General features: G+C 39.4%; 3 protein-coding genes across 6 annotated transcripts; 1 reads left to right on the top strand and 2 right to left on the bottom strand.

Annotated features, from left to right (window-relative positions):
* Positions 1-2,654: 2,654 nt before the first annotated feature.
* On the bottom strand, positions 2,655-8,607 carry MRPS7 (mitochondrial ribosomal protein S7). 2 transcript variants are annotated; one of them, XM_081934576.1, is made up of 5 exons: positions 8,460-8,607; positions 7,753-7,944; positions 6,273-6,336; positions 4,403-4,570; positions 2,655-3,384 (listed from the first exon to the last, which is right to left on the bottom strand). In XM_081934576.1, the coding sequence occupies exons 1-5, from the start codon at positions 8,534-8,536 to the stop codon at positions 3,163-3,165; spliced, it is 723 nt and encodes a 240-aa protein (XP_081790702.1). In that variant the 5' UTR covers positions 8,537-8,607; the 3' UTR covers positions 2,655-3,162. The 2 variants fall into 2 exon arrangements, with proteins under 2 accessions (XP_081790702.1, XP_081790703.1); XM_081934577.1 differs by having other exon boundaries at positions 6,273-6,333.
* Positions 8,608-12,258: 3,651 nt separating this feature from the next.
* GGA3 (golgi associated, gamma adaptin ear containing, ARF binding protein 3) lies at positions 12,259-42,161 on the top strand. 2 transcript variants are annotated; one of them, XM_081934573.1, is made up of 18 exons: positions 12,259-12,439; positions 19,905-19,989; positions 21,528-21,603; positions 22,770-22,868; positions 23,560-23,683; positions 25,199-25,302; positions 26,557-26,640; positions 26,735-26,815; positions 27,942-28,079; positions 28,276-28,357; positions 30,083-30,199; positions 31,391-31,684; positions 33,261-33,328; positions 35,305-35,621; positions 36,209-36,423; positions 37,854-38,023; positions 38,704-38,814; positions 39,778-42,161. In XM_081934573.1, the coding sequence occupies exons 1-18, from the start codon at positions 12,400-12,402 to the stop codon at positions 39,886-39,888; spliced, it is 2,316 nt and encodes a 771-aa protein (XP_081790699.1). In that variant the 5' UTR covers positions 12,259-12,399; the 3' UTR covers positions 39,889-42,161. The 2 variants fall into 2 exon arrangements, with proteins under 2 accessions (XP_081790699.1, XP_081790698.1); XM_081934572.1 differs by lacking the exon at positions 26,557-26,640 and having other exon boundaries at positions 12,266-12,439.
* Positions 42,162-42,215: 54 nt separating this feature from the next.
* NUP85 (nucleoporin 85) lies at positions 42,216-64,360 on the bottom strand. Of its 2 annotated transcripts, none has more exons than XM_081934575.1 (19): positions 64,280-64,360; positions 61,445-61,538; positions 59,566-59,728; positions 58,053-58,123; positions 57,642-57,685; positions 55,914-55,983; positions 54,789-54,910; positions 54,237-54,371; positions 53,523-53,645; positions 52,570-52,701; positions 51,994-52,100; positions 51,676-51,759; positions 51,207-51,272; positions 48,120-48,271; positions 47,914-48,031; positions 46,863-46,963; positions 45,690-45,841; positions 44,421-44,507; positions 42,216-42,421 (listed from the first exon to the last, which is right to left on the bottom strand). In XM_081934575.1, exons 2-19 carry the CDS (start codon positions 61,476-61,478, stop codon positions 42,320-42,322), a joined length of 1,863 nt encoding a protein of 620 aa, XP_081790701.1. In that variant the 5' UTR covers positions 61,479-61,538; positions 64,280-64,360; the 3' UTR covers positions 42,216-42,319. The 2 variants fall into 2 exon arrangements, with proteins under 2 accessions (XP_081790701.1, XP_081790700.1); XM_081934574.1 differs by lacking the exon at positions 64,280-64,360 and adding an exon at positions 63,297-63,974.
* Between the last annotated feature and the right edge of the window lie 7,225 nt (positions 64,361-71,585).

Genomic DNA, 71,585 nt, shown 5'->3' with positions numbered 1-71,585 from the left:
CTCCTGCATCGGGGACCAGGAATGAGTTACCCCGTCTGCTTATGTGTGCCTTGGTTGTGGTATTGTCCATGAGGTCTAATATGTGTCAGGCCTGAACTCTGGGGTGGAAGTGTCTGAGGGCAAGGCGAACCGCCCACAATTCTAGCCAATTTATGCTGTTTTGGCTCTCGAGGGACCACTGACCCTGAGCCACTAGGTCCTGCATGTGTGCCCCCCATCCTGTCAGACTTGCGTCTGTCGTGTGAGATGGCACGGCTCCCTGAACAAGGTCCCTTGCAAAATCGCTGGGGACTGCCACCATCTGAGAGAGTGTAATATCTGTCTGAGAAGGGGGACCCTGAGAGGAGAGCTGCCCGTCAGCCTTTTGATGTGGAAGCATGAACCATTGAAGGCTCCTGCTGTGAAACCTGGCTCACGGGACAATCCCGAAGCAGGATACCATCTTGCCCAAGACTTGGGAGAGAAGAAGAAGAGATGCCTTGCGTAGACGTAGCACCTTCCTGACAAGTTCCCTCAGACTAAGAATGCGGTCGTTGGATAGGAACACCCTCTCCACCATGGTGTCTATCAAGACCCTGAGGTGGAGAAGGCGAGTGCTGGGAACGAGTTGACTCTTTTTGAGATTCACCCCGAACCTGTGATTCAGCAAGGTGTGAATGATGAGGGCGAGATCTTTCTGCCTGAACTGGAGACCTGGACAACAAGAGGATGTCATCCAGGTAACAGAGAATCCAAACTGGGGATGACCTGATGTGGGTGGCCAGTGCTGCCAGTACTTTTGTGAATACCCTGGGGGCAGAGGATAGACCGAATGGAAGAGCTCGGTACTGGAAGTGCCTCCCCCCATAGGAGAAGCAGAGATATTTTCAGTGGTCTACAAAGATGGGGATATGAAGGTAAGCTTCGGTCAAGTCTACCGATGTGAAGAAATCGCCTTTCCTGATCGCCTGGAGGATGGTGTGCAGAGAATGCATTTTGAACCGCCGATAGACAATGTGGCAGTTCAATGTTTTTAGATCTAAAATTGCTCTCCATCCAGAATTCTTCGGTACCACAAACAGGCGGGAATAAAAAACCTGCCCTTCCTGATGGGGAGGAACTGGTTGGATGGCCCGGATCTCCAACAGGTGCTGAATGGCCTGTTCCATCAGTGCCCTCTTGCGAGGACACAGAGACCGGGCATGGCATGAAGTGTTCCTGGGGGACGGAGAGGAATTCTAGCATGAGACCAAATTTGACAGTTTTGAGTACCCAATTGTCTGGAAAAGATGGAAGGACAGAGAAAACGGCCACCACTCAGCAAAGTCAACTTAGTTGCAGTGATAGTGAATGCATTGCTGGAAAATCTGAAGAACCTGGTTAGGAATAAATCAATACGGGGAAAATTTATGTGGCCACCAAGAACTGAAACTAACTGCACATATTTAATTAATTACACAGGAAATGCTAGCCTGCAGGAAAAGGTTAAGGCAGCAACATATTTACAGTAACAATTATATATGCTTTTTCCACAATGAACACTTGCAATGCAACTCCTCAGATGACGACAATCTGGCCCTATTAAATGATTCATGGTCAACACTTCATCCTTCATCTAGATCAGGGGTGTCAAACTTGGGGCTTGCGGGCTGGATGCGCCATGCACTGGCCACACCCACACCCATTTTAGCGAAGGGGGGGAAAGTTATGATATGTCATGTGACGATGTGAATTTGACACTCCTGACCTAGATTCTCCAAGAAAAGAATTGCTTCGAAATTTTTAAACTTGGCTCCCGATTCTCCAAATTAACTTATCATTGATAAGTTCAGAACACAATTGTCATATCCTTATTAGCTAGTAGAGAAGATGGGAGGATTCTATACTTAAAAAAACCTAGAAACTCAGCATCTTCCAATTTTTGAGGACTAAATTTGATAATTCCAAGATATCCCATAAAGATACATTTCTGTTTGCCATTTTTAATTCAAGGAAAACAAAGTACTTTTGTGGTAAGAGCTGGAGTTTTCTTTTACGGGAATGGGGATTTACTTCAGAAGGCCACCTATTACACTGCTTGACAATGGAACAAAGTTATGTCCAACCTTGAGAGAGATTTCTGGGGTTTTGAATGTATAAGAAACTTATTTCCGGGACCTGGTGACTGATGATTTTTACCAGAGGTAAATTATTTCCTCCCAAATATATTCTTAGCTCCATCTATCCAATTCTGTTGCTAATAATAAATTCAGTTGGATAATTTATCTCCAGGTATCGCCGATGCCACTGAAGCCACTCAGATGCAGATGAAAAAATCCAATCACCCCCTAAATGAGGCCAAAAATATTAGTATTACCTAAAAATAAAAAATCTCATAATTTATTATTTTCTTCTAAAGAAGTTCATTATTGCTGTAATTTCTACACTTGGTTCAGGTCTCATGTGTTGTATATATTTTATTAATAAATGGAAATATTAAAATATTTGGCATTCTTGCTTGCGACCTCCAGAAGGTATCAGCAAGCTTGAAACATTTCAATCAAGTAGAATTCATGTGTTGTAGATAAGGGGCTTATAATTTAAAATTAGTACTTGTTATTTAAATAGAAATGAGGTAGAATAAACTATATAGTAATTTTTACACTGGATTCAGAAAACCTTCCCCCCCCCCCATGTATTTTAAGGATAAAAATTGTGTCATTTATTTTTGCCAATAAGATAACATAACAGTATATGTAAACAGAGACAAATATTCATTCTACTGATCTCTCATTCATGTTATTTTCCACAAAAACTTACAATATTAAGGTTTTTCTTCACCAGATATACAGGGACAAATCAGAAAGTAGTTTGCATTTTTACTATTTTTCAGCTCTGATCGCTTTCAATCACTTGCTTGTTTGGAAATTGATGAACACAAGCGTTGGAAATAAACAATTATTTGTACTGATGATATCACTTGGGCCGTGACATACGCAAAACTGCTCTCTCTCTGAGCTTTGTAAGTGGGGACACTGATTTTCTTCAGCTCATATTCTTTGATGAGAGTTGAATGAGAAGCAGGCAATTTTCTGCTTAGATTAGTGATATGCAAAGAAAAGCACATGGAATTAAAACAAAATGTTGTCTTTTCTGGCAGCAAAAGCCTTAAGTCATCACGCACTGGATCCAACAGCACATTCTTTACCCCCAACGATAATGAGCAAAGGCTCGGTTAGCTTCTGCCATTTTGTGCAACTCATGTTTTTTTTTAATCACGTTGCCATTATTGTTGGAGGCTTCCAGCAGCTCATTTGAGAGCTTTTCAGGCATTAATGTTCGCCTGTGCTTGTTTTCTCTGCATTCTGTAATCATCCACTTCATGGCTAAGAATCTCCGCCGACTGATCTTTAAAGGAGTTGGTACCTGAAAAAAGCAAAAGGTGGGGTTCAATATACTTTACTATCATAGCCCGCTAATGAAATTTACAACAAACCTACATATTTGTCTTCAAAAAAATGTTAGAATCAAGAGTTTTGTTACAAAAACTATTCAATGTTGTGTGAATATTTTGCATGTGTTATGGTTTGCTTTTGGTGTAGGCCACCCAGAGTCACACTGCTTTTGATGTACGCCACCTAGATACAAAACATGCAAAGCAATAGGGTGGCCCTATAAATCAGTGCAACAATTCTGGGATCTCCACTTAGAACTAAAGTGGACGAAGACTGTTTTCCGCAGTGTTACGAACTCTTCAAAATGCAAGAGGACATTCTCAGAAATGTTTTGCCTTATATATGTATGTGTGTGTGTGTGTGTGTGTGTGTGTGTGTGTGTGTATGTATGTATGTATGTATGTGTGTATATATATATATATATATATATATATATATATATATATATACACACACACACACACACACACACACACACACACACACACACATATGTGTTCATATATATATATGAAGATGATGCCATGCAATTTTAAAGCAACTCAAAAGAAAAAAATGCAAACAAACCTTTGTCTCAATAAAATTCAATAAAAGCACATAGCATGCTTTTTCTGACAGCAGCAAACCTGCCAATCCATAGATGGAAACAGAAGTATCTTGAATCCCAATAAAACCATGATTTTTTATACTATTTATCTATTATAATTTCATATTAAGTTACAAACCATGCAAACCCAACTAGATTTGAGTTGGAGGAAATTAGATGTGCCTGACACCAAGGTGTTAGTTCTTTAAAGGACTCATTACCTATTTTATAAGCCAACATATTGCTTGGTTTTGGCTTCGCTGGATAGGTGATTGTGTTTTATAAGCTAGTATTTATAACTATGTATTATGTGCAAAGCAGGTCATTGTGGCACAGTCACTAAGCAATTGTTTTAAAAACTCAATGTATTCCGATAATTCGGCATTCTCTATTTATAACTTACCTGATACTTTTTACCTCCTCTTATGATACCTGCAAGCCCAATTACAGGTTGGCAGTTTTCGATTGCTTGATGGAAGATTTTGTAAGGGTTGCACTCAATTTTTTCTTTCATTTCCTCATCTGCTTCATAATATTTCGCAAGTTGCTTCCTTTTAATGGCCTCTAACGTCTTAATCCCAAACAAAAGTAAAGGAAGGATTGCTCACTTAGCAATACGATTTATTCAACATGGAACTAATTTCAATTTCAACTAATTTCAAGACCGACACTAATCACTGTTACATCACTACATCTTGCTTTACATAGGGTATGCAACTTACAAATCCATGACATTTGAGAAAGATTCAAAGATCAAAACCCCAACTTCTTCTTGGCTACTAGATGTAATAAAGTTTCTAAATTCTCAAAGCTATTGACTTCTAAAATAATACTGTCTATTAGCAGGGCCTTAAAAAGCATACCCGTATATACTTGAGTATAAGCCGACTCGAGTATAAGCCGAGACCCCTAATTTTACCCCCAAAAACTGGAAAAAGTTATTGACTCGAGTATAAGCCGAGGCTGGGAAATGCAGCAGCTCACGGTAAATTTTAGTTTGAAAGCAGCTTCGTATGACCTGCATTTTTGTTTTGGTGCAGGATTAGAAGTACTGGGATCCATTCCTGATTTTTAATAATTTGTCCTGCGTCCCACAGCGTTTCAAAAACAGTCCTGACTTTTGGTAACGTGCGTGGCCACGCACGTGGCAAGAAAACACCGTGCTGTTCCCCGGACTTGTTTTGATGAGCGCAAGGCAACTGACGAGTTTGTGCCAGCCGCGCCCGCTCAAACTATTGTCAGTCGCCCCGTGTTCAGCAAAGCAAGCCTGGGGAGGTCCTTTGTGGGCAGCCAGTCCTAGCCGCTTGCACCTGGCGCTGCAGCTGAAGTGAACCCAAAAGCCCCCGCCGCCACTAGAAAGTTACCGAGGACTTGCGCTGCAGCTGAAGTGAACCCAAAAGCCCCCGCCGCCACTAGAAAGTTACCGAGGACTTGCGCTGCAGCTGAAGTGAACCCAAAAGCCCCCGCCGCCACTAGAAAGTTACCGAGGACTTGCGCTGCAGCTGAAGTGAACCCAAAAGCCCCCGCCGCCACTAGAAAGTTACCGAGGACTTGCGCGCGGCCGAGGCTTAGGTGCTTCCGGGATCGCTCCCACCCCCTCCGCCACTGGGAGCCAGTAGGAAGGTGGCGGAGGGGGTGGGAGCGATCCCGGAAGCACCGAAGCCTCGGCCGCGCGCAAGTCCTCGGTAAGTTCTTTTTTTTTTTGGTTCACTGGAGTATAAGCCGAAGTGGATTTTTCAGCCCAAAAAGTGGGCTGAAAAATTCGGCTTATACTCAAGTATATACGGTAATTATAAATTAGAATGGATATGATGATACCCATGCATACACGTATATGTTTGCTTTCAATAATAATATACACTGTACAATTGTACAGTACATTCTATGTTTTTCTGTATTTTTTTCACTTACTTTTTAAGCACGTTATGGCTTTTTGATAATGTACTGTATCTTTTTTTGTCACTTTTGTCTTTTTATTTTCCTGTTATCTTTTAAAAGCAATAACAGTTACAAGAAAAGAAAATTAAAAAGGCCTTAGAAAAATTCCGAACCTGTTTCTACAATAATTCTGAAAGGCAGGTGCATAAAGACAGACCTACATATAATTTATTATTCTTTTGACATTTGGTAATAAGCAAACTGAGGAAATAACTCAGTGCAATAGATTGTTAAAATAAGGGTAAGCACTTTTTAATATAACCATAAAATAGGGATATTATGCCCTTCCCATATGGGCAATAATCAAGGAAAAGTATGTGAAACATGAATTGTACCTGATTCATGATAGTACGTGCCAAAAGTTTATCACCTCCTTTCATCATCATGTTAATGAATCTGCTGTAATGACAAAACAGAAATATTTTGAAACTATCCATTTAATGAAGTTTGAAGTTATGATGAAAAAAGTGACTTGTGGCCAGTCCTCAGACTGATAACTGCTGCACCCCCCTAGCCCCTTCCCATCACATAAGCAAAATTCAGGCACTTAGCAACCACTATGTATTTATTATAGTTACAGTGCTCCAGAGCACTCTTTGATCACCATTTCCAGTGTTCCCACCTGGCTTCCAACAATCAACGCGGAAATCTGGTTTCACTTAATGAACAATGTGGTGCATTTAAGAACTGCAATGGTTTGCTTAATCACCATGGCCAAAAGGTCATAAATCAGGTGCAATTCACTTAACAACTTCCTTTGCAATGGAAATTCTGGTCATGTTAAGGACTACCTGTAGTACTCAGTCATCTAAGTAATATTCTATAACATAAAACTTTCATAATTAAGTAACTAATACTCTCCAACTTATAGATATTATTTGAAAACTTAAACAAAAAATTGGATGGATCAATAATGGCTGTGCAAACTCAATATAATATTCAAAAGTAGGAAATAACAGTTGGATTGATTTGCAACTTAATGAATTGTAAGCTGATTTGGAACCTGAGCTGCTGCTGTCAGATGTGAAAAAGAAAACACTGGGTTTGGAAAATGCACATCAGCCACAAAAGATTAAAAAGAATATGAATATTAAAAATACTAAAATAATGGAATTGAGGAAAGATGGACTGGACTTTCTTGGCAAGAGAAGTGTTGTGGTTTTTAAGGAGAATTTTTCAACAGTGAATGCTGCAGAGACATTTACAACAGAGACTAATGAACTTTGGAAATGAGATGCAATTGTTGGGAAAGTTCCCAATTAAAAACCTGAGGAAAAGTTTCATTATAAAGAACCAAATGGGCGTATTTGATTCTGGACAATCAGAGATAATGACTGGGGTAATTTGTGGTAAATAAAAAACTGCTGTAAGCTTTCTACAAGTAATTTACAGGAAACAGACTATTAACAGAAGCCCCTGAATTCTAACTTTTTATTGTTTAACCTGTTAACTATTTTTTCTTTCAAATATATAAAGTATGACAGGTCAATGGGGTTGCAAATAGATGCAGAAGCTTATAAATTTTGGACTTGATGCAAACAATCTGTCAGTATTTAATTAGGAAGGTTTTTGTTTTTTGATGTTTTTATTTCACTTTTTTAATGTTCTTGTTGTTTTGTCTGTATTATTTTTTTTCTTTTGAATTATGTAATATCTTTTGAATAAATTATTAAACTATAAATTATGTTTTATTCTTTTTCTATTTTCTAATCATTTTTCCTGCACCATTTTTTTAATTTCAGTTTGTGCTAGTTTTACCATTATAAATGTAATATTTAATAAAATTAGTATTAAAATGATCAAAAAAAACCAAACCTTATCCCGGGATCATAAAACACAGAACTGGTGATGCTGGATTCGGTGGCTTTTACCGGCTGGATTGTTTTCAACTGCTGTTTATTTTTTTCCTCCTCTGACATTTCCTCTGGAGATTTACGATAACTTTCTTTATTCACTTCTGGATCAATATATGTAGGATTGTATCGGGTCCACCTGACTTGAGTCAGCCTACAAAGGATTTGATGAGCAGAAAACGGTTGTCAACACTAATACTTTCAACCTCCAGCACATGAAAATCTAGAAGGCTGCAATAACCTTCCTTTCTCACATGCAAGTCTCCCTGGTCCAGTCTCTCGGGTGCAACGCCCAAAGCTAGCCCGAACAAAGCGAGCAGAAATAAACCCAGTTGGTCCCGATGAGTTTAGACGTTGCGTGCAACTTGGCTGACCTTGAAAAGCTTAAAAAGGGGAAAGAAGCCACGCCATCCGCTTGCAGAACATTGCGTGATTGTGGCCGCGTAGGAGACGAGGGTAATTTAATTTCAATTTCACAGAAGGCATTCGAGGATTTCCTCCCACCGTTTCTATGCACGTTCCCGCCTGGCATACATGGCTGCTTGGAGGAGCCGTAATGTTTAAGGGTGATTCTGGTTAGGGAACCAACATTAAATCCAACCCTCCTCTCTCCATTGCATGGCGTCGTTTCAAGCCTTTCCCTTTCTTTGCTGCTTCTCCCTTCCTTACCCGGGTAGCCAGAGTTTCCGAGAGCCATGGAGCTGCCGGACCAGGCGCCCCGCTTTCTCCACCACGGGGGACGCCATCTTCCCTCAGGACCTCGTCAGGCTGTCCAAAGGACCGCCTGAAAGGGGAGGAGCGCCGTTGCTCTGGAAACGGTCTTCTGGGGACTTTTCCCGCCCCCCCTCCCACAATTCAATGAGCCTTTGTGACGTAGCCATCAGCAGGGAAGTTCTGCCCAAAAACACCAACTGAGGCGGGCAATTGCTTCTTCGATTTTTTAATTTTATTCAATTTTATTTACTTCATCAAGCATGTATTAGATAAGATATATAAGTATAGACATGATTATGAGTACATGAAATGAATACGAATACAAGGGAATATTAGGACGGGGATGGTAGGCAGGCTGGTGGGTTTATGCACGCGCCCTTCCAGACCTCTTAGGAATGGGGTGAGGTCGACAGTACACAGGCAGTGGTTCCCAACATGGGGCCCAATTTTATTTTTAATGGGGGCAATTTGAACTTTGTGAGTAGAGTTCACTTTTTGAGTAAAGTAAGAATTATATGTTCGGGGGGGGGGGGTGTCCAGGATTTTAGAGATGCTTAGGTGGGGCATGGCCAAAAAAAGGTTGGGAACCACTGGTCTAAGGTTAAAGTTTTAGGGGTTTGGGGAAGAAACCACAGAGTCAGGTAGAGGAGCATTCCATGTGTTGACCGCTCTGTTGCTGAAGTCGTATTTTCTGCAATCGAGTTTGGAGCGGTTTACCTTGAGTTTGTATCTATTGTGTGCTCCTGTATTGTTGTGGTTGAAGTTGAAGTAGTCATTGACAGGAAGGACGTTGTAGCGGATAATTTTGTGTACTACGCTTAAGTCAGACCAAAGGTGCGGCGGCGTAGTTCTAAGTATTCTAAGCCCAAAATTTAAAGCCTGGTGGCATAAGGAATTCTGTTGCCAGCAGAGGAGTGGAGGATTCTTCTCATGAAATATCTCTGGACTCGCTCAATATCCGATATGCAGTGCAGGTTCCAGACAGATGAGCTGTATTCGAGAATTGGTCTAGCAAATGTTTTGTATGCTCAATTAGCACTACAGAATTACCAGAGAAGAAGCTACGCAAGATTAGGTTAATAACTCTTAATGCCTTTTTGGCAATGTTATTACAGTGGGCTCTGGCATTTAGATCATTAGATATGACTACTACAAGTTCCTTAACGTGCTTAAGCAAGAGGGCTATCTCTGCTGAGACATCCGGATATGCTAATGTTCCCTTCTTGGTGTATCTGTAAAAAAGTGCAACAACAAGTTTTACTTGCTTGTGTAATCGTCTCAATTTCTTGCTGAGGTAGTGAGTGGGCATCCTTCCAATCCTGGCCAAGTACTCCTCACTTTTTCAAACGGTAGAAACAATGTGCTGGTTGGCACAATAAGTCAACGATGAGACATAAAAAAATGGGGCTAATAGTAGCTGCACCAAAAAATGCTCATCGCCTAAAGAAGCGGTTCTAGGGAAAAAGCAATTGAGCAAGTCAGCTGGGATAGAACTTGGAACTACAGCTCCCAAAATGCCAAGCGGCGGGAGTTGTCACCCTCACCTCTTTGGAAGATGCAGTACTGTGGGAGGCTGGGCCACCCTAGGAATAAAGACTCATCCTTGCTAGTTTGTGATAGTTTGCCCTATGGTTGCAAGAAGATCCCTCTGAAAAAACCATGGAAAACTATAACCCGTGCAAAATGGGTTTTGTAAGCCACCTCTTATCTGTTTTGGATCAACGAACTATGTTGTAGCTGGTGTGCACAGGGTATTTATTCCAGAGGGGAGTGCTGTGTGCTTTTGTCCATCACTGAAGGACTGTGGAAAGAGTGCAGAAAAGAGCAAATAAATAAATGAAACAGGGGCACAGTTGTGGAAGCAGAGGCTTTCACTAAAAACACAGTGCTCTGTAGGTGAAACGGGGGATGTTACACAAGAAACAAAGGAGGGAGGGGCTGAGGCTCTGCCAGTGGACGGGGGGGGGGGGGGGGGGAGGATGGGACAACTAGAAGACTCAGATCACAAAAGTGATTTGAAACATTATTGCAAATGTTGTTACAATGTACCTTTATGGAAGTGATATAAAACAAAATGATTGAAACATACTGATGATTTTGTGTTAAACTCAAAACTGCTAATACCTATGTAAATGTTGATATTTTTCTATTTTTGTTCGTAAAAGTTGTGAGACCTGAGGGGGCTTCTCCCCCCCCCCCGCACGATGTAGCTGTCAAAATGTTCTATAACCTTTTAACCCTTTTCCCATGTAAAACTTCTAAAATCAATAAAATTTGGACAATTAAAAAAAAAAAACCTGGGGAAGGCAGTTGAAGTCCATCTCAGAGCCTGTTCAAATTCACATCCTCCATTCTTCCCTTAGGGCTATTTGTCCCATAGAAACAATTGATTTTTTAAAAAAATGTTTTTTTTTCTTGAACAATTATATTATTTTAATATGAATTGGAAAGATTTGTACTTGGAAAAACAGGCTGTTACAAACAAAAGGATGTAAGTATTGGCTGTCATAGCTACCACATAAATAGGACGTAGCATTGGCAGTCAAAAAAATAACAGCGATAAACCTTGCTCTTAAAAACATTTGTGTTATCATATTGCTAAATTTCAGTCTTCTTTTTATTTTGTTCTAATCTCATTTTATTGTATTTGTTCTGCCACTTCCTTCTATTACTTTATAACTTTTTAAAATAACTAAAGTTTTTTAAAATACTAAAGTGGGATAGAAATTTGTGTCCTGTAAAAAGGCTAATAAATGCCAGTGGTGGGGAAAATAGACAACAGAGTTATGGTCTTAATAGCCTGAATGCAAAATTCCAGAAGGCATCTGATCAAGAAAATATGAAGAAAATATTTCATGCAGGTGGATGGGTTCAAGCAGATTCTTCTAAGTTCTTATAGAGATGAAGATCTATTAAATCTTTCTTTTGTGCTACTGCAAAAGAGGCAGTGGTACATTTTCCTGGGATCAGAGGTGGCATTCAGCAGGTTCTGACCAGTTCTGGGGACCCAGTAGCGGAAATTTTGATTAGTTCAGAGAACCGGTAAATACCACCTCTGACTGGCCCTGTCCCCATTTATTCTCTGCCTCCCAAGTCCCAGCTGATTGGGAGGAAATGGGGAATTTTACAATATCCTTCCCCACCAAGCCACACCCACAGAACCGGTAGTAAAACAATTTGAATCCCACCACTGTCTGGGATCCCAACTTTTTGAGTCAGAGTGCACATTTGGAATCTTAAGAATGTATGACTGCAAATTCTCACAACACAGTTGCCATGGTAGGCGTGGCCAATCACAAAGCACCTGTATATCAGCAAACAAACCTCTGGATTACAATTTTTTCTATTTTATTTTCCTGGGAATGTGTCTATATAGAGGGACAGCTTTACGTAAGCAGGGTTGCGATCTTGAAGAAAAATTGTGGCCTTTTAGGATCGTTACGTTATATAGGTGGAAATTTTTTTTTTAAGTGTTTTAAGATAATCTGAATTTGTCCTACAGTGAGTAGGACATAAAATCTTGATTTTTATTATCAGCTTTGGAGTCTAATTTGCCAAGGACGGAAGCAGGGATTTAGGGGGAAATGTTTCTGTTTTTTTTTAAAGTAGAATCATTTTTTTCCCCAACCACACCCGAGGCGACCGCAGAAGCCAATCGGAGATGCGGGAACGACAATCCTAGCAAGAATAAGGACAACGTGGTCACAGAAAAAGGGGTAGTGAGCGACGCCCGCCGCCAGAGGCCGCTGCGAAAGGACGAGACGCGGACCTTCTCCTCTCCTCTCCCCGCCCTCCCCCCCACCTTCCGAAGGTTAGGCGGCGCCTGGTGGGTTCGGCGCAGCCGTGGCGTAACCTGATCGGAGGGGGGGGCGGAGTCTCCGAGCCAGCCGGCAACATGGCGGAGGCGGAAGGGGAAAGCTTGGAGTCCTGGCTGAGTGAGTAACCCTTGCCCTCTTTCCTGCCGCCGGGCAAATGAGGGGGGGGGGGTGTTGCGGCGGCCGAGGCGGCAGGAGTCTCGCCTTTGCCTCGGAAGGGAGGCGCGTTAGGAATGTGTGGCGGGCGGATGAAAAGCAGGAGAAGCGTTTGCACCGCTGGAGAGGAAGACGAATGGGGGGGATCATGACCAGCCCGGGAGCGGACGTCTGAGCGGGTGGAGGAGGGCGACAGAGCCGGCTGGCTTTGACCCTGGTCGGCTGAGCATCGGGGATGCGGGGCGGCGGCGGGACCGGGTTGAAAAGCTGCTCTGTTGCCTCCAAGGGTTCATCAGGTGGACAGCCGGCTCTTAGGACTAAAGGAAGCCCAAGGAGAGCTCAGGGGGGCGTTGCTGGCTGTCATTTACCTTCTGCCCACCTTTGCTTCTGAAGCTTTGGACCAGCGGCCTCTTGCAATCCGGCTTTTTGGTTCCCTCTGATCCAGAGCTGGTGTGTTGTTCCTTCTAGCTATAGGAATGCCTTTAATAAACGGAACACTTCCTCTTCTCTGGGACATGGTGTTATTTACTTCTCTGGCAGTATACAAATTATTTTAATATTCCGAGGGTTACAAATTACATCCAACTGCAATTTGGGCCAGTGGAGCTTATCCTTTAGGACAGACACATGCAATCCTCAAATTGGGACTTCAATTGGGACCGGAATTGCCATTGCTAAGTGATGTGATCCTAAAGCGATGTGTGACCGCATCACTTAGAGATGACATTCCAAGCAGTCCTGATTGTTGTGATAACTCCAGTAGGGTGGGTCATTAAGTAGGAAGTGGAGAGAGTGCCTGTGCAGGAAGGTCAGAGAGGCCCTCTGAAAGACTTGTGATGTTTCCTGCCAGTTTCCCCCATTGACTATGCTTGTAGAAAAGGCAGCAGGGAAGGTCGCAAATGGCAGTCATGGGATCTGCAGGATTCTGCAACCAGTCATAAATGCAAGCTGGTTGCCAAGCCCTTCAGTTTTGTTCACGTGACTGTGGGATGCTGCAATATCTAGAACTTTGAGAACCAGTCATAAGTTCCTTTGTTCAGCACTATCATAACTTCAAATGGTCCCTGAACAAACAGTTGTAAGTCAAGAACTACCTGTTTAGTTTACTTCAGAATATACCCAAATTGCTTTCTTCCCTCCCCTTTAATTTGTTAAAAAAAGATCCCATTTCCTGAAATATACACTTTATTTCTACTATCCTCTTATTTATCTCCTCTTTCCATTCACTTATTTGTAAATTACTCATTAGTACTGATTTTGGCCTTGTCCCAATTTTCTAGTGTTGTAATTTTTCAGAGTCTGTTGTACATTTTTTAAATTTACTGGGGGGGAAATCCTTCGCCCCCCCTTTCTACATTGAATTGCCATCGAGGTGTTATGTTTTGCCTGTTGCAATAAGACCGTGCATTTCAATATACAATATATACACTCAATTAAACGGAAACTCTGAGTTGCATTGGCAGTAGTTGGAGGCTCCTGCGGTTTGGCTCCATTAAGAAGTGATTCGTTTTTAAGAGGGAGGAAAGTAAAATATTTTATGTGCATTTTCTTCTGTTAAATAACTACAATATTTCTCTTGGGCGTTCTATGGGTTTGCATTTTCAAGTTTTCTAAGTAAATTTTGTTTTATTGTTCAGTATAGAAGGGGACATCATGGCTCAGCGGTTAAAGACACTGAGCTTGTCAGCTGGAAAACTGACAGCTTGGGTTCAAAACCTAAATGCCCCTCAACAGGGTGAGCTCCCATTCCTGCCTCAGCTCCAGCCCACCTAGAACTTCAAAAGCATGCAGATGCAAATAGATTAATAGGTACCACTGATGGGAAGGTAACTGTGTTCCATGTGCCTTTGATGTATAGCCATGCTGGCCACATGACCACGGAAAATGTCTTGGGACAATGCTGGCTACCTTGGCCAAGAAACAAAGATGAGCACCCCATCCTAGAGTCAGCTTTGACTGGATAAGGAAACCTTTATCTTTAGCTGTTCAGCAGATATTCAAATTACATCATTCTTCCAGACATATTTTAAATTGTAGAAATGGCATAAGGATGGGGAATAAATGGATGAGAGGTTTAAGAATCCAAGAAGAGCTTTGGTTAGTCTGACCAAAAGTCGGTCTGGTTCAGCATTCTATTTGTCAAAGTAGCAATAAGATACTTCTGCAAAGCCAAGTAATACCACATGACAGTACCTTTTTCAATTGTTACTCCCAATGATTGATAGCCTTACTGTTATTAATCTTGTAGATAGTGGCACTTGGTAGACTTTTGTAGTGGATTGCCTGCATGTGGTATGTCCTTTGTTTGCTCTAAATACTTCACATACATTATGTCAAAGTGAAAAAAGATTAATGCTGTTATTCTCATATAGCAGACAAAAGTCTGATGCTAAGAGATAATTGTTTGCCAGTTAGTACTTGAATGGGAGATCAAATCACCAGAGAACAATAAAGCTGTAGGTTAGACAATTCTGGGGAAAAAGCAATTGCAAACCGGTTTTGTATTGTTGCCAAGAAGAAAACCCTGCATGGTTTTGTCCAGGTATTCACCAAATTGGCATTCTTAACTCAAAAACTGCTTTATCATTTTTAAGGCTGCATAGCTAATGTACTGTAAAAATGGGGTTGGAAGGCATGAATTTACATTGTCCAGCCTTAGCCAATATTCTTTATCACTCCTTTTATATATTGTGTCATGGGTAACCGGTAGAGTGATTAACATGAAGTTCCTTTATTGGGTAGGCCTCAGTAGGCAGATACTGGAACATCAGTATCATTTATTGGACCAGCTCTGACTTGCTTGGAGTTGGCATAGAAAATTTACTTCCATTAATTTTGATAGGAAGAAAGAATAGATTTGAGAAAACTCCACTTATTTGAATCCCACCTTTATCACAGGTAGTCGTCGTGTTACGACCACAATTGAACCCAAAATTTCTGTTGTTAAGTGAGTTTTGCCCCATTTTATGACTTTTCATGCCACAGTTGTTAAGGAAATTATGGCAGTTGCTACTATGGTTGTTAAGTGAACCTGGCTTCCCATGGACTTTGCTTCTCAGAAGGTCACAAAAGCTGTTCATATGATCTGGAGAGAACTGCAAACATCATAAATATGAACCGGTCACCAAACATCTGGATTTTGATCATGTGATCATGGGGATGCTGCCACGAAAACAGTCATAAGTCACTTTTTTCAGTGCCATTGTAACTTTGTAAGTCTGTTGTAAGTCGAGGACTACCTGTATTTTTATAAATAACTCAAGGCGGCAAACATGCCTTATACTTCTTCCTGTTTATCCCACAACAACAATCCTGTCAGGTGAGTTGTGTTGAGAGAGTGTAACTGACCCAGTTCCCCAGCTGGCTTCCATGCCTAAGGTGGAACTTAAAATTGCAAGTCTTTTTTAGTTCAAGTCAAACACGGAAATAGGTGTTAATGCTTCACATTATCTAAAGTATTATAATGTGTATATGTGAACCAATTATCACAAATAAAGATCACAAATATATTGTTCATATTTTTTTAAGAAAATACTTGATGCCAGAGTCCAATACAGGTGAACATCTGTATTAATTGTTCTTTTACTGCTGCTAGTCTGTGTTGCTTACCTAAAATATTTCATTTTTTAACAAAGTGTCCTTTATTTGGATTTCTAATTACTGGAAAATAATGTTGGGTTGTAATTGGAATAGGAATTCCCTAGATTAAAAGCGAATGAATGTTTTTCATATTCTCATAACTTCATTTTTGATAACTAAATTATGTCAACTAAAACGATTACATAATTTGCTTTGGCATTCCTTATTCCTCACATCTACCTTTTAAACTATTAATTAGAAAATAATTACTGACTTCAAAGATTAAAGAGAAAAGAAAAGAAAAGATGTATAAAGATGCCCAGTGGCCTTACCATAGTTTCTTTTAAACCAATCTTGAATTCTGTTTCATACTTTCTCTGTGTCGGAAACAACACTCCAAAAAAGCTATGGCTGTGACAAAAACAGAATGTCTGATTAAAATTAATTGCTTATAAAATAATTTACCTCACTTACAAAATTGATAAAATCTCCTAACATCAAATATTCTGTCTCTCACCCACAAACCACTGTGACATAAGACACATGCCCACATTTTCCTCCTCTTTTCCAGCAGAAGCAGCCAAGAAGAAGAAGAAAAAAAAGCAGAATGGAAAAGGGGTGAACAGTTGCTGCATTGGAAGGCAAGAGAAAGATGGGAGGAGGGGAAACTTATCTGGAAGGAGATGGGAAAGGAGAAATCAGTAACCGGACAGGGAAGGAAATAAGAGAGAAGCCATGCTTTAGTGTTATGAAAGAGTTATTATTCACCAAACACAGTCTTTCTCAAGTCATCTTCAAAGCTTCCCAGTGTTTTCAGCAGAACTGTTTCCTATGTATCGGAGCTTCTCTTTGTATAACTGAACATAGTTATTTTGTCCTGACTTCCAGTTCAGAAAACATTGGTAGACGATATTGTTACACATCCAAAAAACTGTTGTGGTGACCACTAAAGCTATGTGGAAGGAGTGTGCAGGAACACTATGGTATTTTTAAAACAAAAACGCTTTTGGATTCGTTGCATCCATGTTCTAATATTGAAATTTTAAAATACGTAAGCAAATTAAACCTTAACCTTAAATGAAAAGCAAAAAGAGGTAAAAAAAATGTGATTCCTTTAAATTGTTTTTTCTGGCATAGACATGATATCTACTTGGATTTTTTGTGTGTCCAATTAATACTAATTTCATTCACAATTATTCTCTTAAAAGCCCCAGGATAATATATGCTCTTCTTGTGGCTTGGTTTTTTTTAAATCATTTTGTTCTCCATGCTTAAAATTTAATCCCATTAATCACCTGTGACTTTTGCTGCCATCACCAAATTGTTTCATGGTGTTTAAATTATTATTTTTTCTGTATTTCATAATATATATGAGGCAATATAAATAGGTGAGTTTGAGGGAAGATATAAAACAACATAATAATTTTGTTAATGTTTAAACAAAGACTTGAACTAAATGCAACCATTTAAATCACTTAAAATGGTTTATAATGAGATACTCTTAATATCACAAAATAACTGTGGGTTGTCAAATCCTTGCTTTACCTGCATTAAATATATACTCATAAACCTCTCACTTTGACAGATGGAGATTTTCTAGGGCTAGGATTTGAAGTTTTCCTTAGACACTGTCCTTCCACCCACAGCTCCCAAATCCCTCTCTTCTGTTTTCATCTCCCTCTGGAATAAAAGCCATGCCTTATTATGAATTTGCTGGATTTCTCCTACCCAATGATCACATTCTGCAGACTTGGTACAGTAGGTCTCTGTTCTGCATTCATGGTCTGGTATTCAGTGCCAATTCTCTTTCGAAACCAGAGTTACTTAGAATTGGTTTCTTTTTTATTGTGGGTTTTCTGCGTTTGAACATGAAATGTCAATTATATTTCGCATTTAAGACTGACTGCTGCTCAGTTATCTTTTTCTAATTTAGGAAGGCACCTTTTAGTCACAGGTATCTGCATTATAATTTGCTTGCTCAAAATTTTAAATATTTCTGGTTTTACCCACTAACATAAGGTTTGCGATGACTATAGCTTTTCCCTTTTTTTGGTTACACAAGGGACTTCTTGTGTTCTATGAGTTCTCAAGGTTTATAGGGCAAATTGATATTGTCTAATGCAGTGTTTCTCAACCTTGGCAACTTGAAGATGTCCAGATGTTCTGACTGGAATCTGTTGAAAAACAACTTGGAGATTTTCTGGATTTTAGCAAATCTCACCAGAGATTGATTACACTTCCTGCCAAAGCCATTGGATATGTTTTATCCCCGATGGGCTCTGCAGCTACATAGCTTCAAATGTTTTCCAAGCCTCTTTTTAAATCCACACGTCACAGAGATTTCTTGAGCTTACGTGCCCGGGTTGGGTGATGATAAAAAAGATGTAAAGCATATGATTCTGTAGCAGCATGTCTAACATGTGCCGGTTCATTCAGCCAGGCTTCCATGTAAGCAGGCAGCTGATTACCTCGATCCAGGATTTTTTTTATTTTGTATATTTATTTTTTTACAAAATGTTTATCTTGCCCCAATTGATTGACTCAATGCCAGTATGACATTCACATAACATAACTTTAAAAAAAAAAAAGGTCAGCCAGTCACCATCAACTTAATTAATTAATTTTTCAGGTGGAATATCTTGTCTGTATTGGTGTTGCCTCTCCTACTCCACTTTTTATTATGCCACACGCTAGGAGCCCCTAATTTTTGAAAGTCCATGGTCCACGTATACAATTCTGAAGGTGGTGTTTGTATGCATTCTCTCAAAATTGATCCTACCATGGCAAAATGAAAATTACTGAGGAAAAAAGAAAATGATGTAGGGCAGAAAGGCTGGTTGTCTCCAGGAAACATTTTAATAGGTGTATTGATGCCCCTCAGATGCCAGCTGTAACAGAATAAAAATCCTGGAAACACCTGGTGTGCCCCCCCCCTCTATACACATATAGCTCTCCTTTAAAAAAAACCTACCTCAAACAACTAGCTTTCTATATCTCAGAGAAAGATGTTTTGGGCAAATGATTTCTTGCTAATATTTTTGTAGGCAGGTGCCTGCGTGTGTGTATTGTGGCAAATACAGTTGAATATTGTATAAAGCACAGAAAGAAAAGTGCTTCAAGACACATGGAAGTCAATGTGAAGCCCTTCATTTTCAAATATTTGAAGCAGTGGTATCCCCTGAAGGGCTTGCAACACTGCCTTGGATGCTACTCTGGCAGTCTCTTCATGCATGTTGATGCCCAACCGGTTTGCTTTAGTGGGAAGAAAATGAAGCAATCAGTTGCACATCTGCAGGTGTTTGGAAAATGGGGAACAACTTCTAAATCAGCTGCGTGAGCTGATTCAGGCAGCTGATGCACTATTTCCCTATACTTGTTATATTTATGTCCTGCCTTTCCTCTAGAACAGCAGCCCTCAACCTTTTGGGCATCAGGGATCAGTTTTGTACAGAGGGGTTTTCCCACGGACTGGAGGGGGCATGCCCATTTTCTGGCATGCAGTGGACTGATGCTGGTCCAGGGACTGGGGCTTGGGGACCTGCTCTAGAAGCTCAGGAGGCTACACATAGCATCCCTTTTCTAGATTTTGCTATTGATAGTTTGGACTAAAAGACAGGCACAGGGTCACCCAGTAAGTTTTCATGATTATCATGGATTTGGGGCTAATATCTTTGGTTCTTAGTTACTACGCTATGTGAAATATTTGTGTTTTTCCCCAAGGCCTTTCTGAAGGAGAAAGGGAAATAGGTGTAGTAGCATAATACTCACCAACCACTTTAGGTCAGAAGGAAGTTTTGAGGTTATTATTATTTTTAAACCATTTACACCTTTGCTTTTTCTTTTTAACCAGACAAAGCCACCAATCCCTTGAATAGACAGGAAGATTGGGAGTATATTATTGGCTTCTGTGATCAGATCAACAAAGAACTCGAAGGGTTCGTATCCAAAACTATCCAAACTGCATCATGAGGTTTTGTTGAAGAAGGGATTCTTTGGAAAGCTGCAGGATTTGATCCTTAATTTAATACAGTTCATGTGATAAGTATTACTTGGGTTTTGATAGATATTAATAGAGGTAACCATCGACTTACAACCATTAGTTTAGCAATCATTCAAGGTTAGAACAGCACTGAAAAAAGTGACTAATGACCAGTCCTTGTTCTTAAAGCTGTCGTAGCACACCATGATCACATGATCAAAATTTGGGCGCATGGCAATTGGCATGTATTTATGACGGTTGCAGCATTCTGGGGTCCTATGATCACCATTTGTGTCCTTCCCAGCTGGCTTCTGTCAAGCAGAATCAATGGGAGAAGCTGGATTTGCTTAACAACTGAAGTGATTTGCTTAACAACCGTGGCAAAAATGGTTGTGAAAACAGGTGCAAGTCATTTAATAGTCACTTTGCTTATAAACAATGGAAATTCTAGTCCCAATTGTGGTTGTAAGTCGAGGACCACCTGTCTTTTGCACACTCAAATATGAAAACTGTACAGGGAATATTTTTTTGTATGATGCATGACAAAGCATCCCAATTAATAGAGCTAGGGATTGGTTTTAAATCCAGGGATAAGCTTCAAAACATTTTATTTCATTTCATTTCCGATTCTCAAATCGAAACAGCTTTTGGAATATGAAGTCGGTTATTTGCTCGTTTCAAGCTTTTCCTCCTCAAAATACTGCAGTGATTCTAAATGTTAGTGGGCATTTGGGATTTAAATGTTTTTAGGGGAAAAATAGATTTCTGTTGACAATTGTAATAAATGGTAGCAATTGGAATGACTGGAAAATGTTATCTTTCCAATGTTCAGAAAATGAAGGGTGTTAAAACAGTTTTCTCTGGTCCTTCAAGAGTTCACCTTGGGTTGGTCCAAGATGGCTGCCTTTTCTTTGCACAATACCTGAGAACACTGCCGAAACAGTAAACACAATCCTAGTAGAGAGTTTGGAGGCCTTGTTTCGACTGCATCCTTGTGTGTGTCATTTTATAAAACAACATCGGGTTGAGAAGTTGATAAACCAATAATTGCTCTGTTGTTTTTGCATCATGAATCTTGGAAGTTCCATCTTTCTCTTTTTCCCCTCTGAAGTGAGATTTAACATTTGTATTTAAGAATAGTACTTTGAAAATGAGATTGCTGCATATTGCAGGGGCAGCTATGAAAATGAAACATTTTCCATTGTTCTGTATTTCCCAAACCTTAGTGTGAATAAACAGAAGTATCTGAAATAATCACAGATTGTTTATCCTGTTTAGTCTCAGTACTCTCTCTCTCTCTCTCTCTCTCTCTCTCTCTCTCTCTCTCTCTCTCTCTCTCTCTCTCTCTCTCTGTCTCTCTCTCTCTCTCTCTCTTCTCTTAAATTTGAGATAATAGTTTTTTTCAGGAACAAAGAACAATGGTCTCCTATCTTTCTCTGTAGCTGATCAGATACTTGGAGAATGCTATTTAAATAAGTAACCTATTTATTTCAGTCCACAGATTGCTGTTAGATTGCTGGCTCATAAAATCCAGTCACCACAGGAATGGGAAGCAGTCCAGGCCTTGACAGTAGGTCTTCCTTACTTCTCTTTTGAAATTCTGGATTTGCATGCAGATTAATATCTTCATGAAGTAAAACTATCAATGGGGCTACAAAGACTTATTTAGATTAAGGGAAATTGTCTCATTGAATCATAAGCCTCTTCTGTGACAAACTTTAGATTATTTTTCTCATTGTATTTCTCTCTAGCTCTTTAATTATGGAACCAGATCTAAATACTGGCTTCACATACGAGAAAATGTATAGGATTGAACTATGTTTGCCTTAACATCCTCCTTATAAAAAGTTTTTACTCTTTATGATTTAGAAGTAAAGTATAAGGACATGCAATTGTGGTTATGTCTTGGCATTAGCTAGGAAAGGATATTAACACCTGAACAACTATCTGCTAAGTCTTGTGTGCTAATACAAATACAGTCCTCTTTCTTAAATGTACAACCTGGAAGGTCAGAAGTCAGTTCTTCCAGATGTAAAATGCATGTTTTCCTGAGATATAATGCATTAAAATGGTTTAATAATGTGTAATTGGTATCTTCATTTCATATTGCTGAGTTGTGTGACGTATATTCCATAATTAACTAGGTCAGTGAAGATGGATCAGTGTTTATATAGTAATATAAAAAAGTAGACTTCTGACCCAGTAAATTAACTCTGAATGGTTTACTTACTATATTCTTTGGAGTTAGATTATTTCCACCTAGTCATCTAATATTACTCCATCCATATTGTTAACTCTTTTAGTGTCCACAACTGAGGCAGTCATAGAGGATCCTCATAAAAATGGCACTTCAATTTTTACAGGTCCATGTACAGTTCTTACAGCCATATCAAAATGTCATTTCACACTGCCTTCTCTGCAAGCTGCTGCTTGGAGGGAAAAAATATTAGATTTAGAAGAGGTGGGAAAAGCTATTGATTTATTTAAAGGTATTAGCAAGAGGAATATATTTCCATGCACACTGTCTTTGATCCTTTTCACAAGGAGGTCCCCAACAAATTATCTGAATGGGATTCTCAGAAGAAAACATGATCCACTTTTGTCTTACATGAAACCCTGATGGTATAAATATCATTGGGTGATTTCATAGGGAACCTGTGGCTTTTTGGAGACCAGTTGGAGGACTTTCTTCCTGATTCTTGATACTTATCTCATGTCTGTTTGCTTCACTTTCAGGTGCTGGAAGCTTGTATGAAGAACTGTGGGCGCAGATTTCATAGTGAAGTAGGGAAGTTTCGTTTTTTAAATGAGCTAATAAAAGTTGTATCTCCCAAGGTTGGTATTAGTTCTGTTTTATTCATTTCTATCTGTTCAGTGGGTTGTTCATATCCCCAAACATAGTTTTTTCTGGCACATCCTTCAAAGATGCATCAGGCTGTAAATAATAGAATTGCACCTACACTTGAAAAGTGCTTCACCCTATTTGAGCTGTTTTTAAGTATATAACGCACAACTTGGTAGCCAGAGGAATAGGGCAGAGATGGGAATCATTCAAGGAGGATATGTGCAATTCAGATAATTAAAGGATTTTACACTGAAGTTCTTTGTGTTTTAACCTGGGATTGAGTTCTATTGAATTTAGCGATGCTTATTTCTGAGTGGATATGCCCACGATTGCCTTGATGAGGTTTAGATATTGATGACATGTTGAATCTTTTGATGGTGCATTAAAATTGTTTGTGTGCGCAGGTGTGTACACACACACACACACTGTTCTCAGTTCACACACTGTTCTCAGTTTTCTAGTCACATAAGTTATTCTTGGAATTTTGTTTTGGCCAAGTAGTTGCAAATACAAATATGATTTCGTGATGTACAGTTTCTTAAGCTACTGCATCTGAAACCAACAAACAAAAAAATCATTTGTAATGTAGTTGATCTTAGATAAATCTTATGGTTCAAAAATGATTATTTCATTCAAGGGCAGAAAAACTGAAATCTTTTACCTTTTGGGGCATTCTTGCAGTACTTGGGAGACAGAGTGTCAGAAAAGGTCAAAACCAAAATAATTGAGCTGCTGTACAGCTGGACAATTGCTTTGCCAGATGAGTCCAAAATCAAAGATGCCTACTACATGTTGAAAAGACAAGGTAGAGAATTGTTTCCTGTACTGCCTTTTTCCCCCTCCTTTGTAGCTGAATAGAATTTTGTAATAATGTAATAACAGGCATGTACAGTTATACCGTACGTTACATAGTTAGGTACCTTATCTATATGTTATAGAATAGTACAGAAAATTTTCCCTCCACAAAATGCTATGGAGTTCTCACTGCTATAATGATACAGTTCTTGACAGTGTTAATAGCCAATCCACACACATAACACTACCATATTTTTCGGAGTATAAGACGCACCGGAGTATAAGGCACACCAAGATTTTCAAGAGGCAAAATTTTTTAAAAAAGTTTTTGCACTCTGCAAACCTCCCAAAAATGGCCCGTTTTTCACGAAAATGGGCATTTTTTTTCAATGAAAAAGCGCATGAATAGCCTTTAGGAGGCTTGTAGAGTGCTCCTGGGGGGGGGGGTGCCCCCCCAAATGAGCAAAAATTGCCTGTTTTTTGTGAAAACAGGCCCGGTTTTTGTCAAAAAAAGGGCATGCATAGACTTTAGGAGGCTTATAGAGTGCTCCTGGGGGTTGGGGGGGAGCGGCAAAATTAGACAAAAAATGGCCTGTTTTTCACTCATTTCTGCCCTCCCCAGCCCCCAGGAGAACTCTGGAAGCCTCCTAAAGGCCATGCATAGCCATTTTGGTGAAGAGGGTGGGGTTTCTTTCACTGTATAAGGCGCAACCAGTATTTCAGCCTCTTTTTTGAGGGAAAAAGGTGCATCTTATACTCCGAAAAATACGGTAATTACATTTTTGGCCTTTAGATCATCTATTTAGATCAAAATAACCAAGTTAAATGAAGTGTGCTTAATCTAATTCAGGCTTTTTCAAATTATTACTTTTCGGGTAGGTAGATTTACAGCTCTTATCATCCCCCTAGTAACATTGTGGATCAGATGACGAAAGTTCTAGTTGTACCAACCAAAGGCCATGAGGTTAAATAAGAGTTAAGGAAGGATGGCTATATCAGATTTCCCCAACAAGAGCATCGTCCTCTGTACATATTTCAACCTTCAAATTTCCCCTAGCCAAGCATGGCCCAACCAGGCTAGAAAGCTGGAGGCTGTGAGTTCAGGTCCCGCCTTGGCCATAAAAGCCAGCTGCGTGACTTTGGGCTAGTCACTCAGCCCAAACTATCTCACAGGATGGTGGTTGTGGGGAAAATAGGAGGAAGAAGATGTGTTGGATATGTTCACCGCCTTGGGTTGTTTGTAAAAATAATACAAGTGGGAAATCAATCAACCTGAGGGTTTTCACCCATCTGGCAGGGAGCTAGTTTAGGGGAAACTGATCTGGACAAAGAGAAAAACTGTCTTAAAGCAGAAATGTTGTACGATGATGAGTTGCAAAGATTCAAACACAGTAGTCCCTCTGAGGGTGATTTGTCTCCTATTATTGAAAAGCAGGAGGTTAGCAGGAGATAGGAAGAGAGAAGCAGACTCAAGCCTTTCGGATACTTTGATATGACATTCCTATTGTTTTCTGTTTGCTTTCAGGCATTGTCTTGTCTGATCCTGTTATTCCTGTGGAGAAAACCCTTATTCCCTCTCCGCCACCTCGTCCCAAGAACCCCGTGTTTGATGATGAAGAGAAGTCCAAGGTAAACTTGAAGTCTCAGCTATAATAATGTGCAACAGGCAAGTTCCATTGGGCTGCTTTTCATAGGATAGAGCAGTATTTTTCAACTTTGGCCATTTCATGGCTGGCTGGGGTATTCTTCAAGTGGCCAAGGTTGAGAAACACTGGGATAGAGAACGTAAAATTGGGCTTTAGTAGCTTTAGTTGCTCCCTCTCCATCCGCAGCTTTAAAAACGTTCAAGAGTGAATGTTTCTTATTTCCCATGAATGTTGTAGCACAACAACTCTGATTTTTGGAAGCAATTGCAGATACTTCTGGGTGCACTACAAAATGTCATGCTTTGTGATCTTGCTTGTGTTCCGAGTATGGGAACTTTAGGGGTTGCATTTTTAAGTGTAAAGAAAACCCAATCAGGTGAAGTGTTCACAAATTATGACCTGTTGTGCGATATAAATCTTACGTTTGATTTGAACAAGATAGTTGGTTTTCTCTATTTGTGGATAATTTCTCTATTTCTTTGTGGGTGAAAAAAAATGTTTCACTTTGGTCATCCTCTGAATTTAGGGCCGAATTGAATGGCTTAGGTTGTTCGGCATCATAGTAATTCACATCTTACAGTTGTGTACTATGAATGTGATTTGTTTTTCTTCTAAGGAAGGAAATTGTGGAAGTGGCTGAGTCAATAAAAGGTCGTCTACACATCTTACTCTGATCTATTTATTTCATACATTAGCAATAACACTTAGACTCATATACTGCTTCATAGTGCTTTACAGCACTCTCTGTAAAGACAAGTGTGAGTATATTGCTCTCAACAATCTGAGTCCTCATTTTACCAACCTCATTTTACCAAAGGATGAAAGGCTGAGTCAATCTTGAGCTGGTCAGAATAGAAATCCTGGAGTGGACAGTGAATTACCCTGCAGTACTGCATTCCAACCACTGGGCCACCATGGCTTTCTTATTTTTTAACTTGGCTTTTTATTAAAGATAATTCCAAATTGAGTACAATCAAGACAGCCCAATAAAAATATGTGGAATTCAAAACTTAGAATCATTGAAAGTTACAAGCATCTTTCTCTTGTTAGCAAAATCTTGCCTTCGTTTACTTGTTATAGTTCCAGGCCTCTAGACCCAACATTCTCCCGGAATTACGGCAATCCAGATGTGAATTTGCCAACTCCAGGGCTGACTCTGAAGACTTGGTTGTTCTTTTTGTTAATGAGCTTGGATACATTCCAACAAGTTCAATGGGTTTTGCTGTTGTGTTTATAGGCCACATTTCACCCTAAACAGTATTCCAGAAGGTTGAGATCAGAATGCCAAAAGTCAGAATTTGATGCTTCAAATATGCATCAGGTATAAGATTTTTAGGTTTCCTTTAATGAATTTTGCAATAGCAGGGGTGGAAATGAGCCAGTGGTTTTATTTACTTATCTTTTCCTTTTTGCAGATTTTAGCTAAACTGTTGAAAAGCAAAAACCCAGATGATTTACAAGAAGCAAACAAGCTTATTAAATCTATGGTGAAAGAGGTGAGACTGAGCACTTAATAATACTGTAGAGGTGATGATTGCTTGGAATTTGTTTTATAGAATCACGTATTTTAGAATCTTTTAAACCCGACCATTAGTTACCAGAAAATTAAATGTGCTGACCCTCTAGTAATAAGATTTTTGTTTTCCTTAGCAGTTCTTATCTCTGTGTGAAATTATATCAGGAGGTTGTGTAACAAATAAGACAAGCTAGTCAATGATTTGTAGCTCCACTCAGCCTCCCAACTCTTAAATTAGAGAGTTAATAGGTTCTATTATCTTCAGTTCCCTGGCTCACTTGTTTACTAATGTCTGTATCATATGATAGAGAGCCAGTTTGGTGTAGTGATTAAAGCGCCAGGCTAGGAGACTGCGAGTTCTAGTTCTGCAAAAAGCCAGCTGGGTGACCACAAGCCAGTCACTCTCAGCTCCAGGAAGGACTCAAACTTCTTCCAAAAATCTTGCTAAGGAAACTGATATCTAATCTAGGTATTATTCATCAGGGATCATCATTGGCAACACCCACCCCGCCACCATCAAGTGACAAGATAGATATGCTTCCATCAGTTTAATCAATGATTTATGCCATTATTTCATAACTTGGTACCCTGCAGATATGTTGGACTACAACACTCATTCCCAGCCAGCATGGAATTTTCCTTACAAAAATATCCCCTCTCCCTTTCCTTTTTGTTATGACACTCTCTCTTGATTAATGTCATGTAGTTTCTTGCTTTTATCCTTGATTTCTGCCCCCACCCTGCATATTGTGTAGTATAGTATTTATCCTTTCCTTCTCAAATCTCTTAGCTCTATGACAAAATGCTTACCTTAAATAACTAAAAGTGATCTAGACAGATCAGTCAAAACTAAAATTTTCTGCTGTTTGATAAACTGCTATGAACAGAGTGATTCTTATTTTTTGTGTTAAGATTTGTCTGACTACCTACATAAAATATTCCTAAAAGCTTTTTTTAGAACCATGTGGGGACTTTGTAGCCAGAATTCTAGAAATAGTCCTGGGAGATATGTGATCTCTTGAGCTCTTCAATCAGCCTGCCCTGATTAAGAAGGTGAAATATTAAAGAATAAACTTAATGTTAGCTCTTTTGTTTCAAAACTGAAGGATGAGGCACGGATACAGAAAGTAACAAAGCGCATGCATACTTTGGAGGAGGTGAACAACAACGTGAAATTGTTGAATGAGATGTTGATCCACTACAGCAAAGAAGACTCTTCCGAGGCTGATAAAGAGCTTATGAAGGTTGATATGAATCTTTTCCTTATACAATAGTTAGTTCTTGTCATGTGAGAGAGCTGCCAGCGTCACTCAGATGATCACATTTTACTCACTCCATGGGTAGATAATGAATATCTTTGTGTTGTGTGTGTGTGTGTGTGTGTGTGTGTGTGTATGTGTGGCTTCATCACCTCTTTTCTCTTGTCCTTTCTGCACACAGGAGCTCTATGACAGATGTGAAACCAAGAGGCGGACATTATTTAAGCTTGCCAGTGAAACAGAAGATAATGACAGCAGTTTGGGTAACTGGGACTGTTCCTTTGCAGGGAAAGAAATGACTGGGTTTTCCCCCGGTAACTGGCCAAAACAGCTCCATGGCCACTGGAAAACTCCTCCTTCATTTTAAACAACTCTGGAGCTTTACATGAGATTTAACATTTTGGAAGGGTCCTTATATTAAAAAGCAGGAAACCTGTAGCTGCACTCTCTCTTGATACTTCCTCTAATGTAGTGAAATTGCAATGGTGGAAGGAATAATCTTAAGGAAGAGCCACAACTGAAACAGTGGTGTAAAAAAACCCTGAATGGGAGCAGAAGCATAATTTAAGTAAGCATCTCAGACAGGACCCTCCCTAGTTCTCATCAAGGACCAAGTGGGGAGGGGCATTCAGACCTGCAAGATCTGTTATTGTAACGTCAAACGGGCGTTGTCGCGTTGTCACATGACGTATTGCGATTGTCAACTAGCGAAGCTTTCCTAACCTGCTCCCGAGTTGCCATAGGCAGGGGCTTTTATTAGGGCATCGGTCGGAACTCTGACAGTGACTTTTCCCATCTTTGCTAAACCAGGGGTGGGCGTGGCCAGTGTGTGATGCATCCGGCCCATGGGCTATGAGTTTGACACCCCTGTTGTAACTTTATAAAAACCAGGCTTCATAACTTTGGTTTCCTTACCTGGTCAACATTGAAGGGATGACAGAATTATAGAATGAAAAGTTGTGAAACGGTGGATGCTCTTCTTCTATTACTAAATTACGCAGGTTCTTTTACAAAAGCCTTAGCCAGGAGTACGAATTCAGTGAGCAAAGTGCTTACCATTGATAAGGAAGAATACCTTCACTTGTTACTCACTGCTCACTGAACTCATGCATTTTACTGTCCATTTTAGCCAATTTAAATCGCCTTCTATCAACCTCATTTTCCACTTGGTATAAGGTGGAAAGGAAAAGGGGGAGCAATATACATTGGAAGCATTGAATGACATGATAGTATGCCAAGTGATTAGGGTGAAAAATGATCACTGATATAAATTTCATTTTGTGGATAGAAAATTTGTTTCAGCATCAGCTAACTATATAAAATGTAGATGTATGTTAAAAAAATGGTATGTTTGTATGTGCATGTGTGTGTGAGACATCTTCCCTATTTTTTTTTAAATGAAGCAGTTCTAAAGTAACTTAAATGTGATGCTTAAATTATGAACTTGCACATTACTTGATTAAAATGGTAGGTTTTTTAATATACCATAGATGAATAGTAGAAGATGGATCTAATGCGACAGTTCCTAATTCTATTCAATCATACTTAGTTTCAGGAAGGTGGTTCCTTAAGTGTCTAAACCACAAGGATCAAACAGAAAAAATATTTAAATGAAACTCAGTGGGCAGTGTTGTTTTTAATATACCGGTTCTTCATAACACATTTCTGAATATTCAAAGCCTAAACTATGCAGCTAGTCAGCAGGGCGTACTGTTAAAATGGCATGAATCAGATGGCTGATTATTTATTTGTTTATGGATACATGAACCACTTCAGGCAACCATAACCTATATAAAGAAACAACAGTCATAGCAGTAATGCATTGTAATAACACACATACATCCAATATTAAATTATGGGAAGAGTTATGGCTTTATGGAGCTCTATGACATTTATCCCAAAGATATGTTGATAATGTTTCTGGACAGAAGAAGCATTCTTGAAAACTCATTGGGCTATATCTATGCTATACCTTTTTTCCCTTACAGGAGATATTCTTCAGGCTAGTGACAACTTATCACGAGTAATAAATTCCTACAAAAAAATTATTGAAGGTCAGGTCATCAATGGTGAAGTAGATCTTTCAATGCTGCCTACAACAGAAGGTGAATCGCATTTCTCAGAAGATGCTTTGTTTGTTCCTTTAATGACTCTGCTGCTTCTTTTACGTAATTTTAAAATAGTATGCAATTTGGAAGGATATTTTTTTAAAAAACAACATCTGTAGTATAAATACACATCAGAATCAGTCATACTGAAATGCTGGCAAGAGAACATTTCAGGCTCCTAAAACATTATTACTTCCCATGTAACGGCTGGTCTTAAACCTGAGAACTTCAAAGGGAAATCCCTGCCTAAAAGCCCTGAACTACAAGCTTAGGAAGTAAGTTACTTCTATCAGTAATGACCTCAATTACAGTAATAGATTTTTCCCATAGTAGGTTACTATTAAGACTAACTGATGGATAATCATTATAATTATTTTAGACAATTTAACCTTCAGTGTTGTCAGCTTGCATTTTCCTGTTTTTTTTCCTCCTCTGCTAAGCTTATTGCTTACAGGCACTCTCTTTACAACTCAAGGTCCATATTCCTGCTGATTTAGAATAACACTGTTGAATTGATAAAGTGAATTTTAATTGTGAGATAGGCAGATTGCAAGCTTTGGAAATTCTTTTGTTTCTATTGGAGTCCAAAGGTCCCTGCAAAATAGTAATGGGTAAGGAAACTAGATATCAAATTATGCAATCTATGAGCTATGGTTGTGCTGTTGCATCTAAAAATGTACGTGAAAATTATTACCATTGGATTTTGTTCTGTTTTCCTCTTGCCATTATTTTAATCTAAGGAAGCTTCAACTGTTAAAACCTGTTAGCCTTTAAGGTGCCCTAAGATTTTTTTTGTTACATTTGTCATGTTTTGCTGGCTGTTCTGAATTTGAATATTCCTAGCCATATTCATAATAATAGGGCACATTTCTCAGTAATGCTGAATGACAAAGAATAGATAGGTGAGATACAAGAGAAAGAGCTCAGGCCAAAACATGGCAGAAGATAATTCTTGGCATGGCGGTTTCTGTTGCTCTTTAGAATTAGGGAACAAGGAAGCTCTTGTTTATTAAAGAAATGGGCAACGCTGGAAATCTGCCTTGAGAGTTGACTCTTGATTTCTTAGACGTGCATCCAGGTATTAAAGCAATGCCCTTGTGCTTAAAAGCAACTATCAGTATTGTGATGTATTTGCTGAAAACTGTTGTATCCTTTGGCATCTTTTTCAATTCTCTCCTTTCTTTCCAGGAAGCAATTCTGCCGATAACGTCAATACCCTCATTGATTTGGAGGGATTGGAGGTTTCAAATGCACCACCACCACCACCACCACCACCACCACCACTCCTTACGTCAGCCTTGAACGCAACACCAACCCTAACTCCAGCTCCAGCCTTATCAGAGATCCCCATCCTCCCACCCCCACCTCAGGCAACTGGTCACTCCCGGAGTCATTCAATCGGCCATGCTGAATCCATTGCTACTCAGTCAACTAGTGCAGCCAATTCCCTCTCTCTGCTTGATGAGGAACTCCTCTGCTTAGGTCAGTTGGATGCGGTTTGATGGTGTTTAATGTGGAGCTAGGGAGTCATGCTGCTGTGGATACTTTGTCCACAATCTGGTAAAAGGAAGGTCTTCGTCGCAATCCATTAAATAAGCCTGATTTCTGCCCTAGAGTATCACTAAGAGCTAAGGAAGACAGCATAGGCAACGTAGTACTTGGTTTTGAATGCTGCCACTGTATTGAGATAAGAAAGACTGAGAGAGATGGAATGCCATAAGCTAAATGGAAATGTTATGAGTCCTCTTTTCCCAACTGCTGTATCTACAGCAGGCATGTCAAACTCGATTGCATTGAGGGCCACATCAGAGTTGTGTTTGACCTCAGGGGGCGTGGGGGGGGGGGATGCATGGCCAGGGGACATGACCAGCTCGACATTACTCGTGTTGGGGGCACCTGAAGTGGCCCGAGTACTCTGCCAGTGAAAGTGGAGTTCGGGAGAGCCACATGCGGCCCTCCTGATTTCAGATTTTGCCGGCAGAGGCCCTGCAAGCCGGTCCTTTGTTGTTCCCAGGGCAGCCCCATGGGCCAGATCTAAGCACCCCATGGTCCTGATTCAGTCCACGGGCCTTGAGTTTGACACCCCTGATCTACAGTAATTTGGTATAGTGTCCATGGGTAGCATATGTATGTGTGTATTTAATAAATGTATATAGGGTACCCATCTCATATACGACGCTCTGGGCGTCTCACAATTAAAATAGAATATAAAGCAAAACAGCCAGAATTTTTTTTTTAAAAAATAAAAAATATCATAAAAATGGCATCCTAGAAATAAAAACTCTCAAATTAGCCATGAAACAAACTCACTCGTTTTATCCAAGCCCTGGGCTTGAAAGTCAAGTCAGCTTAGCGGTATGATTGGAGCAGTTCTAATTGTGGAGGGGTGTGTGTGATGTTCCGGAGAACAGACACCATGGCAGAAAAGGATTTTCTGCTGGATCGAGATGATGCTCTTTCTCAGACAGGATCTGGAATATATCTCCCCTGGACAGGTAGATTACACTGGGGTCTTTTGAGAAGGCGTGTGATAGTATTTGTTTGAATGAGCTGGGAGCAGTAAAATTACTCATACTCTCAGAAGAACATCTGTAACTTGCCCTACTTGCTTCTGCTCCTGGTTGTTGAGTAACAAATACAGTCTAAACAGTAAGAGTTGTGTAGTTAAAGAGCAGTAAAAAAAAGGAAAAAAATTAAGAAATGGCTGTGTGAATTGGCCCAATGTCTATTTTTTAACAGGTTTTCAAAGAGTCGCTGAGCCGAATGTAAGCATGAAATCTGTCAGGGAGAGGGTGATATTGCAATTAACTCCCCACCCCCACCCCCACCCCTGTCCTTCATCTCATAACACAGCACTCTTGGATACTGTCTTGGAGAACGAGGGTTTGTTCAAGGCCCCACAATATAACTGTACCTAAACTTGGATTTGCACTTGGGTCCACAACCTAAATGCAAAATACCGCATGCCTCATCAGCTTACTTAAGAATTTTTTCCTACTAAAATGTGACTTACCTTTATCGCTTCCCATTCCTAACACTGTTTTTTCTCCCCACTCAGGCCTCAATGACCCTGCTCCAAGTGTAGTAAAAGAATCAACTGAAAGCAATCAGTGGAACCTGCTCCAGGTATTTTGTTTTCTGCACTCTACTATGTTTTAGGGCAGTGCAGCCATTTAGATTCCAAAGAGATGCGCTGAATTTGGCAGGCAGGTAAATATAGAGTTCTTGGATACGAGATGGGCAGCAAATACATTACATTGTGTGTGTGTGTGTGTGTGTGTGTGTGTGTGTGTGTGTGTGTGTAATGTTTGTCAAGGCACCTGGTATGCCCCAAATATGGGAGGGAGCATACTCCTTCCCTTTTGCCTTTCAGCTCCACCCTAGGAACCTTCCAGGCCAAAACCATTTTGTATTGATTTTTTTGCTGATAAATAAATGGAGATTAGTATAGATCTATTTCAAGCTACTTAGCTCTCATCAGCTAGCCACACCCTTACTGGGATTTGAAACAACTTGAAATAGATCTATACTAGTCTCCATTCATTTATTTATCAGCAATATATGTCTGTGTGTGTGTGTATGTTTTCGGAGATTTTTACGGGTGTAGGTATGCTGGTTTTGTTGTATTCGGGTCTTTTCCCGTGTAAGATTGAGATTGTCTTTGCAACGTTTCGGCAGAAGATGGCAGGTGAGATCCTGCCGAAACGTTGCAAAGACAATCTCAATCTTACACGGGAAAAGACCCGAATACAACTATATATATATATATATATATATAAAGGGTGTGTGTTCTGTCAAGATACAGCCTGCTGTGCCTTAAAATGGCTTCTATTGTACACAGTACTTCATGGTTTCACAGTACTCCACAAGGGGGCTCCCTCTGGTAAGGGGGAAAATCCAACATAAAAATTACGTTTGGTCCGGATATTTTCCCCCTATAAATAAATACCCGGGCAACTCCAGGTTATGGGCTAGTAAATAAATAAAATACATCATTTACACCTTTTCCTGAGGTCTGTGACTATAAAGCAGGGGTGTCAAACTCACATCACATGATGTATCGGGACTTCCCCCCCCCTTCGCTAAATGGGGCATGGCCACAGTGTGATGCATCTGGTCTGCAAGCTGGGAGCTTGAAAACGCTGCTATAAAGAGTTACAGATAGATGCCATCTTTGTTCCTCCTTGTGCTCAGAGGCACATTTTTGAATTATATTTGAAATGCTGCATAACTTCTTCCGTTTATACTTCAGAAGATTTTTAGGAAAGTATCCAGAATGAATCTGTCCTAAATAGAATTGTCCTTTATTTTTCTGGCTTATTTCATTGTTAGAGGATGCAGTAATGAAGAGCATCCTATTTTCCATAGGAGATACAGATCAGATTTATTTTCCATAATTGTTTCTATAACGAGGCAAGCCTATTTGAAATAGAGAAGAGCCTTTTTAAAACCTGTTGTGCCCTTGGCACCCTTCCCCTGATCCTTTGTATAGAGCAGGGGTGTCAAACTCAAGGCCCGTGGGGTGCTTAGATCTGGCCCATGTCACTCGTGTCGGGAACCCCTGTGGTGGCCTGAGCGCTCTGCCTGTGAAAACGGGGCTTGGGAGGCTGCAACAGCCTCCTGTAACCCTCTGCCAGTAGCTTGGGAGCTCCATTTCCGCTGCCAGGGCGCTTGGGTCACCACAGGCGCCGCTGACATGAGTGACGTCGAGCTGGCCATGCCCACCTGGTCCCAAAGGTCAAACACAACCCTGAATGAAACCCTCAATGCAGTGGTGAAATTCATTTTTTCTTACCACCGGTTCTGTGGGCGTGGCTTGGTGGGCGTGGCAGGGGAAGGATACTGAAGAATCCCCATTCCCTTCCATCCCACTCGGGCTAGCCAGAGGTGGCATTTGCCGGTTCTCCGAACTACTCAAAATTTCCACTACCGGTTCTCCAGAACCTGTCAGAACCTGCTGGATTTCACCCCTGCCTTAATGAAATCGAGTTCGACACCCCTGGTATAGAGGAATGCGCCCGGCCTGATGAAGGCCATTCTAGAGTGTGATAACAGAAGAGAGGTGAAATGCTGCAGTGGTACATCTCTTTCCTGTGTTGCAGAATGAGCCAGTAGATCTGGACTTCTTGAATCCAAAGCCAGTTTCTGTTCCTTGCAACTCTGCAGCGAACCCGCTTCTTTCATCTGTGTCACAGCCCGGATGTGGAGCATCAGTACCTCTTCCTTCTACCTTCACAGCCCCTCAGCCTGTTTCCAGTATCTCTGCTCCTACCTCAGCCTCATTCATCTTCTCTACTGGATCATCCTTTGGCCCTTTAAGTACAATGCCTGTAGCTCCAGGCTACTTTGGCTCAGCAATGGGAAGGAATGAATTGCACAAGATAGACCCATTAAATCATCTTCTAGAGGAAAACAAAGGGTAAGGGTTGGTGTGTCCCCGTCCCCCACTTGTTCTCTCTGCTTGATAATGGCTCTTTCTCTCTTTTAAATTAAAAATGGGGAATGAGGGCATTTCCTTTAATGTCAGTTTTCAATATTTGGGACTATTTTACTAAATGGTTCCTTAAAATAAGCCTCTGGGCCTGGCACATAAATTACTCTTTAACCTTCCTGTGGCCGTGGTTCAGCTCCTGTGCTATTGCAAAGAGCGTGGGGGTCAATTATCCATCCATCTCCACCACCAGCTAAGAATATATTTCACTGAGCACCACTGATGAAGATACAATACAGCAGTCGTGAGCAGGGTTTTATCTTCCCAAGGGCCATTTTCTGTTACAGGAATTGATACTAACCATAAGCATTTCCAATGATTTGTCCTCCCCAACCCCCCCCAACCCCCATTAAACAATATACGAACAGAGGGTGACAATATGTGTCCTGTCTATATTTTAAATTTACATTCAAGCTGCCTTGAGTCCAATTTGGTGGCCTTATACTTTAAATAAATCAGTGTTACTATTAGCCTGTGCGTAAATTCGGTAATTATCTGGAATATCCTTCTTTCAGGTCTTCAGCTCCATCCTCTACAGTTCCTGCTGCTACTTCTGCACTTCTGGCATCTGCTACAGGATTGCCACTCACTGGTCCAGGAGTTCCTCAAGTTCCATATCCAGGAAGTCCCATCTTCCAATCAGCCCTATTCCAGCAACAAGGAAGTCCCTTGAAAGGACCTGAAATCTCCTTGGCCAATATCCATGTTCCACTGGAATCAATTAAGCCAAGTATGGGTCATTGCTGGCCAGTATCTGTTTAGTGGTGAAGTAAAGGGTGCATATTTTTATTCTCAGGGGAAAAAAACATAGTTCTTCACATAGACACCCCCTTTTGTCTGTGTAGATGTGGTGTCCTTCATTCTATGGAATGAATGTGTGGATTATTTTTTTTAACCTGGTTTATCCTTTTAGTTTTCAAAAACATAAGCCTCTTATCCTGGGAGCAAATGCTGGAAATAATGCTGTATGTACTCTCCTGCCCCTTTATTGCCGTTTGACACTAAATGTCTGTTACAGGTTGTTGTTTTTAAAACATTTTGCTGCAATAAATTGAAGCAAAAGAAATTTATAGTAAAGTGATGCTATTTTTGAGGTAGTTCTTCTATCTGTTTAGGGAAATATTTAGGGAAATTTAGAAAAATAAGTGTTGTCCACCTAACCTTTTTGCAATGTTTATCCTTACATTTGTAATCAGTGAGAGCTATTTATTGAGGATGGTGGGGTGGAGACATGGGGACAGTGACCGACCAGTGTCACCAAAGAGGTAGCCTCTTTTCTCTTGTAGTGAGACTAAGGATTAACTAAGCATGACATTCGAAGTCCTTGAATCTTAACACTCAACTCAAGAATTATTTCTTGCCTTTATTCAATACAATATAATACAATACCAGAGTTGGAAGGGACCTTGGAGGTCTTCTAGTCCAACCCCCTGCCTAGGCAGGAAACCCTATACCGTTTCAGACAAATGGCTATCCAACATCTTCTTAAAGACTTCCAGTGTTGGGGCATTCACAACTTCTGGAGGCAAGCTGTTCCACTGATTAATTGTTCTCACTGTCAGGAAATTTCTCCTCAGTTCTAAGTTGCTTCTCTCCTTGATTAGTTTCCACCCATTGCTTCTTGTTCTACCCTCAGGTGCCTTGGAGAATAGTTTGACTCCCTCTTCTTTGTGGCAACTCCTGAGATATTGGAACACTGCTATCATGTCTCCCCTGGTCCTTCTTTTCATCAAACTTGACATAAAGGGAAACAGTGGGAAGCACTTTGAGATTGCAAGATTTTGTTATGACCGTTTAATAATAATAATAGTCGTGACCTCCATGGCATTGGTTTCTTAGTCTAGTCACCCTCATAGAACCGACAGGCATGAGAGGAAGGAGAGCAACGGCTGCGGTAATCCTTATGAGATGAAGACTTTATGGTGATTAGCATATCTGCTCTTCAGGAATGATAGCACTGACATCTAGTAGGGGAGTGAGAAACTCAGATCCCCATGGAGGGCCAGCTTTATTTTTTTTAACAACCATCTCATTAGAACTGGCTACAGAATGTAAGTTTGAAAGCTAGGTTGCAACTTCCGTTGCGACACAGTCCCCCTGTCAAAGTCCCATGCTGTTTATTCTGTGTTGCTTTTCTAAAACGCTTCTTTCGCCTTGCAGGCAGTGTTCTTCCCGTGATCGCTTACGACAAGAACGGTTTGCGTATTCTGCTGCACTTTGCCAAGGAGTGTCCTCCGGGGAGGCCTGACGTGTTGGTGGTGGTGGTATCGATGCTGAACACAGCACCTCTCCCGATCAAGAATATTGTGCTACAAGCTGCGGTGCCAAAGGTGGGGGAAAGAAGATAACAGTTGGCCAAGAACCAACCGGAGGAAGAATGTAGAATTATTTTATGGGTGCAGGCAGAAGCTAAAACTTCCCAGCAAGGAATCCCTCTGGATCACGGGGCTAAATCAAAGATAGATATTCCACCTAAGGGGAAGCAAGAATCTTTGTGCTACCATTTTGCAGGCTTCTTGTTCCCAGTTACTGCATTAGGACCAGAGGTGGTTATTCAGCAGGTTCTGACCAGTTGTGGAGAACCGGTAGCGGAAATTTTGAGTAGTTCGGAGAACCAGTAAATACCACCTCTGACTGGCCCTGCCCCCATCTATTCTCTGCCTCCCGAGTCCCAGCTGATCGGGAGGAAATGGGGATTTTACAGTATCCTTCCCCTGCCATGCCCACCAAGCCAGGCCCACAGAACCGGTAGTAAAATTTTGAATCCCACCACTCTTAGGACATCTTTGGATACTGTTGATTTCCACTGAGTTTCTGAGAATTTCTTCAGCTGATCCCAAATTAATTATATGAAAGCAGTTAACACTAGACAGCTGAGTGGTTTGGCCTTCTTTTAGAAAGTATTCCCATTTTTCAAAATACGCTTACGATCAAATGTGCTAGGTGTATAGTACTATTTCTACAGAAGCAGGTATTGTCTTAACTTTTGTTTTTGGTGTTTTCCTTACAGTCAATGAAAGTAAAGTTGCAGCCACCTTCAGGGACAGAGTTAGTTCCATTCAACCCCATCAAGCCACCAGCTGCTATTACCCAGGTCATGTTGCTTGCAAATCCTAGAAAGGTGGGAAGACTTGTGTTCCAGATCCTCCTCCTCCTCCTCCTCTTAAAAGATAGAGACCCCTTATACCGGGTCATGTTTTGTATGTCTCAACACTGTTTTCCTGGACTGATGTAATGGGTAGCAAACAGACTTCGATACTTTTCAAGGTTATCCTGTTTCCCTGAAAATAAGACCTCCCTGGATAATAAGCCCAATCGGGCTTTGAGCGTATGCACTGAAATAATCCCTCCCTGAAAATATTGCAACACAGCAGCAGCCATGAGGTGACCACGCTTGCCACCTTCTGCACCTCAAAAATAAGACCTCCCTGAAAATAAGGCCAAGCGCTTATTTTGGGGGTCAAAAGAAAATAAGACTCTGTCTTATTTTGGGGAAAAGCACGATAGGATAAATAAGAAACAGAGTATGAAGTATTACTTAATTCTGCTAGGCCTTGTTTTTCTTTCCCCTCATGCTTCACTAAGACAACTGAGTAAATCTGTGAAATTAGGGGACATACCTCAACTTCTCAATTTTCTGTAGCATCACTGGAACTGTTAGTGTCACAGTAATTATGTTAGGCTGAAAGTGGGGGCTGAGGGCTTGGCTTTTTCATTTTTTTTTAGGGGTGGGACTATAAACGGAAAACCCTAGAAAGTAATAATTCTTTACATTTACTCCAGAGAAGAGTCCAAAAACATGCTACGGATTTCTACTGTCCAAATGGTAGAATTTTCATCAGCGCAGCTCTGTGACCATTTGGGGAGGGGGTGGGCAGCTGGTTTAAAGGTGGGGAAATTATCCCACCAAAAATCAATCCTTTTATCCAAGAATTGGACACAATTGAGTGGAAGACAAGAGTACTAGAATACAAAAGGGCTTCCCATCCCTGATGTGGCATGCATCATGTACTCTTATTTAAGTGCTCTTTTACTCTGTATTCTGTGGGTGGCTGCTATATTTGGTTTTCCTTTTTCATTGCAGGAGAAAGTGAGGCTGAGGTATCGACTGACTTTCACATTGGGAGACACGCCCAGCACCGAAGTGGGGGAAGTAGACCAGTTTCCTCCAGTTGATAATTGGGGAAAGCTATGACCCAGAGCTATTTCATGGGGGACTGGAATGAATGCGACATGACAAAGGCACCGGCGGTATCAGTTAGTGATATTTAGCTTTGTTTACATGTCCCGTCCACTCCACTTGTAGCCGTAGTCCAGAATGTTTCCTGCACTCCGGGATGATAGTCTGGCGCGTAAATGCCAAGTATAAACTTGTGGGAACAGCCAGAAACAGAGACCTGGTTGGTTTCTTTACCTTGGCCAATCCAATTCTATCTTCCACTTCATTAAAACTTGAAATATAAATGTTCTGGAGAATTTGATGAGCAGAAATCGAATACACTGGAACATTATTTCAGTTAGGCTAGAGGTCTACCAAGGGCTATGATGCCTTTGCAAATTCTTTTGGGGTAGAGGCCTACTGACCTTCCTGTACCCAATTCTTTTTACCTCTGTGGGATCAAAAGTAGGATAACCTTTAGGCTTGCTGAGCAATGATACACTTCAAGAAATGGTGGTTTTTGCCATGATCAAGCACTCCATTTACAGAATATCTGTTCCAAGAGCCAGCAGAGCCCATGCAGATATTTTACACTTGTCACTTGAGCACATCGACAACACACAGGTCTCAAGTTGCTGCCTTCTAATTTTATACTTGTAGCTGGCTTGCTTGTGTGCTTTCCCAGTAGCTGCTGAGTTTTGTATGCACACAGCCGTTTTTCCTCCGCAACACAATTTGTCTCATTTTTGTGCGTTAGCTACAATAAAGATCCGCATATAGTTTATACACTGCTCAAGTGGGAAGCATGGAGAGATGGAAATACAAATAGTATTGAAGAGGAGCATCCATTCAGGTGCAGTTGCTTATTGGGCTCAAAGGAGGAAGTGATGGAGCGAAGGATCTGAGGCATCTCCCGAAGGCACTATTGTTAGTTAAAAGAAGGATATGTATATTAAGCTATAGGAATGTACCAGATCTGCAGAACAGGGAAAAGAGGAGCCAATGGCCATGCATGTACAGGGATGATACACTCCAGTTTTATTCTTTTTAGATAATAGGTGGGTAAGTGCAATTGTCTATAGGAAGAGATATCTTTTATGTTGACAAGAGGCCGGCTTTTCTAAACATTGATAGACACGACACAGTACAAAAGCCATAGAGGGAAGTCACTGCTTTGATTAATTACTTCCTCCTGTGTGTAACACAGTTTTGGTTTAACTATGTGTTCATCTGGAACAAATTGTTTTGTTCCCTAGTGAAGAGAAGGCCCTGAAAATCTACTCTATGCTACACTATATAACTGAGGACATTTTTGTGGGGGAGTTTAAAATGTTGCAATTAAAATTTTTGTATTAAAGAGATCGTGGGATGATCAGACCTCCGTTACAATAGCTGTGACTGCTTTGCATTAAGCTTCTGTAGACAAGGTACAGTTAATGGCCACAACAGAAAGAACCTCCCTGGCTTTTAAAGGGATCCAGTTTGAAGTGTGTGAGGAGATAGTCCCTGGTTAGCCAATACTCGTGGTATTAATTATGTAAAGCTGATGAGAGCCCAGTAGTATTTTTTTGCTCTTGATCTCGTCCTCTCTAATATTATAGTCTCTCTATTATCAGCATTTTACTTCTGCCCCAGTGCCATACTTATTTATACAGAGCAGATTTCACTGTTAGATGGTCTGCAAATCACTCTGATTGAGGAAACCTCACACACACACAAAGCACAAGGGCTTTCTGCCAAATTGCTTTCATGCTATCAGCAGTGCCACTCTGTCCATGCTGTATAATCCAACAGAAAGATTTCATAGTCTCACTGTGTGGAAATGTACTACTACAACCTTTAGACATTATTTATGAATGTTCCTGTTCACAGGCTGAAGTTGCAGCTTTCTATCAAACACTCAAGATTGTAAATATATCTCTGAAGCATTTGTTATTCTGCACGCTCAATAAAAATACTTTCTCTACTCTGCTTTAGCTACCTTGCAGCCACTTCATACTAAAATGTATTTTTGTCTGAAAATTATTGGAATTAACAACCTGTCCTACATGTTTCTTTACAGTAGCTGTGATGTAAACAGAAAGCTCTACGGCTAAATATCAACTACTATATGTACCCGGACAAATATCTTTTGGTTTGTTTTTAAACTCTTGAGTAAGGAGAAATCAAGATTTATTGCAAGGAGATCAGGTTGCCCCTGGGTTTAAAACAAGCAAATGAAATGGTTTGTTTCAACTTGCATGAATAAAACAATTTGGGTTATTTTCATGACAAGATGGGTTTTCCCATCTTATAAAATTGTAAAAGTCTCAGTTTGCAAAAGCCGAGTTTCTTCCTTGAAATTTACCACAAAAAGAATAAAAGAAATGCAAAATATGAAATTTATTTTTTATCAAAATAATAACAACCCTGGTATGTACACTAAGTTAACAAAGTAAAGTTTAAGAACCATTTTAATTTGCTGCTCTCATGATTCTTCCAGTGTGCCCTCTTTAATGATAGCTCTTGCTAAGTTTCTTGCCAGAGCAAGTCTTAGCATTTCCACCTTCATTATCTCTGCATCATCATCCTAGAAACAAGAAAAGGGGGGGGGGGGAAAGAACTGAATAACATAACCTGAAATCTATTTTAGAAATATAAAAAGATTTTATAAGTCAGAGCATACCTACACAATCATGGCCACATTACTTCTCATATTTAGTATGTAACTCGGGGGAGTCCCTAAAAGGATAGTCCAAAGACGACTGAATTTTTCACAGTTCTTCCTCCACGACTGGGGAAACAGTTCCATCTTTAATATTAATTTAGCATGTAATACATATTCAGGATGGAATTAAAAAGTATTAATTTAGAACGAAGCTGTTTGCTCATCAGTCTTGGGGAAAGACCCTGCAATTCATTCAGAACTTATCCAAAATGTCACAAGCCACTTCCAGAAATGCATTAAACTTATCTAGACTGGTCCTTCTCAGTCCACTCAACCGTGGAATATTCTGCACCTCTCTAGTAGACATCAGTAATTCTATGCCATTCCCAGAGAGCATTTGCGGCTATTTTTATTGCTTGGTCAGAACAATGAAAAGCATACACCCCCCTTCTTCCCACTAGCATCCTGAAATGTAGAGAAGCAGTGCTAGGAGGGGCTTTTGGCAACACTTTTCATACCACTAGAAACAATATTTTATCTTATGCTCTTTTCCACAGGTTTCGGGGACTCAGTGGATGAAACACAACCAGGAAAAGTACCGTATTTTTCAGAGTATAAGACGCACCCTTTTCCCTCAAAAAAAGAGGCTGAAAATCTGGGTGCGCCTTATACACTGAATACAGCAAATTTTTTGCCTCCCGAAACCCTGCCCCTTTCACCAAAATGGCCGTGCATAGCTTTTAGGAGGCTTTCAGAGAGCTCTGGGGGCTGGGGAGGGCAGAAATGAGCAAAATATAGGCTGTTTTTGGCTTGTTTTTGCCCGCCTCTCAGGAGCACTCTACAAGCCTTGAGGCTACTCATGCCTTTTTTTTTGGGGGGGGGGGGGAGACAGGCCCATTTTCACGAAAAACAGTTTTTGGGAGGTTTGTAGAGTGCAAAAACTTTCTTTTTTTAATTTGCCTCTTCAAAACCTTGGTGCATCTTATACTCTGCTGCGTCTTATACTCCAAAAATACGGTAGGCATTAGAAGCAATAAAACTCTGAAATGGGAAGGATTGTCCCCTTGATGCAAAAGACAAATTTTCTGTCTGATACACTAATTCTTATGGGTAAACTGTTCTTTTAACACAGAACATACACCTTTTCCCAGTTTCAGCTTTCACTAAAATGCATATTTGTAACAAAGCAATTTAGTCAAATTAACAAGATGAAAGAAGTTTCAATTACGGTAACTTAAGTACATTCTGATGAGTATGCACAAACATACATAAGGAAAATAAACAGATTAAAACATATAATTGAGTTAGTGTTGCAGGATCCTATCTGGGTCGGTCACTGGGACCAGAGGTTTTGTCTTCTGAGCTTTCGGACTCATGCTGGATCCCATCCACAGGGAACTTCTCTGTATACTCTGGGCTGTTCTGTGTGTGGTATTTATATGACGGCTGTTGTGTGTAGCTTTTTAGATGTAGAGTGGGTTGTTGATGGTTGACTATCAACAATCATTAGCTGTAATTTCCTTGTGCTGCCAAGCCCTCCCCCTCCTCCTAACTTATAAGTACTTGATAAGCTGGAGGTAAAACAGCACTCCTGTTGATAGGTGTATTACCATATAAATATCACACACACAACAGCCCAGAGCACACAGAGAGATTCCCTGAGGATGGGCTCCAGCATGAGTTCAAAAGCTCGGAAGACAAAACCTCTGATCCTGGGGATGGACCCAGGTTTGATCCTGCATCATTATCCTGGGACACGTATATTCACCTACATTTGTGGCTTAATGTTCTCCCTCAATGCACTGATCTCAACAAAGCAATAACTTCTCTAAATTACAATGGGGCTAAATCATGCTGTGTCCTCACATCCTTAAATTGTAATGTATCAGGCCCTTAAAACAGCCTATTTGTATAAGATTACCTGGAGCTTCTCTTTTTTTGGCTCTGCTGCCATCACATCTTCTAAGCATTTCATCAGTTCATATGTCTGATCAGCAGAAAATATAACCTGCAGAAAATTGATTGTAAACTTCATTTAATAGCAATTTCTCTCCCCCCCCCCCATTTATTTTTGGAAATGGGATTTGAAATTTGATATTCTGGTAGGTTTGAACCATAAGCATATATGGTTATCCCATTAACAACTAGAGAGAATCCTGAAACTGGCAATCTTTATCTTTTTTGGTCTATGTTTAACTTTAAGAAAAATTTCATATAACATGTACGAACTCAAGGATTGTTTACTTTTGTGGCCGCTGTAAATATTACAAGGCAGGACCAGAGGAAGGTCACTACTTTCATTATTCATTTACCCTTGAACAAATATTCCATTAAACAATGTTGCTGGAATTGAGAAACTGGCACATACAAATTAAACTTGAATCAAATCATGAACTTCATTTTAGAGCAGGCATCAAACTTAATGGACCCTACCTATCTGCAGCAAGGCTAACTCTTCTACTTACAAACCCCTCCTTTTGAAGGAGTAAACAGAGTGCAATTCACACACTCTTTTTTGACCAATATACTACCAACATTACTTGAATTTTGGTAACAATATAGGACTGAAGCTCTTAGGATCACACAAATTCTGGCTCAACGTTGTCTTTCTTAGTTTATTTATTTATTTATTTATTTTCAGTATTTCTAGACTGCCCCCTCTCCCCGAAGGGACTCGGGGCGGTGAGCTTAGAGTAATACCAATGCATAACTGGTATCAATCAATTCATGTTGTATACAGGTAGTCCTTGACTTACAACCACAATGGAGCCCAAAATTTATGATGCCAAATGAGAAATTTGTTAAGTGAGTTTTGCCCCATTTTATTACTTTTCTTGCCACAGTTGTTAAGTGAATCATTGCGGTTGTTAAATAACATGTTTGTTACTGGCTTCCCCATTGACTTTGCTTGTCAGATGGTTGCAAAAGGTGATCACATGAACCCCGGACACTGCAATGGTCATACATATGAAACAGTTGCCAAGCATCTGAATTTTGATCACATGATTGCGGGGATACTGCAAAGGTTGTAACTCTGAAAAATGGCCATGTGTCACTTTTTTCAGTGCTGTTGTAACTCTGAATTGTCACTAAGTGAACTGTTGTAAATTGATTACTACCTGTATTGTATTTCAACAACTACTCCCATCAGTTAACAAAAATACATAATCCACAGAAATACCACACTTGCCTCTTTATGTTCTAGGAGAGGAAGTGCATCAGTCAACAAAGTCATCCAGAAGGAGCAAGGAGCAATACGAGCTGTCATCAGCATTAGTAACAGTTTGGCTGCTGCAAAGAACTTCTTCTCCCCATACATGCGATGAAATTCCCGGTACTTTCCTGTAAAAGATGTTAAAGCAGTCCTTTCATATTTAGAACACCCATCAATTCTCAATCTTTGATCCTACACAATTGCAAAAAGGTTGCCCTGTATTATTTATTTATTTATTTGTGTGGCAATTTAATGCTACAAAATTGCTCTGGGTGGCAGCAAAAGACAGAAAAGGCAGTGGCTAAGATGCTGAGCTTGTCGATCAGAAAGGTTGGCAGTTCAGCAGTTCGAATCCCTAGCGCCGCATAACGGAGTGAGCTCCCGTTACTTCTCCCAGCTTCTGCCAACAGAGCAGTTCAAAAGCATGTAAAAATGCAAATAGAAAATTATGAACCACCTTTGGTGGGAGGTAACAGTGTTCTGTGCGCCTTGGCCACATGGCCATGGAGACATCTTTGGACAGCACTGGCTCTTTGGCTTTGAAACGGAGATGAGCACCGCCCCCTAGAGTCGGGAACGACTAGCACATATGTGCGAGGGGAGCCTTTACCTTTAACTAAGATCCATTTAAAATAATAGTTCGAATCCCATTCATATCAAAGAAACAAACTGTTAAATCATTATAGGATTGTGTTTAAAAGTATCTGCAATTGTTTGTGCTAACTAAGACAGCTTTGAAATAAAAGTCTAGCTTTTATTTGGAAACGAAAATATATCTTATGAACATAATAGTCTTTGAAAAGGCAAGAAAAAGACATTGATATAATCAAAGTAAAATGTTTAGATCAAAGACTGTTTCTCAATCATAAGGAAAATGTACTGTCCCTGCTCACTATAATATCTGAGCCTTTGAAAATCTCCCTTCCATTTCAGGAAAACAGGAGGGATATTTGCGAGGTTGGTGTTTTTTAGTTTTGGAAGTTTTAAGTGGGAAGTGGGAACCTTTAAAGTTAGATGTTTCAAAAATAAAGGATTTAAAAAAAAATTAGTTCCATCCACTCAAAACAGCTGCTAGTCGGGGCAAAAAGAAAGTGTGAGTCCCAAGCCAAACAAAATGCAACCTTACTATCAAAAGATGGAATCACTCACCAAGAAACGTTAGTCGATCGCTAAGCAACATGGATGGACCCAAGTTGTCAATGAGGTCCAAGTCTGAGAAAGTACCTCTTTCACAATATTCTCTCAAAAATCTAGGTAACAATATAGGTAAAATGGCAGATTAGCACATACAGCCATTAGTATGTACTATATATACTATTAATTCTTAAAAAGTTACTTTCTTATAAGCAAAGATTATAAGGATTTAGATGTGAAGCATTTCCCAAGTTCTAATCAAGTAAGGTTTTTATTTGCATTAAATTACATAAATTTTATATAATTGTAGTCAATGAGTACCAAAAAATAGAAAAAAAAATAGAATAACATATAGCTGAAGTTCCTAATTATATTTTAGCGGGAAGAAAAACCACAAAGTATTTCTGTAGGCAATCTCTGCTGTACCTAGTCTATTTTTCTCACAAAGCGGAGAGAAGGGGATTACAAGAGAATAAGGCACACAATGGTAAATATACCAGACTCTCTGCATAGCCAAATTGCTTCCAATGTGTATTCCCCCAGTGAATACCTGCTTTATCTTCTTGCAATATTTTCCTCTCTAATATATATAAATACACATTAATTTCCTTCTTGTTCATTAGTCCAGGGCCAGAGTGAGCATTCCAAAGAACAGGAGTGTGGAAAAGAAGCAGCGAAGCAGACATTAAAGGAGAAATAACATTAGTGATGCAGTTGCCAGTCCCAACTGTGGTAACAGGATTAGGTGCAAAACATTTTAATAAGAACAGCAGCAGGAATTCTCTGAAATGTAAAATGGTTTCTCTTATATATTAAGTACTATAGATCATTGATAGAAATTGACATATTAACTGGTATCAACTTTTTCCATTTCCTCATTCTATTGTTTAGTGTATTTATGAGCACAAATAATCCAACACTAACAATCACAATATCATCATTTCTTAGGATTGCCAAATTCAAAGGAAGCATTATCTCTAGCAATTAATTATCCTAAACGCTTAGATATCTGTAATAATTTGCTGTTTCTGCAGCTTAATAAGAATCCTGCTTCCCCAAATCCTACCTGTCTGATATGAGGGTAGCAAAAGCAGCATCTTTGGCTCGGATGCTCCAGGATAGTGCTGAGCCAAGGCGATTGTTCCGGACAGCCTTCATGGACATGATTTTACAGATGCTACGAACTAGGATGGGAAATGATGGAAGCATACTTGGTAACTTGATTCTTTAGAGATGATTACATTTTTTAAAAAAAGTTTTAGGGAGAGTCACCTTGTTCAGTCATCGTTCTCTGTTCACAAATCCTCAGTACTTTCAGGGCTTTATGCTCCGTATCCAAGGAAATCCGTTCAATATGATGCTCCAGGTATGCTTTACCATATTCTGGACAATGGTCAAAATAGTCAACTGCAAGTTGCCATAAGCTGCAAAGATGGAACCATAAATATTGAACTGCCTCTTCTGCACAGAGTAACTAGCCTACACAACTAAAACAGTGAATCTCCTATTTGTTGTGTACATTCACTTTAGACAGAGCTCCTCTTTACCTAACTGCTTTCAGAGAAGCCTAAGATCAGTAAGAAATTTGTTGGAAAAGTCTTTTAGAAGTGAGAAATTAAGTCAATATAATGCATGAACATTTTGTTTAAATAATCTTATTTCCCCCCAGTTTTTAATTCAACAGATTTAATGAAAGAGACAGAGTCTGAGAATAACATCTAAATGATTTGAGGGAAAGGGGACCTATATGTACAATATATGTATATAACTACTTGAGCATGGTCTCTGACCTATAAAAATTTTTTGGCCAAGGGACTTTTGTGAAAAATCACTTAACATTAATATTGGTTAAAGAAATGATGAACTTCATAATACTGCTTTCTCTAAAATATTCAGAGAAGTCAGACATCAGTATGGAAGCACTACAGACATCAGCAGCCTATTAGGCTCCTACAGAAGGTACAGAAGTAAAAAGTAGGCATTCTTTGTGGGAGAGTTTTGTCGTTTTGTTTAATGTTGGTATATATTTTTATTTTACTCATTCTGGGAACATGGTGAAGGTCTGGAATATGATCCACCCATTTTAGATTCCCACTTTACCCTGTTTTAACCAGCCCTAATATCAAAGAAATTGAGGCCACTGAACTTTCTACAATAGCTGGAAGTGGGAGAGTGTTTCAAATTTATCCTGTGTTGCTGCAGGATATTTTCCTGAGGACCACAATCTCAATAATAATAATAATAATAATATTTAATGCTTCTAGACCGCCCCCTCTCCCGCAAGGGACTCGGGGCGGTGTACAGTTCATACAAAATATAACAGGATGCAATAAAATTAAATTAAATATGTACAGTTGACAATTGACATGGAGGAGGTTAAAATGTAGTTAAAAGAACTGTACAAAGCAGATATAAAATAAATTCAAACCCCTAAAAACAAATACAGTAAATTAAAAAACCCTAAAATAACCAGATATAATACATTTGCCAGGAGGGACAGTTGAATTATGCCAGGCCTGCTAGTCGGAACAGGTGGGTCTTCAGTTTTTGCCGGAAGGAGCGGAGGTCAGAAGTGGTTCTAATGTCGGGGGGGAGGTCATTCCAGAGGGTTGGGCCCATCACAGAGAAGGCCCTACTCCTCGGTGTCGCCCGCTGGCATTGCCTAGTGGACGGCACCAGGAGAAGTCCCTCCCTGTGTGAGCGTATTGGCCGCAGGGATGTATGTGGGAGGATGCGATCCCGCAAGTAACTAGGTCCCGTGCCATGGAGCGCTTTAAAGATGGTAATCAGCACCTTGAAACGCACCCGGAAAACCACAGGCAGCCAGTGCAGCTCGCGCAGGAGAGGTGTTACGTGGGAGTACCTCGTACTCCCCATCACAGCCCGCGCGGCTGCGTTCTGAACTAACTGCAGTCTCCGGGCGCGTCCCAAGGGCAGCCCCATGTAGAGAGCGTTGCAGTAATCCAGGCGGGACGTCACCAGCGCATGAGTGACCGTGCGTAGGGCATCCCGGTCCAGTAGGGGGCGCAATTGGCGCACCAGGCGAACCTGGTGGAACGCCCCCCCTTGCCACGGCTGCCACATGGTCATCCATTGACAGCCGGGCATCAAGGAGGACGCCCAAATTGCGCGCCCGTTCCACAGGGGGCAATTGTTCGCCCCCTATGGCCAGCGATGGGATCAGCTGGCTGAACCGAGGTGCCGGTAGCCACAGCCACTCAGTCTTGGAGGGGTTGAGTTTAAGTCTGTTGTCCCCCATCCAGACCCCGATGGCCTCCAAACACCGGGACATCACTTCGACAGCCTCGTTGGGGTGGTTTGGAGTTGAAATATACAGCTGAGTATCATCAGCGTAGAGGTGATACTCAACCCCAAAACCACGGATGATCTCACCCATGCCTCAGCTACATAAAATTATGTCTCATTGAACAAATGAGATTATTAGACTTAATTTACTGAATCAGAACCATTATGTTTACTAATACCAGATACTTAACGGAATTGATTTTTTTATCATTCCAGCTAATTGAGAATTAGATATGTTTCTCTATTTTTTAGTATCAGGAGATTCTAATTAGTGCTAAAAATAACAACCCATTGTGTTCTTTTGGATGGTTGTAAGGATGGTATCAACTAGCCTTAAGCATGAAACATTAGGAATTCAAATAAAGCTAAAAACCTTAAATCCAGAGAAACAACTAGTAAATAAAAAAAGCATTTGCACATAAAACACTTTGCTGTTTAAGTAAGACGAAATTAACATATTATTTCAATTTCATTCACCAGGGAACCCTTAGTAAATTAGAATAGAGATTAAATATCTTTTATTCTTACCTTGAAGCCATTTGGGAAAACTATCCAAATACTGCCTAGACTTTATTAGTTTTATCATATGCATCATTTAAAACAAGCAGATTCTATTCTTCTAGATTAGATATTCTTCTTCCACTCCATTTGCAAACAGATTTTCCTCCCTTGTATGTATCACTGCCTGCTCTAAGGTTTGCAAGATTCCATGCCAGTTTGGAAGTGCAGTGGAGCCAGCAGACTTAGGATATCCACAGTCCCACTTTATGGCACTTTTTCAGGGGAGAGGTAGGTACACTTTCCAATATATATAATAGCTTTCTTTATTTGAAGTCAGAGCCCATATTCAACTTCAGAAGGGGAAATCTGACACATCAAAAGATCCTTGTGATACTTTCCCAAAGATTAGAATTGTAGTGCTCCTACTCTTATCAGGACCAATGACTCTTTGTGAATCATGTGGTTCCCCCCCCCCCTTGCTTTTTCATTACTGGCAATACAATACTGTCTATAGATGTATGCATGTGTATAAATATAAACAAAAACTCTTACCTATGATGGGCAAAGAGCCCAGAAGCATATTCTAGCAGGAGGTATTCACGCATATTGGAACCAAAGCTAAGGAATAACATAATATATCAATTTTCTAACTGACATAATTTTTTTACTTCTGACATAATTTCTTTCAATTTTTCTCTTTCAATATCATAACTTCTTTCAATATCAAATATTTTAAGCCCCAATAAAAATTAATTAGAACAGAAATTAGTGGAATAATATCATCAGAAATAGGAGAATTATTTTCAATTCAGTCACAGATGCATTAAATGATATGCAACCTCAGTTTTGCTTCTGTAAAATGGCAATAATACTGTCACTTCTCTTTCAGGAATTACCACAATAATGTATATAGAACCCCTATGGACAGTTTGAAAGGTTACATACATTATTCTAAAAAAGGAATTTAAAATGAAGTCAGTTTTAAAACCGAGCCCAATAATGAGAAGAAAGGGAAACTTACTAAAGATTGTGGGACTGGAGTAGATTGCAATGGTTCAAGAGATCTGTCAGATGAGCTACAAACCACCAGTTGCTCAAGGCAATGCTGCAAGTACAAAATCAGAAGGAATCTAGGATAAAATGTATTTACATTCTCAGAAAAAACAATAAGCCATTATTTTACTACATCTGCAGAATCCCACTTGTTCACTGCATACTTTTGCCAGTTTTTATTTTTAAAAACTTTCTGGCTTTTTGGTTTGTACGTTGCTTTGTTTCAAATCATGACGTCAATCGTATATAAATCAAGAATTCAAAACACAAAGAAGACAAAAATCACCTGCATTCTTTAATCACTTGGTGAATATCAAATTCAAAAGCTGCCAATAAGATGCTGTCTAATGGTTCCGGGCTGCTTTCTCCTCCCAGAAACATGTCCAGGCTGGACTGTGGAATACATAAAGATGAAAAACACTGAGGTTGTGTCTAGCTATACCAGATATGTTCTCTCTCAGTAAAGGACCACCTTTACTGAGTCTCAAAAATAACAGATTACTTAAAATGCACACTCAACTGCTTTTTTCATATGAATTGGCTATTTTCAATCACTGGGAAAGTCAGAGCAGTATTAGCATTTTCCAAATCAAAGCTAGCGCATTGATACCATGTTCTGACAACCTGTTTTGATAAGACTGAACTTAGTCCAATACAATGGGGGTCCTATTCTGGAGGTTTTCCAGGATTTGCTACTTTGTAAATGCCAAGCAAAACTATCAACCTTCTACATAAAAAGGCACTACTCAGACAGACCATGAAAGCTGTATCATCTTTCCCCTGTACAAGGTATAATCACTTGCCTTCCTATTGGATGGCAAAAGGATGGAGGCAACCCTGCTCTAATGGCAAAATATGTCACCTGTGCATAAAGATGGAGTTCCACGTGCTTCACGGTTGGATGACAATATAATAGCCGGGTCACAAGAAAATGATACCAGGTTGTCATTAGCTCTTTCTTTTCCAAAATAGCATTCTCATCTCCAAGGAGGATCTAAAAAAATAAACGAGAGTCCTTAAGGATTCAGTTTTGACCTAAAAAAAAACTCCCATAAGCTCAGGGTTTTAACATATAGTATCCCAAGTGTGACCTTATTAGGCTGAACATGATCATTATGCCTCTGTTATCTAACAGCTGAATAAATGTAATTCACATGCTTATCAGGCATTTGTACTACAAGTACCGTATTTTTCGGAGTATAAGATGCACCAGAATATAAGACGCACCAAGGCTTTGAAGAGACAAATTAAAAAAAAGTTGCACTCTGCAAGCCTTCCAAAAATGGCCCATTTTTCACGAAAAAGGGCCCGGTTTCCCCCCCCCCCAAAAAAAGGGCATGAATGGCCTTTAGGAGGTTTAGAGTGCTCCTGGGGGCCCCTCCAAAAACGAGCAAAAGAATTGCTGTTTTTTTGAAAAATGGACCCATTTTTTGTGAAAAGAAAGGGCATGGATAACCTTTAGGAGGCTTATAGAGTGCTCCTGGGGGTTGGGGGGGGGGGGGCAAAATTGAGCAAAAAACCAGCCCATTTTTTGCTCAGTTTTGCCCTCCCCAGCCCAAGAAGCACTCTGAAAGCCTCCTAAAAGCTATGCATGGCCATTTTGTTGAGGGGGCAGGGTTTCGGGGGGCAAACAATGCTGTATTCAGTGTATAAGACGCACCCAGATTTTCAGCCTCTTTTTTGAGGGAAAAAGGTGCGTCTTATACTCCGAAAAATAAGGTAGTCCTCATTTAACAACCATACATTCAATGACCAAAGTTACTGCAGCAAACAAATGGTAGTTACAACTGGTCCTTTACACACATGCATACACACCTTACAGAGAACTTCCATGTGGGAATTAGAAGCAAATGTTCCATCTTTCAGAAACCTCTCACATTCCTCATGCCAGTGCTGCCATTTTAACTCCATCTCTGTCAAAGTCTGGTTACTGCTAGGCTGCAAAGGGATACATAATGAAAAGATTTTTTAAATTCTTATTGCAGTGTTTTTTTTACTAATTTTCCATAAAAATAAAACGGTTTTGGTGTATGTTTATCAAGAGATTTATGCAGAATAAAAAATAACGTTTATCCAAGGAATGGAATATTTAAATTGGAACTTGAAAGAATACATACTATACAGATAGTTCTACAGTAGAACAGGGTAGCATGCTGGTGACAAGCATCTATCTGTAACTTATAGGAAATTAATTTTCACATCTTGAATGGAAATTCTTTCCAAATGTTTGTTCAGGAGTACAGCCAATCTACAGAAATAGCATTCTTCTTAATGCACTATCAATGATTTTATAACATTATTTGGCTGATGCAAGACTCATCTTCCAGTAGTATGAAAAAAATGAACTAATCCACATGGAAAGATATCTCCTGGAGACCTTCAACCACTCAAAAAGAAAACTACTGAAAACTAATACAAACCAATGATCAGACTCAGAATTAAGCAAGTTTTATGTGTTTTTGAAAATATATTTTTACTTTATCATTACAGATCACCCAGGTAACATTACAGAGAAAATTGAAAACATACACTGAGAACAGGCATCTTCTTCATCAGCTCATCTAAAACTTTGCACATGTGCACTGAAGTGGGATTGGTATTAGCTTCTTTAGAAAGTAATTGCCGAGCCTCATCCATTCTACCCTGAAGCACATAACCAGTTACCTGAAAAATATAAAAAATATTTTACATATTAATACTATCATCCAAACCATGCATGTATGGTTACACTGACACATACCACCTCATAAAAAAGATATTTAAAACTGCAACTTAAGTAAAACAGGTTTAAAGTGTTCTGACAGAAATAAATACGATGGCTGAAAGGCCATTTTTCCTGTTGACAAAAAACACTAAGGATTGCTACTACACAGAGGTGATTTTGATGGGAGAGTTTCTTGCAAACCACAGATACTACATAGATGACTCAAACACTATAAGCTTTCTGTCATTGTTGATTCAGTGTAATAACTTGGAAAAAAACCCTTACATTTCACACTGGATTAAATTAGACAGCTTTCTGAGCAAAAATGAAGCACAGCAGACAGACACTACTGCTTTCTGGATAAAAACATGCCTTACCACATTCCAGAAATTTTCATGTTTTGCTGGATTCTCACTCCTCAGAACTTCGCAAACCATGTTGTCTATTTCACACACATGAAGACGGACCCAATCAAGCAGATGACATAACACCAAACCCGCTGGGGGGGAAAAAGATACATGCCTGTGAGCCAAAAGAACTGTCTGAGACACTATTTTTATGAAATCCCATTTCTATATGCTTTGCGCTGATCCATTGCAGGTAGCATCACAAATGATATTTCCTATACTGATTGTATCATATCATAGAGAAGATGTAGTTATGATTATACGGTGGGATGATATCATACAGATTTATTTGACAATTACAATACCTAGAAACTAGCTGCTGAATCACAGTGTAATAGGAAGTAGTTCAAGACAAAAGTCCCCTGGGACGATGCAATGTTGCTCCCGCTTCCTTGCTCTCTTGCATGCTGGTGGGAGAAGGCTCCTCAGTTTGTAGTGGCAAGGACCAGACCCAGAAAACCAAGCTTGTGAGCTGCTGCAACCTGGGTTCAGCCAAATAACAGCTCAATGCATCCTTTTTGTTACCTTGTAAACTTCCAGTTCTCATAGTACAAATAGATTATTTTGTTGCACTAGGTCAGCAACCAAAATGAAATGTGAACTTCAGAAATTAATCATGTCTCCACCCCAGTAACAGTATGATCTGTTAGCAGAAACAGCCTTTTCCCCACAACTGTTGCAAATAGTTTTGTCCTTAAATAATAGAGGAAAAAGCCATTGTCTTCAATAGGAGAAATATGAAGGTGGGGAGGTATTTCTTCCTCAGCTCAGGAAGATATTATGAAGATACCTAATTAGAAAAGCAGCACATGAATTCTAAGAGAATATGTGAAAAACATAAAAGTAATCTTGATTTCATTATAATTCAACATTCAATCCGTTGAATTGGTATTTACCGATTTTTGGTGTTGAGTTTATATTTACTGAATATCAAATTTACACAGACACACAGTTTGTCATGAAAGCAACTGCGAAGGCTCCTCGATTGGGGCTGAAAGGGGAAAGGGGAAGCAATATGCTCCGTCCCGTATTTGGGTAGACCAGGTTGCCCTGATAGACCGGTCTCACCGGAAGGGGGAAAAAACCAACATTCACCTGGAGCAGCTTCAATAAACATGATTTCACACAGATTCCAGATCAACTCCATTGCTGACAAAATAGAGACCTAAGAAAGATAAACGTCAATTTACTATAAATTTCCATTATAAAGCTTTAACCTTGAACTCTTCCTAACATGAAAAATAACGGTCAAAAACATGAATACTTAAATTGAATTTGCTGCAAATAGACAGGATATTATTAAAACAAGTCTTTTAGATTCTATTATTTACTAGCTGAAGAGCCATTTTGGTGTAATGGTTATGGTATTGGGTTAGAAACCACAAGAATGTACATTCTAGCCCACCTTAGGCAGAAAACCTCAGGCGAGTCACACTCTGAGGATAACCTCAGGTGAGTCTTTCTCTCAGCCCTAGAAAAGAAGCAGTGGGAAATCACTTCCATAATATTGCCAAGAAAACTGAAGCAACTAATCAACTGCAGTTGCTTTGAGGCACACCCCTCCAAAAACACCAGTACGCTCAGAATGTTCAAGCTCAATGTTTAAACTCTTTATTCTGAGGACTATGAACATCTATGAATTTATATTTTTCCATAACCTGGAGCAGAAAATAGGGATCATCTTCTTTGGAAGTGATTTAGAAAGTCAGCATTAAGCAAAATTCCCATCTCCCTCAAGTGAGAAATGGAATTAGCTGAGAGCATGTAATCTATGAATCTTTGAAAACGGCACCTACCATACTGTAATAGTAATACAATAATGATAGAATATGACATCAATTTTTCCCGTAGTATATTCTATGTTTCTAAAACTTTTAACCATTTTTAATGATAACAAAATGTTTTAAATAAAAAATAGAAATAGCATTGAAATGGCATTTTAGGCAAAACAGGCTTCAATCTGCCCTATGGAACATAACTCACAATTTAGGCTCATATTTATGACCAGCTGAAAGCAACTGTTTATTTTGTTAAGCTCTGGGAACACCACTCATCCTTTAATCGAAAATTCTTTGGGTGCAGTTAATTTAGAGTTAAAATCAATGGAAGAAATACATCTATAAGAAAAACAGTTGCTTTTCCAAATGAAAGTCACTTTTAGGAATAAGAGTTGGAGCAGCATAAAAGGATTATGTAGTCTTTTACTTCATGCCATTACTTCAAAATCACCTGCAAGAAGCATATTCATTCCCACAGGATAGCAGAAACATTTTGAAAAGAGTAAACACAGATTGGCAAATGCATGCACATACAAACCCACAAGTGGGACAATAACCTGGAGACAGGATTCAGAAAAATAACAATTTGGGTAATAATTTAGCCTTTACCATGTTTTACTCCTTCTCCATTTATCTTTGGAATATAAACACAATTGACTAGCTATCCAAAGTTACATTCGCATTTATAGTTATATTCGGGACATTCAATTTTTGAAATTGTTGATGATATGATAAAAGATACATCAATGGAATCTATAGATATGCAGAACAATCATTGGAATGTTACAAAAATCAAGGACTAAATATTGTTGGACAAATTAAACAGAGATGATATAAATTTAGAACTATGATTAAGAAGTAGAAACATTCCTGAACAAGTACAATTTAATTCTAAGTAGATTGTGGCATTGTGCCTGCTATTGTAGACATCAAATATTCTACCAGAACTCCAAAATAAATCCAATGGGCTGCATCGAAACTAAAATAATGGAAAATGCTAGTAGTAAATTGTTCTCCAATTCCCTATCAAAACTATACACATTACCTGAGTGCTGTAGTGCATGTGCATTGCAGGATCCCGTGCAGATACTAAATCAAAGAAAAATACAAAAATCAATATTTATACATTGTTATTATTCAGCGTCACTAAACCAAAACCATTAACTCCAGCTCTACTATACATTGCAGAAAGATTTGTACATTGTTCATTTACCATTTTTACTAGTTACATTCAAAACACTGTAACTTTTCATCAGGTGTCTAAACAATTATCCTAGCAAATACACAAACCATAGTGGGCTCGCTGACTTCGTTTTGGGAACCGACTCTACACCCAAATTTCACAAGGAGTTTTGCAAGTACTTGTTCACGCTATGAATCATTCGGATTTGTTTTACACAGTCTGTTGTAGACTCGGTTCCAGAGGCTTCCATTTAATAAAAAGTAGAACACTTACTAGCCATCTGATGTGAATCTTCCATGCAGGCTCTTATAACGGATCGATAGCTTTTGCTTACTCCAACCAATCTAAAAGGAGAAGAGTTTGATTTTGTTTTAAGCATCATGTCACCTCCTTGATAAATGCCAGGTTCTTTAGTACAAATAAGCGATATCAGATCCCAACAGCCGCCACAGCATCATTCATGATAGCAATCTGAATGCTTTGCAATCTGCTTGTGCTTACAACTGGTTGCAATACCCCACAATTACGTGATCACCATTTGCAAACTTCTCTGCCAGCTTCCCCCGAGGAAAGGTTGCAAATTGCTGGATTATGTCTCCCTCCCTCACACATCCTCCTCAGACTCTTAGAACTCATGCTGCACTAGCCATAAACATACCATCTCTAATGATCACTCTGCCTTCCTTGCACATCCCCATGGACTACTCCCTATCCTCCCTTGCAGCCCTGAGCACCCTTGTTGAGCTTTCCTTCTATCGCACCCACTTTGCACCCTTGCTGACCCATGCCACGCCTCCCTTGTACACTTGTACACCGTGAGCATCCTCACCAATTAGCTGTGCCTCTTGCACACCCTTCCCAGGCCTTTCCTCCCTCATACTTTGGTGTTCCTCTTTGCATTTTTCACATCCTCTCCCCAACTCTTGCCATGCCTCCCTTGTGTCCCATCCCTCGCTGCACCTCCCTCATACTCCCCAAGCCTCACCTTCCTTGTACACCGATGCTAACTGGTGCTCATCTGCCTTGCCTCTTCATACACCCTTTGCACCCTCCTACACCTGGTAGCCGCCTCTTAAATGCCTGTTGGCCTATTTGAAAACCACCTGTGACTTGCAACTTTCTGCTGGCTCTCAGTGATTTGGTTGTGGGAGGTTGCCCTGCCTAATGACGGTAGGATTCAGTTAATGACAGTAACTGGGACTACAGGTATTGCTGTCATTGCTGTGATACAACTATACTTTATGACATTACTTAGCAATGTAAATTGCCATCATAAATCAAAGGCTACCTATATTCTGAAACATATATGAATTTTCCTTTATCCAACAAATAATTACATACAGTAGGGCTTAAACGTTTGTAAATGCTTTTAAATTTTCAATATTTCTGTAAAAATGTGACTTAAACCTGATTTGAGTTAAATTCCTCCAAGGCAATAGGTAGGAATGATCTAGTTATTGGAAACATATTGCTGCCTACGAGGGGTATACCAATTACTGAAAGGAAAGCTTCACGTATTTTTGCCACACACAAATATATAGCTTTGGATCATTTTACTCAATAAATAAATGAACAAGTATAATGCTCTTGACTAATTTTGTTTGATTGGGTTCACTTTATCTAATTTTAGGATTTGTGCGGGGAAGAGGTCAACCTTTAGGTGACACTGATGCAGAAGTATTGAAAATTCGAAAGTATTCTCAAACTTTTAAACACTTCTGTGCACCAAAATATAGAAAGCACTGCAGAAGACTGCTTAAAACTCAATAATACTTTAGATAATTACTGTGCAGTTCTTGACTTTCCAGCCTTTTCTTTCTCATTCTTCTGTAGTCCAACAAAGATCCCATGTGATTCATTGAAAAGCTTCCGCAAAGTCTGAGAATAAACATCTTGATCTTTGCGTACCACATAGACAAAAGGACAACCTGGAGTCTTCTCTTTAGCCTCTGAAACAAATCATGTAGACGTTTCTATTTTAATTGTGCAGAAAATATTATTATTTAAAATTGGAATTCTAAATGTATTACCAATTGATATTATATGTCAAAGCAAAATTTGAGGAAAGTACTATATAGAGATTAAGTTGGTATCCTCATCGTTGGCTGTTAAAGAGACAGTAATTCTGTAGGGCGTTCAGGGAATATTCATAGTTAAATTCCAGTTTCATAGCTATGTTCTTATTGATATTTGTATCTTTAGTGTTTTTATACTGTATTGTAAATCGCCAAAATCATTTTTGTTAAATGTAGTGGCATATATTCAAAGTATTTATATAACCAAATAAAATAAACATGTAGCTTTAGTTATTAACAATATTCTAGAAAACTCATATTACAATAAGTATAAGGTATATTACACAGGTAAATAAAACAGAATCAAATAATCAAAGGTTTAGAGCCCTACTATTACACTATGCAGGCTTTTCTAATAAAATCTGTGTACTGCATGAAGAGACATAAGTATTATGAGGCAAAACAAAAATGAATAAGATCTAACATAAACAGTGATCTTTACAATCAGTTAATAACATAATAGTAAATCTGGAGATTACTGATAATGGAAGACCATCTATTTCTATCTCTTCCTTTTCTAATTTTACTTAAAAAAACCTCTCTTCTGTGCCCCAAATGCTTCTGTCTCTTCCAATCAGAAATAGTCAAAAAAGATAACACTATTGACAGCAAATAGTGGTCTATGCCTCAGAATAGAACAACGCTGATCCTTTAACTGTGTATGGCAATATGGAGGCATGCTTGATGAGGAAGCAACCCTCTACTTCTATCAGGAACTCTTTGGCTTTTTATGACATCAACTGTTGGGCGTAATAGAGGAATTTCCTGGAAAGAGAGAGTCCAAGAGAACTCATGCAACTATGGATAGCTTTTGAAGCAGTCAAACAAGTCATTGTTTTAGCACACTGAAGAGAGAACTTTTAACGTGCCTTGCAAACACAACATTCAAACATTTTATATAGTCCTAGAAAGATGTGATTAAGAAAGAGGTGTGAAATTCTCATAAATTGCATCTCCAGTAACCAAACTGAAGTAGCTAATTTCATTACTTCATGCAAACGATTAACCAAAAGTCAACATGCCATATTCTCAGGAGGAGTAATATCTGAATACTTTTTAAAATGTGACCTTCATTATTACATCCTCCAGGATACACTGGACCACACTGCTATTAATATTATTACTAATTTATATGCTATCCAACTCCCAGGGACTCTGGGTAGTTTACAAATTGTTAAAGATATTTAAAAGTAAGTAATTACACAAGAAATATTTAAAAAGAAAAAAAGATCAGTAATACAAATACCATATAAGCACAAAAATTTTAAATTTATTTTTGGCAAACGTTTTGCTTTATACGTTTTAACAATTACTTGTGTGATAAGGTGCCCATTTTATTTTTCTAATATTTATTTCCTTTTAAAGACAGAAGGGCTAGGGTTATGGAAAATGTTAAAAAAAAGAATGTAGTTAGCAGAAGAAAGGATATAAAAAAAAAAGATGACTGACAACCATTTGCTCAAAGCTGAGAAAACTGGAGCTTCAGTTCAATCTAGTTTCAACAATTAATCTACTCTAATATCTTGCTTCAGTTTATTCATATCATGACCATATTAAACAAAACTACATTTAATAAAAGACATTGCAAACCTGTTGGCCTAAACAAGGTTTCGCACACCAACATCTCTGTGGGTCCCCATGTAAAGCATAACTGCTTCTGGTCAGAGTTCACGCCTGGAATAAGCTGTTTAATTAAAAAAAGAGAAAGAATTGGACAATTGTTGATGTTGATGCAATCAAAAGCTATTTAACTCATCAATAAACATTGTGAAAGCAGTAACTACAGCTGAAAGTATATACATTGCTGTAGCCAAAAGAAACTGTCATCTGTCATCCACGTGATCTCCAAGAAAGACAAGCTATAGTTATATGGTAAGCATAGAAGATTCTGTTTGGTTATGATCCATGAGATCGCTTAGCAATCACAATGTGAAGTGCTGGGATCAGAGTCAAAGTGATCACATGGCATCTCGCTTATCAACCATTTCACTCAATGATGGAGACTCTGGCCCCACTTATGGTCATTAAGCGAGGACTACCTGTAACCCATTTCAGAAGACATTCCAGAACTTGAGTGAAGCTGTGTCAAGCAATTTCATCCAGATATCGGGACAGCTAAGTTATCCCGACATGCAAAAACTGCAAACTACAGGACAAAATCTTTCATGTCTGTACCTATACCAAAGAAATCTGATGATGAAATACAACGTAAACAGTATATCTAAAGTTTTTATCAATTCCATTCTACCTGAGCTACGTTTACATTTATCCACAGCTTAAGAGTTGCTACTTAGGTATTAAGTCAGCTTTCTGTGTAAAACAATTACTACCAACCTGCCTTCCACTGAGGACCTGTATATGCACGAGTCAAAAAGAGGACTGTGAAAATATTTACAGAACATCCTAGATCTAGACATAAATTGTTTCAACTCCTACCCTCAAAACGACACTATAGAGCACTGCACACCAGAACAAGTAGGCACAAGGGCAGCTTTTCCCCAAATGCCATCACTCTGCTAAACAAATAATTCCCTCACCACCATTCACTAAGGCTGCATTACTATTACTATTAGTCTTCTCATTGTTCCTATCACCCATCTCCTCCCACTTATGACTGTAACTTTGTTGCTTGTAGCCTTACAATTTATATTGATTGTTTCCTAGTATGATTTGATTGCTTATTTGTACCCTATGACTATCATTAAGTGTTGTACCTTATGATTCTTGACAAATGTATCTTTTCTTTTATGTACCCTGAGAGCATATGCACCAAAGACCAGTTCCTTGTGTATCCAATCACACTTGGCCAATAAAGAATTCTATTCTATTCTATTCTATTCTATTCTATTCTATAGCTAAAACCTTGGTTAGACACAGCCAGTCACTCAAAAGTTTTTATTCATTTTTATTCTTTATTCTCTAGAAGTTTAACAGCGATGCCATTCTCTTCTAGGCATAAGCATTCATACATTGCATAACTGAAACAATTCATGTAGTTAAAAAGTGCTTACACCTAATATTCCATGTGTGAAATACCGAATGAATATTTACATGTTTTTACAGCTTACAATGCAGACAACCGTGATTTTTAAAAAATAAGAGTCGTTCAGACGTCTTCTGTCTGGTCCCCACAAGGTTCTCTATTGGCTTTTCCAACAAGTCCTACCTGACATCGCCTATTTAGGGCATCTCCTAGGACACGGCTGCGTCAAAGGCAACAATACCAACAAACAGGCCTTCGTTTCCTTCAGCGATGGCTGAGCAGAGGGGGCCCTGCAAGTGGGGCTTTCCGTCCCTAACGGGGAAACGGCCTCAAGCGAAGCCTTCCCTTCCGACGGTGGGGGTCTTCCTGCCGTCTCGAATTCTCCCCCCCCCCCCCAGTGCTCCTCTACGATGGTTCCCTGAGCGCCATTCGCCAGAATGGGGGCCCCCTGAAACTCACCGTGACCGAAGGCTCCACATCCAATTCCTCCATGCCGTCCAGCGGGAAAAGGCCGCGCTCCGGCCTCCCTCGATTTCTTTTGATCCTCGGCGCCTCGGCAGCGGCGCTATCAGCCAATCGCCGGTCGAAGCAGGCCTCCCGCGCGCGCGCCCGAGCCGAAGGACCCCATTTTCCCTTTCTCCGTCGCTAGAGATAGGAAAAGTAGAAGTGTCCGCCCCGCCTGTGTTATTTAAACTCCGGAGCCGATTGCTCGTATTTTCCCATGTACCGATTGCGGGCAAGTTGTTGAGCTGGGTGCAGTTCTCAAGAATTGCTAAGAGATGGGCCAAGATTTCTTGCTGCCCAATTCCTTTACAGAGCAGCCCCAACAAGAAAATCAAGCTGCAGAATGGGGGGAAAAACCACCCCAACTTCATGGTTTTAGTATGGAAGCAACTGAATGATCTCTTCAAGAGAGGCATTCTTGTCTTTAATTTTAATGGAGATCCTTTTTCAAAATGTTCATGGCTCCGATGGAGTTTGCAAAATCAGAAAATAAATAAATGATATGAACCTGAAAAGCCTTAACGTTAGCCATACGTCTTTTGAACCCCTCTCTCTGTGCTCCACAAGACAAATCGAACATATTTTGCAAAACAACGAAGCAAGATCGTGTTGGGTCAAAAAAGAAAAAAAAAGCAGCAAGACACAGAAACGATACCGTAGCTTCTCCTATCTTTCTCACTCAGATCCATGTTCTGTTATGCTTGTGAAAATTGGAGCTGAGAGAGTCAAAGGACACTGTTGCCACAAATTACATTTCTAAAGCAGAGGATTCGTTTTCCGTTCCATCCCCTTTAAATAAACCTCCTTCAACCTTCAGCGAATAAATACTTCATCCAAATTGTCTTCCCACAACCCAAAGCTAATACTTGCTTGCAAGAAGACATTTGAGAGCTCTCTCTCTCTCACACACACATTTTTCATACGATGGAAAACTTTACCGGAGAAGTTTCTTCACTTTCAAGTTAATTAGTTGAGCCACTCTGCCCCATCCCAGCAATGCCGGAATCCTGGGATGATTTTGTGTACGACTGACACTTCCACCTGCGCCCAAAAGAGGACCCCCGAGCTTCAATTGAAACGCATTATTATGTACACGTGATTCCATCATTCGCGTTTCTTTCCCCCGCCTTTGTGGCTCTCTATCACAGTGCCTGGCGGGTTATGAAGTTACCGGTACAATGCTCAATGTCAAGCTCTTGGGCGGCGATCTTCGGTGCCTCTTTCGTAAAAAGTTTGTGCTTGATAGGATTCGGATTTGAACCGAGGCGCTGAAGTGCGCATGGGAGACTGGCGCTCCATTGCACATCGAGGGCAAAGGCTTTTATCCCCAAAGCTAAATTGACTGAGCGGCAAACTGGGGAGTTGATGCTGCACCCTACGAGTGGGTTTTCTCAAGTACTTGCCGATGAATTGAAAAAAAAAAGAGACCTTTTCCATCACGATGGCTGATAGTTTTCCTGTAGCAAGAACACTAAGAGCCTCTTCAGCGTGGGGGGGGGGGGGGGGAATCAAATTGAAAGAATTCCTGTCCGCAAACCTGCTACCTTCCTGATAGCCTGTAAAGCTTATAAGGAATTAATTGTTAGGTTTTATTCTTGACATTCTTCCATATTCTGAATTTCAATTGCATGCTAAGAGTTTTTGCGTTGTGCTGGTTTCGTCATACTGTCGTGCTTTTTAATGATATATTGTATGATAAAAACTGGCAAGGTTCCCTGGAGAATATATTTGAATGGTTTCCTTCTGGTGTTTGAAGAGTAGGGAACAATCTCAGCTGCTCAGGAAGGAAGATGTTAAATTCATATCAAATTACGAAATGTTAATAGAGTATGATAGACCTGTAAGTATCCTGCTGTCCCAGAATCTGGATTATTGTTGGAGTGCATGTATTTTAATCACTTCAGCTTTGGTTCATATAGTGATTCTCTTTGAAAAGTACATGATTGGGAGAGCTCAGGCAAATTAAAATAAACACATCAGAAATATGAGTGGATGTGAATCTAATTTTGGTTACAGATTTCACTGCATACCCTGGTTCATTATGAGCAACTTGATTCATAATACTCATTTCTGAGCAAACCTGAAATTGTACTTAAGTCTCATTTTCTTCAAAAATTAAAGATATGGTTTACTACAGATGTAATCAGGAGCAAACTTCATTATATTATCTAACGCCTCTGACTAAACATGCACAGGTTCATTTTGGATTGGCAGTATTTTGCTTATTTTGTCAGGTGGATCATTTTATTTCACAGAGAAATGTTACTAGACATGCAATAATGCATGTTTAAAAGTTAGCTCTGTTGAATGCAGTGAAACTCAGGTATACAGTAATAGAAGTTGAGCTGTTAGCAGTTAACTTTAGTTTGCTGTAACTTTAACTTGTAGCAGTTACGAATTTCATATTCTAGACACAATATTTTTCAAATAGTGACATTTAATCAAAATACATGTCTGACAAATTATGATACATGTCTTTACCTTATGTGCATCTAAGGGTGAAAAGCAGTAGATATCTACTACATACCGGAAGTCAGCATGTGAAAGTTGGGAGGCTAATCCTTCGTTCAACATCATTGCTTCATGAAGACAATGGTGTTCAGGTATCTAGGAAGTCCAGATAACTTTTTGGAGAAAACATGAAATAATGATATAATTATATCAACCAAATGAATGGGTTGCCATTTCCTTTGAGGAGGAATTAGGGGCTGTGGAGACATTTTAGGGACTCTATAATAACCCTGCAGATGAGGCTTAGTATGTCTTATTTCTTCTGAAAAGAGGTTATGTGATCACAAAACATTGTGGGGAGGGGTACACATTTCCAGTGGATGGGTCAGCACACAATAGTTGTGCCAGACACGGGATAAACTATAAGTCTGTATTATGATTTAAATAAATTTAAAAGTGTTCTAGTTTGAATCTTTATTTTATAGAAGCCAGAGAAAAAATGGCAAGAGTCCTTGTAACTCTTCTGAGCAGATTTATCCAGCTAAATCTTCAAAAGTTGTTTTTTTAAATGTCTCTAAAAATATGACTAGGTTTATGGAAGGAAAGGATCAGAGTGCTTTGAAGATGTCTCCAGTTTGCTATTGGAAATATCCTAGGATCTTGTCTGTGGCTCCAAAGTTTATGCAGATTTAGAAGTTCCAAATATAAGTACTGGTATGAGAAAAATAAGAACCAGCTTGGTGCACTAGTGGTTAAGGCATCAGGCTACAAACTGGGAGACCATGAGTTTTAGTCCCACTTTAGAACAAAACCAGCTAGGTGACCTTGCGCCAGTCTTTCTCTCTCAGCCCTAGAAAGGAGGCAATGGCAAACCACGTCTGAAAAATCTTACTAAGAAAATTGCAGGGACTTGTCCAAGAAATTGGCAAAAATCAACATAAACTCAAAACCTCCTCATTCAGAAAAATACAATATGTGGGTATTTGCTTGAGGGTTGCTTAGTTTATAGAAGATGGTCATTAGGATATTAGAGAATTAGAATATTAGAGATATTAGGATATTAGAGATATTTGATAGGATTTTTGTTTTCTATGCTACATTTGCATCTGATTATTTATTATTGTCCTCAGTCTCTCATTCATAGGTGTATGAAATAATCTTTCAGGGCAATACATTGCGCATCTGATCAAATCAGCCATAATCCATAAAATATTTTTGCTTATATGTTCATCTTCAAAATTCTGTTCTTGCTGTAGCAGACTATCAGTATTCCAATCTAAACTGAGTATTCAGAATTAACTACTGTATATAACTTGTTTTATGAAGGATTGTGGATGTACACTGGAAGGGCAAAGAAAAATAACAAATCCTATTGCATAAGAATGTCTATTTGAAAACATCATGTTGTTGGGAGAAATGTCCATGTGGGTTCAGTTCCAAGTGGGGAGAGACACCGGAAACATGGAAGCTGCTTGGAAGGATGGTTTGAACAGGACCACATGGGTTTTAGGTCCTGGGTAGCTGAACATATGGAGTGGAAAGTGAGTGTTATTTATACCCTCTCTTGGGCTTTGAACTTGAGCTTCCTGTTCCTGTGGCAAGGGCAACTATTGGCTGTCAGATTCTTTAGTTAACTTAGTTAACTTAAGTCTTAGTTAACTTTGTAGGCTGTGTCCCAGGCTTGGTTGAATCTTGCTAGGTGATGTAATAAAGGGGCTTTGGGCAATTCCTACTGTGGCTAAGGGCTAATCCTACCTTGGTTGGATCTTGAGTGAGGCTATTTGCTTATGAATAGATCTAACCATCTCTTTATCTCTCAAGTGCTGACATCTCCTGTGGGCTATTGAGGTGGGTGGGGGCTATTGTGGGGGCTATCTGCTTTCTGCCTCAAAAAACATTTTTCTTCATTTCTCATCCAGGGAAATATAATATTCTGCCTTTTAAATATTTCCTAGAATATTTCATTCTTCTAGGAGAGGGGTGGGGAGTAACTTTCTACAACATGTATCTGCGGTATTATTCATTTAATATAACATGTTTTCCATTGCCCTACTTTTTGTTATTAGCCCCATATTCTATGATGGTAAGATATTAGCTTAGATTTTAACGCATTTCCTAAAAAGGAATGCTTATTACAAACAGGGACTTTGGCTAGTTAAGCTCTAAGGTCTCCCCCAAGAAAAGGGTCTGTCAAATGGTCAAACCAGTTGGGCAGCTCTATCCTCTACATTTATTTGTTGAGCAAATTGGTGGTTAGAAGTTGCTATGGAAACTAATTTTGCTGATTGAATTCAATTGACTTCCCAGTGGGTCCCAAATATCTGAAGGGGGAGGTGTTTCCCTTATTTCCCAGCTGGGGATAATGCAGTTAAGCTATTGGCCTTTGGAAAAAAATACATTTGGAATGTGAGATCATTTCTAATTATGCTATGACATCTTTTGCTGAATTTGGTTGGCTGGGTTCATACAGTCTGTTAACTCAAAGCCAGCAAACCACATGATACTGCTTGAAGTACAAATTAGACTTACACGCTGGAGAAAGAGCTCCTCTATGCTCAGCAGCAGGGGTGGCCTTCTTAGCACTTGTAAGGGAAACCACTAACTTCCCAGAAAGTAGATTACATTGCAAAGGTTGTTTTTTAAAAAAAATCAGAGAAGACCACATCTGTTTTGGCAAAAAAAACAACCCTGTGTATAAGCATCCATAGAGTCACAATGAATTGGGCTCAGTTTAAAAAAGAGAGATACTTGAATTTATCCTGGAATGTTTAAGTTGTGCATTTATTTATACATAGCCTATATGTCTGTGCATTAACTAAGTATTATAAAATTTATGGTAACTTCTAAGGCCTTTCAAAAATGGTTGATTACATCCACTTAATAAAAATGGAATGTACACATAAAATACCTGTATATCACAAATAAAATACCTGCACAGGTAATCCTCAACTTACTATCACAATTGAGCCTATTTATGTTGCTAAGCGAGACATTTGATAAGCAAATTACTGCATTTTACAACCTTTCTTGCCAGAGTTGTTAAGTTAATTACTGCAGTTGCTAAGATAGTAACATGATTGTTTAGTGAATGTGGCTTCCCCATTGACTTTGTCAGAAAGCTGCAAAAAGTGATCACATGACCTTGAGCCACTGTAACCATCACAAATATGGCGCAATTGCCAAGTGTCCAAATTGTCAGGCCTGCAGTCATATTTTCTTTTGGATCGCAGTCCTGCCACACTTTCTATTATTCTACTATGCATTTTCTATTGTGGGAAAATGGGAGGGGGGGATTATACAGAGTTGGATGATATGTAGCCATAACAAAATTCTTTCTAGAAAGCCAAGGTCATCCTTTGTCTCTACACCTGGCCAGAACTGGATGGGTGGAACTGCCAGCATGGCAGTGGAAGATGCCATGTGATGGACTTATGGGTGTGGGGGCAAGACCTTGAACTTGGGAAAACAAAAACCAGGAAGCTTTCAGATTCAGGTTTTCCCAGATGTGCCAACATGGCTCTCTTAATATATTGGAAATTTGAGGGATCCTTTGCCTTGGACTCTGGTTTACTTTTGGATGCTATTTGGAACCCTGACATAAATTTTGATCATGTGACCACTGGGATACTACAAGGGTCATAAGTATGAAAAATGGTAATAAGTCACTTTTTTCAGTGTGTTGTAGTTTTGAATTGTCACTAAACAAACTGTTGTAAGTCGAGGACTACCTGTATACCACAAAGTTAGTTCATGTATTGTATAATTCATAGCTTGCTTCTCCACTGTAAGCAAGCTTTATTGGCTGGATTCATGCGATGGCATATAGAACATGAAGCATGTTTTTCAAATACAAAATAAAATGGCTAGTTTCCTATAATACTGCATGTTAAGTGGAAATAAAACTAATAAGTTACTTCAACAATGTAGCAGCTGGACTGGCTTCTTGTTAAATAGATTCAATCTCCAAAATACAAAAGATACTCAATGGCTTGTGTGCTTTTGTTCTTGCCTTTTTGCCATTTTTATTTTGGTTAACATGTTCCTTTGATCTTCTGAAGTGCAGTGAAAATGGGCATGGAAGATTAAAACAGAAGCTGTTTGGATGACAGCACAGTCTGCAATGTTAAAATTGGTGACATTAAAGCGCAATGAGTCAAAAAGCAACATATTTCTGGACACAGTTGTACATTCAGTACTGTACCATCCAGGATGTTCAAAAATGTTCAAGTATAAAAACTTAAATTATCAGTTTTCCTTTCTGTACGTCTTTTTTATATTTTGTGTTATTTTGCACTGAAATATATGGATGTATATCAAATATTCATATATTAGTACCTTCCCAATCTTCCCAATAACATATGGCATTCTTCTCTAATTTTTATTAACGAATTTCCAATAAACCTCCTTACAAAACAATAGCTAAACAGATCATTATTGAGATCACTAATTCACAATTAAGATTATTAAGAATTATTGATATCAATGCACACTGCACAACTGGGAGGTGTTATGTAACTCATGTTTTTTAGCTTCCAGGTTAGCTCAGTTATGTAGGATTCACATAGTGGTTTGATTAGTTTAGCAAATCAAGGAAATGAAGTAAATCATGGTTAAGTTAATCATAGATAAGTGTGCAAACAAAATCAATAATTATAAGGAAAAATTTTTTAAAGCCAATTCTGGATTTCTCTATACTACTATGCTGAGACCTGTAAAAATTGAATTACCAGCATCTTTCATTCATCACAAAGGTCAAAAATCTAACTTTTTTTTTTTTGGCTTGTTGGGATTTGATGTGCTACTTTTAAGGGATCAAGAGAGTATATTATGCACATTCTTAAGAAACCTAATATGCCTTTTAAAAATGGAAGGAATATATGAAATGGGTTCTTCCCTACTCACTTTCAGAAAGCTTCACATCACATAAAGCCTATATAGCCTCCTAGCTGACATGTTGTGCATAGTTATAAGTCGTATATACATTGTAAATATTATTTGGAAATGACTTGTGGCATATTTAAGGAGTTGCAAAGCAACTGAAGACATCTTTGTCCTGTACTTGATTGATTTGAGCTGCTGCTGATATAAATAATGTATACCTTAGTCCTTAACATGAAACTGCAAATAGGTACTTACAAAATTTAATAACTAAATATCTGATAATGAGATTACAATGTCCCTTCTTCATGATTATAAGAGTTTGTAGAGTTCTATTAACTGAAAACTAAAATGAATACCTGCATTTTTATCTTTATTTGTCCTTATTTTCATTTGCTTGGTTAATTTTTTGGCAAGTACAATTGTTACCATCTAAAACATCCTTGCTAAATTTTACCACACACTAGAGTAGCAAATCTAAAGTTTGTAAATCAGACAATGAGTTCAAGTGTAGAGTATTTGATTTTAGAAAATTGGGCTAAGATAGTGAAATTAACTATGATTAAACACTGCTCAGGTACAAGTCAGAAGTGGGTTGCCAATTTTTTTACTACCTGTTTGGGTGTGCTCTCACACACGCTCACGCTGCTTCTATGTATGCGCAGAAGTGTTCGGGTGGGTGGACAGAGCCTCCCGCTGCCGCTACTACCAGTTTGACCAATCCAGGCTGAACCAGCAGCAACTTACCTCTGGTACAAGTTGGTTAAAGTCTCCTGAGAGATGGCATGTGGCTGAGTCCAAGTGGTAGTTAATGCCTCTTTGAGGATTGGGTAATGCCACCCGCTTTTGATTGATTGATGTGCTGCCTTTCTGCTTTGAAGGAGACAATGGTACACACACACACCGTCAAGATGC

The sequence above is a fragment of the Natrix helvetica genome (genome assembly GCF_964273705.1).
Source record: "Natrix helvetica genome assembly, chromosome: 1".
In the NCBI taxonomy this organism is placed as follows: Eukaryota; Metazoa; Chordata; class Lepidosauria; order Squamata; family Natricidae; genus Natrix; species Natrix helvetica.
This window is presented reverse-complemented; position numbering and strand designations above follow the sequence as displayed.

Bases quoted from the DNA above. Each gene is read 5' to 3' on its own strand.
- MRPS7 (XM_081934576.1), bottom strand. From the start codon at position 8,536: ATGGCGTCCCCCGTGGTGGAGAAAGCGGGGCGCCTGGTCCGGCAGCTC. The intron at 6,337-7,752 runs GTTTGGTTTTTT...TTGTCATTACAG, and splicing joins TTTTATGATCCCGGGATAAG to CAGATTCATTAACATGATGA. The intron at 3,385-4,402 runs GTAAGTTATAAA...TGCTTTTTTCAG, and splicing joins GAGGAGGTAAAAAGTATCAG to GTACCAACTCCTTTAAAGAT.
- GGA3 (XM_081934573.1), top strand. From the start codon at position 12,400: ATGGCGGAGGCGGAAGGGGAAAGCTTGGAGTCCTGGCTGA. The intron at 21,604-22,769 runs GTAGGTCTTCCT...CTTCACTTTCAG, and splicing joins AAGCAGTCCAGGCCTTGACA to GTGCTGGAAGCTTGTATGAA. The intron at 38,815-39,777 runs GTGGGAAGACTT...TTTTCATTGCAG, and splicing joins TGCTTGCAAATCCTAGAAAG to GAGAAAGTGAGGCTGAGGTA.
- NUP85 (XM_081934574.1), bottom strand. From the start codon at position 63,329: ATGGAGGAATTGGATGTGGAGCCTTCGGTCACG. The intron at 58,124-59,565 runs GTAATTATCTAA...TTCTCCTTTTAG, and splicing joins GGAAAGTCAAGAACTGCACA to ATTGGTTGGAGTAAGCAAAA. The intron at 54,372-54,788 runs GTAAGGCATGTT...TATATTTTTCAG, and splicing joins ATGAAAATTTCTGGAATGTG to GTAACTGGTTATGTGCTTCA.